The 72,089-nt window shown below is 41.6% G+C and overlaps 1 protein-coding gene, 1 long non-coding RNA gene and 1 pseudogene across 4 annotated transcripts; 1 reads left to right on the top strand and 2 right to left on the bottom strand.

Annotated features, from left to right (window-relative positions):
• Positions 1–7,075: 7,075 nt before the first annotated feature.
• Positions 7,076–8,086, bottom strand: LOC135254308 (putative nuclease HARBI1; annotated as a pseudogene).
• A 1,095-nt stretch (positions 8,087–9,181) lies between these two features.
• Positions 9,182–11,125, bottom strand: LOC135254307 (uncharacterized). The gene is made up of 3 exons (XR_010329830.1): positions 10,207–11,125; positions 9,408–9,797; positions 9,182–9,303 (listed from the first exon to the last, which is right to left on the bottom strand). It is a non-coding gene; the product is annotated as an uncharacterized LOC135254307 (long non-coding RNA).
• A 19,513-nt stretch (positions 11,126–30,638) lies between these two features.
• On the top strand, positions 30,639–65,228 carry LOC135253445 (palmitoyl-protein thioesterase ABHD10, mitochondrial-like). Of its 3 annotated transcripts, none has more exons than XM_064332743.1 (5): positions 30,639–30,798; positions 40,888–41,071; positions 45,737–45,848; positions 61,319–61,456; positions 62,298–65,228. In XM_064332743.1, exons 1-5 carry the CDS (start codon positions 30,705–30,707, stop codon positions 62,544–62,546), a joined length of 777 nt encoding a protein of 258 aa, XP_064188813.1. In that variant the 5' UTR covers positions 30,639–30,704; the 3' UTR covers positions 62,547–65,228. The 3 variants fall into 3 exon arrangements, with proteins under 3 accessions (XP_064188813.1, XP_064188812.1, XP_064188814.1); XM_064332742.1 differs by having other exon boundaries at positions 62,205–65,228; XM_064332744.1 differs by lacking the exon at positions 61,319–61,456 and having other exon boundaries at positions 62,205–65,228.
• Positions 65,229–72,089: the final 6,861 nt, after the last annotated feature.

Here is a 72,089-nt window from a genome sequence, read left to right as displayed (position 1 = left end):
CTATGTTAATACTCACATCTTAGATGTTCTCTTTTGAAACCGTAACAATGTCCTAGGATTTTTATTGTGTGTTGTAATTAAAAGAAGTTTTGTTATACCTATTAATAAGGCGAGGGAGATGGCATGGCAAAAAATAGCTGACAGACTAAATGTGTAAGTTATACAAGCCTACTACTATTGTTTCATGTTACATGTGTATTTCGCTTTGTAATCATCTTATTTCTCTATGCTCTTTTCTTTTATCTATTTTATGTAAAGTACTTTGAATTGCCTCTGTATGAAATGTGCTACACAAATAAACTTACCTTGCCTTGCCAATTATTAATAAATGAACATTCAGATCACTAGACTGTGTGGCTATATTATCAGTAGGCTAGATAATATCAGATGTATGTTTAAAATAATGGTGTAGGCCAACTTAGGAGAACCGACATAACTACAATGCATTTAGGCTGTTAATTAGCCCAATTGGGTGAGGTATGTGAACCCCACTGACCTAGTAACCCTTGTGTCATGGTCCTGTGTTCCTGTCTGTGTTTCCCTTGTTGGGCCGCCAGATGGCGGCACTTCTGTTGTGTCCTGCTCCCCTCCTGTTAATTGTATGATTGTTTCAATTGTCTCGTTATCCCATCATTGTTCCCACCTGTGTCTTATCCCCTCCTTCTGGTTTGATTGTTTTTTGAGTTCACCTGTGTCTTGTTACCCCTGTCTATTTAAGTTCTCTGTTCCCTTGACTCGGGTGCTGGTTCCTTGCGTTTGTTCTGCCTTGTGTTTGTTACCGATGTATGTTCAGTCCATTTATACCTGCCCGCGTTCTTTTACCTGTTAGTGTTTGTTCCCTGACTTACATGTACCTGCCTGCTTGTGTTTGTTTCCTGACTTGTTTTGTTCTTGACTTGTTTTGTTCTTGACTTGTTTTGTTCTTGACTTGTTTTGTTCTTGACTTGTTTTGTTCTTGACTTGTTTTGTTCTTGACTTGTTTAGTTCCTGATTTGTTTAGTTCCTGACTTGTTGATTTGCCCTTGTGTTCTGCCTGCCTGCGTTCTGCCCTGACTGTGTTCTGCCCTGCCCGTGTTTGAGTTCCTCTTGTTTTCTGTTTTATTTAGAGATTTTTTGAGTTCGTGTTTTTCCCTTTGTGGCCTTGCCTGTTCCTTGTTTGTTCACCTTGTGTTAGTAAAGTCTTTGTTAATTTTCCCTTTTGAGTTTGTGTTTTTTTTTTCCCTCTGCGTTTGGGTCCCCCCTACCCGGACCGTCACAGAAGGAACCAGCCAGTGTGGGACCCAGCAGAGGTGTTTTTTTTTTTTTTTTTTTTTTTTTTTTTTTTTTTTTTGGTTGTTCGTTGTTTGTGTTTGTTTATCATGCCACCGGGGTGGTGGAGTGACCCGGAGGACTCGCCACCCAGCGACTGGGAGTCCCTCGCCCTTGAGCTTCCCAGTGCCCGGGGTGGGCGGTCACGGAGGCGCCGTGGTCGGGCTGCCTCCCGGTCGGCCAGACCTTCAGCTGCCCAGCCAGCGGTTCCCGGCCCTGCGTCATTCGAAGGGACTCGACTGGCGATCTTTCCAGGGCCCGGCCCGCGGGGGTCCCGCCGGTCCCGTCCAGCTGCCCAGCCTGGTTCCCTACGGCTGTGGTCTGTGTTCCTGTCCCCTGCCCAGCCCAGTCGGCAGGGCCCTCGGCCTGCTCCACCCCAAGTCCAGGAAGGGCCTTCACGGCCTGCTCTGCTCCAAGTCCCGGAGGGGCCTTCACGGCCTGCTCTGCCTCAAGTCCCGGAGCGGCCTTCACGGCCTGCTCTGCCTCAAGTCCCGGAGCGGCCTTCACGGCCTGCTCTGCCTCATGTCCCGGAGCGGCCTTCACGGCCTGCTCTGCCTCGAGCCCCGGAGAGGCTACCAGATCCGCCTCGAGCCCCGGAGAGGCTCCCAGATCCGCCTCGAGCCCCGGAGAGGCTCCCAGATCTGCCTCGAGCCCCGGAGAGGCTCCCAGAGCCGCCTCGAGCTCCGGAGAGGCCCCCAGAGCCGCCTCGAGCTCCGGAGAGGCCCCCAGAGCCGCCTCGAGCCCGGAGAGGCCCCCAGAGCCGCCTCGAGCCCCGGAGAGGCCCCCAGAGCCGCCTCCAGCCCGGAGAGGCCCCCAGAGCCGCCTCCAGCCCCGGAGAGGCCCCCAGAGCCGCCTCCAGCCCCGGAGGTCCCGCCTGCTCTGACCCTTCCGCGGAGGCCGCCTGCTACACCCAAGTTTCGGGCTTTACTTGTGCCTCGAGCCCCGGGGGGGCCTCCGGAGCCGCCTCAAGCCCCAGGGGGGCCTCCGCAGCTGCCTCGAGTCCCGGGGGGGCCTCCGGAGCCGTCCAGAGCTCCGGAGAGGCCTCCAGAGCCGTCCAGAGCCCCGGAGAGGACAACGGTCCCTTCTGTTGTCCCGCAGGGGCCGCCGCAGACTGCTCTGGCCGCCCCGCAGGCTAAGCCACCTGCCTTGCCCCCTAGCGTTTGTGCTCCCCCTGGCGTTCGTTCTCCCCCTGGCGTTTGTGCTCCCCCTGGCGTTCGTTCTCCCCCTGGCGTTTGTGCTCCCCCTGGCGTTCGTTCTCCCCCTAGCGTTCGTGCTCCCCCTAGTGTTCTCGCGCCCCCCAGTGTCCGTTCTTCCCCTAGTGTTCTTGCTCTCCCTAGTGTCCACACCTTGCCCCCTGGCATTCGTGCTTCCCCTGGCGTTCGTGCTTCCCCTGGCGTTCGTGCTTCCCCTGGTTTCGTCGCTCCCCCCAGTGGTCGTCCCTCCCCCGGTGTCCGTCCTTCCCCCAGTGGTCGTCCTGCCCCCGGTCTCGTCGCTCCCCCCAGTGGTCGTCCCTCCCCCGGTCTCGTCGCTCCCCCTGGTGTCCATTCTCCCTTTGGTGTCTGTCCTCCCAACCGTGTGTCCGTGTGTTCCCCGGCCCCCCTGTCTAATTGTCTGCCCGCCTGTTTGTCTGTTAGTCTACCCGTATGTGTGTCAGCCAGTTTGTTGGCCTGTTTGTCTGCCCCCCAGGCCGTCAGCCCATCGGCCAACGTGTTTGCCCGCCTGTCTGCCTGTCTGTCTGTGTGCCAGTCCGCGTGTGTTTTGTCTTGTTTGCCTGTGTGTCAGTCCCTATGTCAGTTGTTGGGTTCCCCCCTCGCCTTCCCTGTCTGCCTGTCCCTTTGTGTGTCCATCGGTGTCGCCGTGTGCCTCCCCGCCTGCTTGTCCCTGTGTCTGTCTTTTTAGGTCTCCCTATTGTGCCAGTATCTGGCAGTCTGTTTCCCCCTCAGTCTTGTCCAACCCAGTCCAGTGTTGTCGTGCCCTGTCTCGTTGCTGTCCTGTGTCCACCTCGCCCCAGTCCAGTCCTGTATGTCTGCCTTGCCCCTGTCCAAGTCCCCCCTGGTTTCCTGAGTTCCCCTTGGTTTCCTGAGTCCCCCTGTCAGTGCAGGCCCTGATTTTCCCCCGAGTCGCCCGATGTGCGGGTCCTGAGTTTCCCCCGAGTCGCCCGATGTGCGGGCCCTGAGTTTCCCCCGAGTCGCCCGATGTGCGGGTCCTGAGTTTCCCCCGAGTCGCCCGATGTGCGGGCCCTGAGTTTCCCCCGAGTCGCCCGATGTGCGGGCCCTGAGTTTCCCCCGTGTCGCCCGAGTGCGAGCCCTGAGTCTCCCCGTGTCGCCCGGGTCCTGCCCAGCCCTGAGTCTCCCCGTGTCACCCGGGTCCTGCCCAGCCCTGAGTCTCCCCGTGTCGCCCGGGTCCTGCCCAGCCCTGAGTCTCCCCGTGTCGCCCGGGTCCTGCCCAGCCCTGAGTCTCCCCGTGTCGCCCGGTTCCTGCCCAGCCCTGAGTCTCCCCGTGTCGCCCTGTTTTCCTAGTTCCTGAGTTTTGTCCCAAGTTTTCCTGTGTTCTGTTTTCCCCCGTCCTCCTGTTTCCCCGTCCGAGTCCAGTCCCGAGTCCTGCATCCCGTTCCAGTCCCGAGTCCCGTCCTGTTCCTGTACAGTCCTGTTTCTGCCCTGAGTCCTGTGTCCAGTCCTGTTCCTGCCCTGAGTCCTGTGTCCAGTCCTGTTCCTGCCCTGAGTCCTGTTTCCAGCCCTGAGTTCCCGTCCAGCCCCGAGTCTTGTTCTTGTCTTGTTCCTTTCCTGTCCACTCCAGCCCCGAGTCTTGTTGTCTTGTTCCTGTCCTGCCCAGTCCAGCCCCGAGTCTTGTCTTGTTCCTGTCCTGCCCAGTCCAGCCCCGAGTCTTGTCTTGTTCCTGTCCTGCCCAGTCCAGCCCCGAGTCTTGTTGTCTTGTCCCTGTCCTGTCCAGTCTTGTTCCTGCCCCAGTCCTGTTCCTGCTCTGTGTCCAGTCCCTGTTCCTGTCTGAGTCCTGTTCCCCCGTCAGAGTCCGGTCCAGAGTCTTGTTCCTGTGTTCTGTCCCTGTTCTTGTCTTGTCCAGTCCTGAATCCGGCCTCCAGCCCCACCCTCTGTTGACTCCCTCCCCGGGTCGGCCTCCTGGGACGTCAGGAGCCGTCCCTTGGGGGGGGGGGTACTGTCATGGTCCTGTGTTCCTGTCTGTGTTTCCCTTGTTGGGCCGCCAGATGGCGGCACTTCTGTTGTGTCCTGCTCCCCTCCTGTTAATTGTATGATTGTTTCAATTGTCTCGTTATCCCATCATTGTTCCCACCTGTGTCTTATCCCCTCCTTCTGGTTTGATTGTTTTTTGAGTTCACCTGTGTCTTGTTACCCCTGTCTATTTAAGTTCTCTGTTCCCTTGACTCGGGTGCTGGTTCCTTGCGTTTGTTCTGCCTTGTGTTTGTTACCGATGTATGTTCAGTCCATTTATACCTGCCCGCGTTCTTTTACCTGTTAGTGTTTGTTCCCTGACTTACATGTACCTGCCTGCTTGTGTTTGTTTCCTGACTTGTTTTGTTCTTGACTTGTTTTGTTCTTGACTTGTTTTGTTCTTGACTTGTTTTGTTCTTGACTTGTTTTGTTCTTGACTTGTTTAGTTCCTGATTTGTTTAGTTCCTGACTTGTTGATTTGCCCTTGTGTTCTGCCTGCCTGCGTTCTGCCCTGACTGTGTTCTGCCCTGCCAGTGTTTGAGTTCCTCTTGTTTTCTGTTTTATTTAGAGATTTTTTGAGTTCGTGTTTTTCCCTTTGTGGCCTTGCCTGTTCCTTGTTTGTTCACCTTGTGTTAGTAAAGTCTTTGTTAATTTTCCCTTTTGAGTTTGTGTTTTTTTTTTCCCGCTGCGTTTGGGTCCCCCCTACCCGGACCGTCACACCTTGACCTACATATTCATTCTTCACTGTTACATCTCAACAGGAACCATCTCAACAGCTAAAAAAGAACATGGCAACAAGTCAAAATCAAATACAAAAATATCTTCCAGAGTGGTAAGTAGCCTATAATTAAATGTATTTGTCAAAATAGGTGGTGAGCTGTAAATATGTACCATTTTAGCCACCAAAAAAAGACGGAGGCCACTGCTACTGGTGGGGGACCTCCACCTGAAGACCTCACACCGGCAGAGGAGCTGGCGCTGAGCTGCAATAGAGGGAATAGAGGGGGGGACCTCTACAGAGATAATTCCCCTAGGTGCTCGGGAGCAATATGTAGAAGGTATTGTCCATTACTTTCCCTCCACAGGTGTCAGTCTCTCAATTGTAATAACTAACTGTACGCCTATATCTGTCAGTGACTGGAGACACCATACGTCTCCTCGATCCCCGACCTCAGACGCTGAAGCCATACCTGACCCATTCTCTGGTAAAATCACTGTGCATCTCATGCAATCCTGTCTTCTCTCGCTTCAACAACTGCAGTGTTCCTCTATTTGCAGTTAGATGGCCCCAGCACATCTAGGGCCTTTGATGAGGAGACAATGTCTGCAGACACAGAAATACCAGAGGTAAGCCCAAATGTGAAATGTTTTGGATGTGTCTGCAGTCTAAAAATTATACTATTAATTATTAACCATACACCCTACTGCAGGATGTGACGGGAACAAGAACTCCATCAGCAAGGAGTGAAGTAAGTAACTATTCATATTACTATTACCAACTACATACTCAGCTACTCTGTAACACATTTCCTCTGTCACAGGGTGTACGTGCCATATACAAGCGCAAGCTGCTCCTCTGCATTGAAAGCGAGAAACTCAACATGGAGTACAAGAGGCTCGACATGGAGTACAAGAGGCTGCAAATCAAGAAGGTGAAGTTGGAGATAAAGAAACTGGAGAAGGATGTAAGTATAAATTCTAACTCAGCAGAAGGTCATGGTTTGGACTGTATTTAATTTTCTGTGTTTTGACTCCATAGCTTGAACCAAATGAGTGAATTAATACAGAAATTCAACACAACTTAGGCACACGTGTTTATTAAAATTGTACAGTACATGCTAAGTTCTGAAAAAAAGGGATAACTCCAACAAAGGTCACCACAATGGGGATTAACTGAAATATGTGTCCTTGTAAAGGTCCCTCACTGTCCTTCCATCCATCGGTTCCTGAAGGGCCAGGTCGATGTCCTCCCATTGCTCCTCCACCAACATTGTGGGCAGTCTTTCCCGGCGTATAGTAGCAATGTTGTGTAAGGCAATGGCTATGTCACATGCCCGGTCAGGAGTAACCCTGAGGCCTTTCAGGCACTGGAACCACTGGAAAGCAAAAAAAGATTTGTGAGCCTGAAAAGTTGTCCAGGAGGAAATGTGTACAATGTATTGAATTAAGTATTATATGAATTTAAAACTGCTCTATGCATGAAATCTGGCATGGTGCCTGAGAACTTTATGCTCTGAACCTGGATTTCAGTTGGCCCAAGGTCATCTCTATCCGTGCCTTCGTTTTTGTATGGGCATGGTTGAAGGCCCTCTCCGCCTCTGTTCCTGGATCTGGGTAGGGTGTGAGCAGGTATAGCATGCAGGCATAGCCTCTGTCCCCAAGCAGGACTCTATTGAACTCCCCTGCAGAATAAGAAAAATGTTGGTTAGATATACATGACATTCTTATTGTTCAAGTACATTACAGATCCCCTCCACACATGCATTAAGACTTTGGAATGATGTGTGCCTTATACGGCTTTCCAGAATAAAGTATGATGACCACTTTGAATTCCTTAAGATGACAGCTACACCTTACCCCTCATTACAGATTCCCAAATCTATGCCCATGCAATATACATGTTACTTCAAAAGTGAAAACCCTTGGGTAGTAACAACATTCTCTTGCCTTGTGCAAACCTCTGTGCCAGTGAGGATGCTCGGAAGATCCTTGAATCATGTACAGAGCCCAGCCATTTTGCCTCGATGTTGGAGATGAGACAGCCTCCATCGCAGATCATCTGTAAGCATGGAGGGTGACAGTCAATGATGTGGCACACTTTGCTTGGCAGAGCATTAATTTAAGATTGCTCAGCATGACTAAGACGGGTGGATGCAGTGGTGTCTTTCAAAATGTAAAATCCAGTTCAGAGTTATGTCCCTCTGCCTGACAATGTATGGACAGTTGCCCCCAGCACATACCTGTACATTTAGGCTATGGAAAGATTTCCTGTTCACATAGTCCGCCTCCACAGGTCCAGCTGGGGCCTAGATGCACACATGGGTGCAGTCTATGGCGCCTATGACATTGGGGAAGCCTGAGGGAGAGGATTAAGTTAATACAGACATGTTAGCCTGTATGCTACTTTACATGCAGGCCTATTTTAACTGTCACATACCTGCAATTGCATAAAACGCCTCCTTGATCCTCTGTGTGTCAATATGGCCAGGGCAGGTGACAAAGATGTTGAGGAACTGCTTCAGAGCAAGGTATACCCTCATCTCCCGGCATACAGTTGCCTTGGCAAGACCTTCAGCATCACCCACACTGTACAGAAATGTCCCACAGGCAAAGAACCGCAGTGCAATGCAGACAGACTGCACAGTGGTCAGGGCTTGGCTATGGTGTGTGTCCTTCCTGAAATGTGGTTCCAGCAGGCTACATAGGTAGACTATGCTGGGCCTGCTGAACCGGTACCTCTCCCACAGGTACTCATCAGGGAAGGCGAATGGGTTCCTCCTGTCCCTGAAGACCCTTGTGGCTGGTGGTCTGCATGCTCTTTGTACAATCCAATCACCTTCGGCCACAGGGTCGTCAATGAAGGGACATGCCATGGTTGGCAGGAAGGATTGTGGTCCTCTCTCTCTCTCACTTTCTCTTTCTCTCTCTCTCTCTGTCTGTCTGTCTCTCTCTCTCTCTGTCTATCTCTCTCTGTCTGTCTGTTTGTGTGGGTCTCTCTCTGTCTTAGATGCACTGCTTAAATGGCCTAGGCCTATGTGGATTGACCTCAACTGACCGTTATTTTACTAGCCAGTTAATTTACTGGAATGTGGGTGGGAAATGTAATAAGGCATTTTTTTATGTAACCATGTTCTTTTTACCTCATTTTATGTTCAGCACTTGGAGTTGCATTTCATGTGTGACGTGCTATATAAATGAGGTTTCATTGATTGATTGATTGATTTTGGAGACAGTGAAAGTGGTGAGACATGATTTCCATGTGTTTTTTATTTTTATTATATGACATGAGTGATGCGAGCGCGGAAATACACCTGACGGAACTGTTTCTGCCCGTCGAACATTCTTTGACACACAGCTAAATTAAGCTTGACAGTTAGCCTGCTCCGGAGCAGGCTAGTTCTGCGGCATAAGTTACCATGGTTACTGAGCGGGGATTCATATAAGCCACAGTGATGGAACGGAACTCTCACTTAAATGAGCTAGACTTATCGAAATAAGACAGGCTTTTCCTTAATCCGGCTTGATGGAATACCCCCCTGCTTGTCTGCATTTACAATATATCCATCTGGTGTTTCTCATGGAATACAACTGATAGCTTCTAATGATCAATGAGTTTATGACAATTTAAGTATTCATGTCTAATTAGAATATTTTTGATTAAACTCATTTTAATCTTACCGAAGTCTCTCGAGTAGCCTATAAATCTCACTCCTGGTTTCAATCTCACACCAACGCTATTTAAATATAAATAGCGTTGGTGCTTTCATGTCACTGAAAAGCAGATAATGATTGTCCACATTCAAACATTGAGTCATAATTGTGGACAGTTAAATGCCAGATGTAGTTGAACACCAAAGAATCATAATTCCTCAGGAAATTATGCAGCAATGAGATGTCAAAATTTGAATAGGCTTAATAAAATGAGACAACCAATTGTTACAATAGATTTTTCTTTAATCAATCATCCAAAATAAATACAATCAAGACTATCACATTTCTCCAGCTTTTAATGGTGAAATCCACTGGCCATGGCAAATTCTGCCCGATAGCAGCTGAAGCCCTCATTCTTTTCCAAGATCCTGGTGATGACCTTTAAAACAGAAAACACAAGTCACTAGTCCCCTTTACACATCACTCTTATTGTTTATCATGTAACCAATATCAGTCAGCAATAACTCAGCATTCACATCTTACCTCTTGAAGTATGACATCAAAGAGGTAGCCCATCATGTTGATTTCACCTCCGTCAATTTTTTCTTGCACACTGGTAGCAGATGCTATCAGCTTCATGAGCTTGACAGTCTAAAGATTTAATACATTTACATATTTAAAAAATCTGGCAATTTATTTTGTATTGCACTTTTCAAAACCCTGGTTACAAGTGTTTTACATTTAGATAATATTAAAGAAAACTGTTAAGCTTTGCAAGAACAGAGTAAAACAAATGTCAGATTAATTTACTGATTAATTTACCTGACTCTACACAGAGTTTTTGGTGATTTGCTCTAACAGTGGGGGAGGTAGGTATCTGCTCTGACAAGAGGATTGTCTCAGCTATGCAGGAAGCAGTCAGGTAGAAGCAAACTGCAAACATAGAATGCATATCAGGCCAGTGCTATATGTACCACAATTAAACCATCTGTGAAACCCCAGGATACACAGGTATATTTATAAATCAATGACAAACTATGTTTAGCATATCCACCAATTTACCCACCCAGATATAATTTCTGATTAACAATGTTGTACATTTTCAGCTCTCATAAAATGCCAATAGTACAGATTCTGATGTAGTCACCTGAAAGGAGATGGCACAGTAGAATGGGCACATCCAATTTGTTCAGGTGCAGGGCATAAACAATATGTAGAGTTTAAAAAAATGTCTGATGTTTAAACAGACTAGGCAGAATTTGTGTCATTTCAAATAGACTGGAATATGGGTTAAACATCAGCATACTTTGAGATGCACTGTTTTGCATGTACGTCCACACACCTCTGAATGTTTGCCTTCTTTGTTGGTTTGAAGGTTGGGCATAATAGGCATTGGAATAAGTGTCTGCAGCAGATGTTGCATTCTTTAATAGTTGACGGAGAGCCAGCATTCCATATGGATACATGCATCTAAAATGAATATAGATTTAATTATTCTTTACAGTAACATTTATGTGTTCCAAATTGTAATTACAAGGACAGTGCTCATGATATCACTTCACAGCAAGGGGCTAATAATTTGTTTAGATAGTAAAAATATGCTAGCTAGCTTTTAAATTTGGATTAAAACCAATTATTCCTAATCAGCGGTATATGCACCCCCAAAGACAACGTATGGTAATCAAAAATATTGGGAAACTATTGATGAATAAATGTCAAGATATTCCTTCCAATATTTCAAACGAATGTACCGCCAAACAATGTCACTGTGGCGCAACAAACAATTAGCCAATGTAAACAAAGAAAACAGTTTAAGTAAACACGATTTCGGCATCATAAATGGATGACCAGTTAATAAGAAGGGCATTAAAGGTTTTTGGGGGAAAGCCTGTATAATTCAAATATACAGAAAATCTAGCTAACTTTATGATCGTCTTCAACATGTGGTATATTCGCCCGCACTCATTTTCTCAAGCGACACCGAACGCAGCTGACATTTGCATAAGTTCAGCCATCATCTCCAGAGAATATCCACTCACCAAAGCATTGTACAATAGCTTCCATGTGTTGGTACCATGGACTACAAAAGAACAATCCAAAACTACAATACCCATACACCACCACAAGAGTGACACAGTTAACTCTGCCCCCAACCACAAATTCCAAATATACAATAAGCCAATACTGTAAAACCGGAAGGACGCAATCTCCGATATAAAAGTGAGGATTCGCCATTGTCTCGCTCTCTCTGGTCGTGGCATCACCACTGACAGCAGCTAAGGAGAAGTCTGCAGATTTTCTTTTTTTTTTTTTGCATTTATGGAACATTAACCCATCTTGCATCCACAACTACTGATCACAGTTGTAGCATTAGGCGTTTGTTATCCATACTTTCAAGTTAACTTGCAAATTCCCGACATTACGTTGGAGACTGTTATTTTTGGGTGACGCTTGGAGTGCTGAGAACGACCGGTTCTTCTCAATACAAAAGGTACCGACAAGATTTCCCTTGGACAAGTCTTGACAAAGCCTGGACAAAACCTTTCGCTTTAAACAGTTCTGTTGTTTGTTCCATTCTTTCCCCGTTGTCGAACCCCACTTCAATGAACTGTATACGAACAGTTTGTTTGGATCACGTGACTTCCATTCATGGTGTGGGGGTTACGTAATTTCCGGTCCTTCCACTTGTTCATTGGGTCCTCCACATGGAGGTCACGTGCTTCCGGTCCCCTCCGTGGAGATCCTCCTGGTGGAGATTTCCCAGTCTGCTGCAGCCAGACCCTTCTCCGTGAAACTGGCTATTGTTGCTGGCAACAATTTGAGGCTTCCGGTTAGAGGATTTCAAACTAAAAGTTCAGTAAATGCACTTATTCCTTAAGTGCGATTTTGTCGTTTGTCTTCTTGTAACTAAAGCCACTTTTCCACTGTATGGTACCGGCTCAACTTGACTCTACTCGACTCTACTCGGTTTTGGAACCAGGTACTTTGTTTTCCACTGCAGATAGTACCCCCGTCAATGTACCTGGTCGTCATAGCGGCGCCGCATGAAACTGCCGTGACGTCATCTTCAATGCGACACACACAGGAACAATGGAAGATATCAAAGGGATGGTGTTCTTGATTCTCGGTATGTGGCTGTTTGCCACAGCAAGGAGACAAATTTTGTTTCAGAAGAGGCTGAAGATAGCAAGACAAAAGACTGCTGAAAAAAACAGGAGAGTTTGGGAAATCCTACATCAGAGCTCAGACGACAAGACGACTCTGGTTGCTGGATGCAGTGATGATTCTAGTGACAATCCTCTCTGACTAATCAGTGGTCTGCAGTGTTTTCACGTCACCTTTTGGTATCGCCTCAGCTCGCTTGGAACCTCAACGAAGGTGATACCAAAAAAAGTACCAGGTACCATCCACAACTTTTGCCCGACGGAAAACCAAAAAGGTCAAGTAGAGTCGAGTCGAGTTGAGCCGGTACCATGCGGTGGAAAAGCGACTTAATACAGTTGGATATAATTGCACATTATATACTCATATTTAAATGCATACCTTTAACATTACGCAGTCATTTCTGGAAAATCACGTTCCCAGCAATTGTTGCTGGTGTTTTAGTGTAGCCCGACCATGCATGTCCATACACTCTCAGTTCAGTACTGGCTGGCTCATTGTTTACCAGATTACTGCCAAAACTAAAAATTGTTTCCAAATGAAAGGGGGTATACATTTACTCTACAATTCAATTCCAGAATAAAATTATTTTTTTTAAATTTAATTTACATTTATTTATTACATTTATTTAATTGTAAATTTACATATATTTTTTCTGGCGCAATTCATAGGAATTTGTCACAATACACTTTACATTATAGGGCGACGGTGGTAAGGAAAAACTCCCTAGGTGGTGTGACGCCCCGCCTCCTGCTCCTACTGTTACTTCCTACTGCTTGTGCTCTCCTCCCCTTTCAGGAAGTGGCAGCAGAATGGAGGTAGTTAGTGGGAGGTTCACCTGGGTGGCTGGCATGGAGAGCCTATTTAGCACCCAGCTCAGTCTGTTTGACTCTCTCTCAGCTCCCACATGTGCTCCTGGCTTTTGTTTGTTTGATTTATCATTCAACTGGGTGTTATTTTCCATTCACCCATGCACTTCCCTACACCACTGATTTTTACTGATTTTGTTGCATTTTCTTTACTTATTTTTGTAAATAGTTTGAGTTAATGAACAGACTTATTTTGACTGACAACCTTTTGTGTGTTCTCCCTCCTATCGTTGTCTGAAACCTGAGTCAGTTCATGACAGTGGGGAAGGAATAAATTGTAGGAGGAACCAGAATTAAGAGGGGGAGCCCATCCTTTTCTGGCTGGCACTGAGCAACACATCATATCAAACCATCCACAATAAATTCTGAATAATCTGGTTGCTAGAATGGAAGGGGTGCAGGACTGGTTGATATTTAGGATCCTGTATATGTTGCATCTTCGTTGTCTTTAGTTCCATTCATAAATTATTTTTCTTTTCAATAGCTTTCCTGCACTTAGCTGATGCATAACTGATTATCCAACCTCAGCAGGTGGCCTTAAAAGCCTCCCGTACAGTTTGAATAGAGGAAATAGAGTCTACATTTATAGTTAAAAATTCTTCTATTTTCTTTTCAATAAGGGAGATAAAAGTATCATCTTTTAACAGTGAATTATTGAATCTCCTGTTTAGATTTGTTTTCGTTAGCAATTAGGCAAAAAGTAATTGACTGGTGGGCATGATCTGATATACAACTATACTATGTATTTCACAATTAATTACATTTTCAATAAGACAGTTGGATGTTAAGAGGTAGTCAATACTACAATAAGAGTTGTGCACCTTGGAATAGATGTATATTCACGGAAGTGAGGATTCAGTAATCGCCATACATCAGCCAATGCCAGTGATTCTAACAACTCTTTAAAGGCACTTGATAGTGTTCTGTCTATTGGAAGAGGATGGCCCGAGTGGTCTACTAACACCTCTAGTGCCTCTAGAACCTGGGAAGGAGAACACTTGGCCCACCCATCTTTGCTTAAATTTGAGTGATTCTTCCATATTAAAGTGGGTCTCCTGTAATATGGCTATATCACTATCAAGGGCCTTTAGATGTGACAAGATTTTATACATTTTGGCAATGTTCTGTGTGTGTGTGTGTGTGTGTGTGTGTGTGTGTGTGTATGCATGTAATGTGTGTTTGTGTGTGTCTGTGTGTGTGTATATTCTGCCAGGTCATCTAGAATCCACCCTGTGCTGATGTTTAAGTGAGAGTACTCGGCACTGCAACCGGGGGGGTAGGGGAGGAGGAGGAAAGGGAACACGTACAACACAGATAACAAAAGATATACACTACACCAAATGGCACAGACAAAACATAAAAACAATCATGAGATGAAGTACCCCCCATCCCCTATCCGCGAAAGTAGGGTATAGGCGCCGAATTGCTACATCACACAGACCGATAATAAGAAGAAAGAAAGAAGAAAAAAATATATTATATATATATATATCAACCTTGTTAACTTGCTAAATATTAAGCCGCAACACGTTTTTCCAAAGTTTGCTTAGGCTACATGGCCGACTTTAGACCTCACCTGAATCAGCATAGAAACAACAACAACACACTTTCTTGTCATCATATTCTAAAATTAATCCATTCCATAACCCATTTAATGGGAGTATAATTCTGTGGAGTGCCACAAGTTAGACAGTTTTTACTCCAGACTTGAAAGTTTGGGCCAAAAAAGGGATTGAGAGATAAAGCATAAACAGGTGGGACAAAAAAAGCAAAGAAAAGAAGTCACTTACAGTTTGTATGAAAGTCACCGACTGGAGGAAAGGAAACAAGCAGCCAAATCAAAAAACATCTGGAAGTTCAGCAAGGTCGCCTCCGGTGATTTGTATTTGAATGTCTTTCCCTCAATAGTGATAACAAACTTTGCAGGATGAAGTAATCCAAAACGCAGACCGGTGGTCTTTACTTTGTCAATGATATCCTTGTAGGCAGCGCGTTGTTTTTGGACCTCCACTGCCAAATCCTGTCTTTTTGTACGTCGCTTTGGATAAAAGCGTCTGCCAAATGAATGTAATGTAATGTAATGGACGAAGAAACGATGTCCCTCCAGAGCAACGTCTGCTTCTTTCTAGAGACCTGTCTGTCGCCCCACCGAAGCAGGCGCACGATGATGGTTCGAGGGGGTTCGAGGGGGTTCTCCGGGGTTCGGCTTGGGTCTGAGGGCCCAATGAGCCCGGTCAATCTCGGGGAGCGGGTTGCCATCTTCTAAATCCAGAATATATTGGAGGATTTTGTTTAGGAAGCTGTCCAGGTCTCCTGCTTCAGCGCCTTCCTTCAGCCCGGTGAGTCTGATGTTATTCCTTCTTCCTCTGCTCTCGAGACCAGTAAGCCATTCACGCAAAAGTTCCATGTCCTTGGACGGTTGTTTTACCGTCGCACCGTCAGTGTTAGCTTGGTCTTCTAGGGAACTTATACCTTTAAAGTTAACGTTGGCTATTCCAGTAAACGTAAATAATCACTGAAGCTTTATCACTGAAGTTACAGTTAAATCAGTTTTACCGCTGGGGGTAACGTTATCTAGGTTAGGTTATCTAGCATGCTGTCTGTGCGTAATTAGGGGTCCATGCAGCGAAGCTAAAAGTGTCTGAGGCTTAGCAACCAAAAGTCCTAGACCAAACAAATTTGGTAGGTGGGTTTCTATCGCCCCCCCACTATTCAGGCACTAAAAATCACCTATGTCGCCAGATGGTGGCGCTATAACAAAGGGTCATGCTTAAAAGGCCATAACTCCCACACCACAAGTCAGATACGCGCCGGGCCATCTAAGTGTTACGACATGCCATCTAAGTGTTACGACGTAGTAAAGGCCTTTACAGCAAGCGGCTAGGTGACATCCATGGTGACGCAACTAAATAATCCGACACTGTCGGGTCTAGTTTGAAAAACAGGTTTTTCTACAGGGCTTTTTCAGTTTTGCCCCAATCAGCCCCAATCAGCACCAAATCCGATACCCTCAGGGGAACAACCTACATAAACGCAATATAAATGGGCCCAATCGGATAAACGGTATGGCCACTGTCAACCAACGAACTTCTACGAAGCGCGTCTCTTAGCACAAAATTGGCCATAAGTCATCAATATTTTATACAATCATCATGATATTCAGTAGATATGTTGGGTGAAGGTATATGATCATGAGGAAAAAAACATTTTAAAATCGCTCAATAGGGGGCACATTAGTGCCAATGCTTGGACCTATGAAAACTATCTGTCTTGAACTGTCAATTCAGTTAATTTATCTTAACTGGAGGGAGACTTAAATGTGTGTTTACAAGAAAGCACAATCCAGCTTGTAAGCTTTTTTTTTTTTTTAAATAACAGTTGATTACCCTGTGTGTGAAAATGTGTGGGAGGACCAGCGATGGTTATACTTGCAGAGTAATGGTAATTTTATTCTGGTTATTCCATTCCTTTGCAAGCTTATTAGAAAATATTAAAAGTATATTGTGATGCTCCTATATTTATACACGTAGCGTGAACGGGAACACATTTTCAGCAGGACTTCGTAACACCCACCAGCCGCCAACCACATATTTTTTTGACACACCCCCAAGCAGCCAGGCAACATGAAGCGACGCGTCGACACGTGATGTTTGACACTGCAGTGGACGTGCACTGTAAGGCTGAGACAAACAATGGTATGGCTTGGTGGAGGAGCAGCGATGGTGTGGCTTGGTGGAGGAGCAGTGATGGTGCTGCTGGGACCAACGATGATAAGACTGGGAGCAGTAATGGTGCAGCTGGGAGCAGTGATCATGTGGCTTGGTAGACAAGCAGTGGTTGTCCGGCTGGGACCTGTGACCGTAAGGCTTGGTGGAGGAGCAGCAATGGTGGTGTTTTCCTCATAAATTGTCTGGCCTGGCTTCTATTCCCAAGGTGTCCTGCATCTGTGTTTTTGCTTTTCCTTCTCTCCTATATGTGTCAGTAAAGTAGGAATGACGTTTACTGTGATGCCATACAGTATATTGTCTACATCATTGAATGATTTAAAATACCTCATAAACATCAGAAAAAAATGAGTCTTATGAAACTATATTATTAATCTAATATGATTTGTATATCACATTATTTGTCTACAGGAAGATTCAGAGCAGGAGATGAAGGCAGCAGGATGAACCTGACTAATGACATGAATAACAACCCTGCTCTATAGGAAAATGAGTCAGGAGAAATAACCCTTACAGCGCAGCAAAATGAGAAATAATCAATGGGGTTTGAAAACTTTCCGAATCCACTGTATATCGTTTATTGTTGTAAAGTGATTCCCACCTTTAAACAGAGGTTGTGTATAAAATGTGCTATATAAATAAAATTGCTTTACCTTGATTTGCTTTCATGTTTAATCATTGTTTTTAGTAAATAATACAAATATATTTGAATAGTACTTCTGTACTTCTAGATTAGTACTGAACTTTTTTTTAAACATGACTATTAATCATAATTGATAAAATATGTTAAGGGTAGTCAAATACCATGAATCAATTGCTTCTATTTAGGGATGCACTGATAATGACACTGGTGTCGGGTTTTGCGCAGGACCAGGTGTAAATGGGGTGTCATGGTTCTGTGTTTTCCTGTCTGTGTTTCCCTTGTTGGGCCGCCAGATGGCGGCACTTCTGTTTTGTGTCCTGCTCCCCCCTGTTAATTGTATGATTGTTTCCAATTGTTTCGTTATTCTATCATTGTTCCCACCTGTGTCTTGTTACCCCTGTCTATTTAAGTTCTTTGTTCCCTTGACTCGGGTGCTGGTTCCTTGTGTTTGTTTCCGACTTGTGTTTCAGACCGTATGTACCTGCCTGTGTTTTTGACCTGTTTGAGTTTCTGACTTTGTTTCCGCCTGTGTGTTTCTGTGCATTTCTGCCATTTGTTTTCTGTACTGGTGTAGTTCTGTTTTCTTGTATTTTTTTAGTTTTTGTTTTATGCCCCTCGTGGCTCTTTGTTTGTTCTGCTTTTTTTTTGTAAAGTCTTGTTTGTATCAACTTTTTTGAGTTCCGTGTTTTTTCCCACTCTGCGCCTGAGTCCCACCCCCCGTACCGTGACATGGGGTCTAAGAGTCTAAGTTGGTATAACATACACAAGTGTCTATTTTTATTTATACACATCATTCTACGGGCACATTTTGCAGAAGACCAATTCTACAACACAAAAAAGGGTAAGAAACGGCTTAGACCCGATGCAGTGCCAACTATGTTCGTGCATCGGCCCAAACCAACAAAAAGGAAGGCGCCTGCACAATCACTCCCTGTGCTGCCACCAGAAAATAACCACATACTGTAGGGCTAGACACCAGTTAATCTGAAGTTAACGAGTACCACCAGATATAAGTCATAACAGCTCATTCTTAACTAAGTGCAGTTGTTATTCTCTATGTCCTCAAAAAAGTGTTTCTTACATTGTGTTTCAGTGTCATTGAGTGTGAGGAGGAGAAGGAGGTAACACATTTGCAGGTGAAACTAAATAATGCAAATAGGGCACTAAAAAGAGTAAGGAGGCAGAAAAAGGCTATTCCAAATAAAATGGAGATAAGAGATAAATAATTAGGAAAGATTTTCACTAAAGACCAATTAAAATCAGTGGGGAGGAACACTAGGACCTGGGGGAATGAAACATTCAAAAGGCCCTCAAAATCAGGTTTTCAGCTTGAGCAACTGGGTATAAGTTTTTGCAAGATCACTTGCCTCTGCCAGCAGCAATAACACCGCAGCAACAAACTGAAAATATCAAAGTTGTACTGGGTGAAGTTTTTGAATTTTTAAAGCTGAAGGTGGCAGCGTTGAAGGAGGAGGAGAGAGATTGCGTCTTAACACTTATGAGTTAGCCATTACTCCAGGTGTTGAGGTGCACATGGGCACTGGGAAGGTATTGGGGGATGTCACACTAGGGAGGCAACCCATAGACTGGTGTTCAGGCTGGCTGGCGTGAGCACTAGATGGAAGCAAGTGGTTCCCTTCCACTACACTGGAAATTCAACACGGGGGTCAGTGTACAAGACAATCATTTTGGATATCATAGAGAGAGCAGCAGCTGTGGAGCTGTACGTGATGGCTGTGACAAGTGACATAGACAGTGCCAACAGGGCAGTGTGGATCACCGAAGGACTCCAGTACCACATCCAGTGCACCCAGAACAGAACCTCTATTTTTTGGCAGATGTTCCACATCTAGCCAAAAACCTGAGGAGTGCCCTTGTTGGTGGACAGATGTTCTGAATTCCAAGCAGTGTGGTGGAAAAAAAAGACTGTGAAGGAGTGGCCCTTCACTAGGTTGTTAATTGTTTAATTGATTGCATTTAATTTTAATTGATTGTGTATTTATTGTTTAATTGATTATTTAATTGTTTAATTTGTTAATTTGATGTGATTGTAACCAGGTGCAACTGATTGGCTCAACTATTTAAGTGTTTGCTAGAACGGTCATTTTTAAGAGTTGCAGCCGACTCGGTCGCTCCTTGTTGGAGGGACGAAATGGAGTGTGAAGTGGTAGAAGGTGGAAATGAGAAAAGGAAAAAAGGAATAGAAAATGAAAATAAGGATGAGAAATTTGTAGTAGAAATGATGTTAAGCGGACGTTAAGGTGGATGTTAAGCCTGGGTCTGGATGGGAAGCAAATGGCATTTTTAATGAAGTCTATGAAATAGGGAGATTAGTGAAGAAGGAGATTGGGGAAGTTAGGGCAGTGAGGGTAACCGGGGGGAAATTATAATCATTGAGTGCCAGTCAAAAAGATTGAGGGATAAAGTGCTAAAAGCTAAAATATTTGGTTCAACAAAAGTTGTCTGTTTTTTAATGAGGGAAAGAGCGCTGCGGAAAGGGGTGATCAGTGGGGTCCCAGTATCGGTAGATGCTGACTGTTTCTTGGAGGTGGAGGGAGTATACGGGGCGAGGCGAATGAAAAGTTATCAGGGGGATAAAGAACAGGAAAGTGGCTCAATATTGTTAGAATCTGAAGGCGAACTACCGGAGAGGATTTATTTAGACTATGTTAGTTACAGGGTGAGGGCATATGAAAGGGTTCCACTGAGGTGTTACTGGTGTCAGGATTATGGACACGTGGCAGCAGTTTGTAGGAACAGGGATCACAGGTGTAGAAGGTGTGGGAAAGATGGATGTTCGGATGAGGACTGCACAATGTCTAAAGACCAGGCAATATGTTTTCACTGTGGGGGAAATCATGAGGCGGGAGCAAAGCAGTGCGAAAGAAGGAAGAGGGAAAGCGAGGTGGAAAGAACAAGAGTGCAGAATAAAATAACATATGCAAAAGCAACGAAGAGAGTGAGGGCAGAGACGGGAGCTGTGAGGAAGGAACAGAAGGAAAAGATCAAGTGAGATGTGACAGAGAAATGACGCATATGGATAGAAGAAGGTTCTTAGCATTTATAGCGATGGTGATCAATTGTGCTAGTGAAATAGAAACAAAATCAGAGAGGATCAAGATGGTGGTGGACGCAGCGAAAGAGATTTTGGGAATAACGGATGTAAAGGGGGATGAAATACAGGGAATTTTAGCGAAAGGATTTGGAGGGAGTCAGACGTCAGGGATATAAGGAAATAAAGAATCGCGAGTCAGATATGGGAGGGTTGGGCTGTTGTTTTATATATTGTTCAACCCATAGACATATATACATAGACGCCGCATTGGCCGCTTCCGCCCCTTGCTGCGTTACGTCAACGTGGCCGCCATATTGGTCCAGGCAAGACTGGCCTGAAAACAAATAGAAGTGAACGGAGAGCTGCGGTTTAATCTGGATAAAAAGCACTATAACGTTTACATTTCTCAACCGATTTCAATGAGTCATTTTTATATTCAAGGGTTTATGGTCTACATGAAGTACAAAAAAAAAGTTTTATCTCCAGTTACTTAGAATCTTAATAGTTAGGCTATAATCGCTGCTAGACGCTCAAGAGAGCAGTGTGTATCAATGTTAGGTTTACATGAACTGAATTACTTACGTGGTGGAAAATAATTAATTGGCATAAGGAATTGCCACCGTTAATTTTAACCTGGCAAACTGGCTAGAAAGTAATAAATGCATTGCTACCTAACTTGAGTAGGATTGTAAGCATCAAATAACCTTGATTGTAAGGTTAGCTTTGCTTGTCAGGTACCTACAAATGTTTTCTTGCAAGTCGTGTTTTGATTTTGAACGAATTAAACTGAACACAACCACAATAATTTTAACTTGGCAAGCTGGCTAGAAAGTAATGAATGTATTTTCAATTTTAGCTGAAACATTTTTCATCTGAACAAGCTTGATTTCTTGCTATTTGCTTGCTACCTAACTTGAGTAGGATTGTAAGCATCAATAACCTTGATTGTAAGGCTAGCTTTGCTTGTTAGCTACCTACCGATGTTTTCTTGCAAGTCGTGTTTTGATTTTGAATGAATTCAGCTGAACACAACCACAATAATTTTACAATTTAACATAGCTAGAAAGCAAAGGGTTAGCCTGAAACTATTTGGGGCAATTTGGACATTTAATATGTTATGTATTAACAAATCAAAACACAAATTTAATGTTGCAAGAAAACATTGGTAGCTAGTTAACAAGCAAAGCTAGCCTTTATAGATGATAAATAATGGTTGCAATCCTGTTAGCTAGCAAGCAAATAGCAAGAAATCAAGCTTGTTCTAATGAAAAACCTTTCAGCTAAAATTAATAATACATTCATTACTTTCTAGCCAGCTTGCCAGGTTAAAATTATTGTGGTTGTTGTGGAAGTATGTTTTTCCTTCATTCTTTTAATGTTTTTACATTTCTTCTTATTAAAGATTGTCCTGATCAAGAATATATTTAAATGTATGCGATTATGGGATGATCACTGAAGAACAGTAGGTATTCTGTGTTATGTCTAAGAATTTGTAACTAAGAAAAGACAGTGGCCTCCTTGTACACTGATGCATACTACCTAGAGAATCTTTGAACCCCAGTTGCAGGAGGGAAAATTGTAAACATTTAGGCTACTTAGTGGAATTTTGTAAGTAACTTCTGTTGGGAAACAGTCTTGTGCAGAAGACCTTTGAATTGCAAGAGAAGAGAAAGGATACTGACCTAGAACGAACTGATTTGCTATATCTAGTAAATGTATAGATTATATTCTATTAAAATGAATGAATGAAAATCAAAGTAATCACGGCAATGGTAATGATATAAACATAGTTTGTTAGAACATGGTGGTGTGTATATGAGTCAATATTTCATTTGGATTACAGCATGTATTGAACGCATTTAAAGTGCATGTACTTTGGAACTGGAAGATTAAACGATTGTTAATTATGAGAACAAATACTTGTTATTCAAGTCATGCATATACATTCCTCTGTAAGTGTGTGTAGTGAAATATCTGTCATTGATTAAAATTGATTATATAATAGTTATTGTTAAACTAACTGGTGAAACATAAGTTTGACCTAGGCTGGGATTGGTTATTTTAAAGGGAAGATACATCAGGGTAGGAGGAGATCTGGTTGTATAAAAAGTATGTAAAACATAATGCGAAGAAGCTCTCTATGTGTCTTTATAGTACTGGAGACCTCCCGTAGGCCTACGTACATGAAAAGAATAATTGATTGAAGAGAATAAAAAGGTTATTAGAAGAAATCATAATTTCTAGTCTTTATTCTTGCATCACCGACTCACCCACCGAACCTTAAGAGGATATTTTCCTCCACATTGTGTTCAGTTTAATTCGTTCAAAATCAAAACACGACTTGCAAGAAAACATTGGTAGGTAGCTAACAAGCAAAGCTAGCCTTACAATTAAGGTTATTTGATGCTTACAATCCTACTCAAGTTAGGTAGCAATGCATTTATTACTTTCTAGCCAGCTTGCCATTTTAAAATTCACTGTGGCAATTCCTTATGACAATGAATTATTTTCCACCACGTAAGTAATTCAGTTCATGTAAACCTAACGTTGATACACACTACTCTCTTGAGCGTCTAGCAGCGAATATAGCCTAACTATCGCGATTCTAAGTAACTGGAGACAAAACTTTTTTTTTTGGTACTCATAAAGCACATAAAGCCTTGGATATAAAAACGATTCATTGGAATCGGTTGAGAAATGTAAATGTTATAGTGCTTTTTATCCAGAAAAACTTCAGCTCCCCTGTTCACTTCTATTTGTTTACAGGCCAGTCTTGCCTGGACCAATATGGCGGCGACGTTGATGTGCGATCCAAAGGCCAATGCGGCATCTATGTATATATGTCTATGGTTTAAGAGAACTAAACCAGATTGCAATGCATACAGTAGGTGGAGGTAATGCACTAATTTAAGTTTGCATACCGCCAATAAAAACCAAAGAAGAAGAAGAAGAAGAAGACAGGGGGAAGGAAGGTGAGCCACTAACATTTGTACTGCTGGTGTTTTTAAAATAAATTTAGTCCTTTTAACAAGTCTTGTTTTACTCAGTAGTTTTTAAGCTTTTTTTACTTGCCACAAATGTGGTGTCGATACAAAGATGTGATAGAAAGACAACAAGGCATGGCGCTTAAACTGGCACCAAATCTGAGCAGAAAATCCATAAACCCAAGTCATTTTGACAAAATGAAAACGAGGAATGAGATGAACGTGTTCAGCAAGTCCACCAGTGCTGCAATACGTTACTTGGTGGAGCAAGAAAACCGTCCCTGCACACACCTTACAGCATCTTTGTTTGTGGAGCACATCAACCATTGGTGTAGACTTGTGGTGCTGTCACTTTAAATTACAGGCAATGATGTATGACGTGCACACGGTGCGACCGGTTGGTCAGAATGTATACCACCGCTAGGTGAATAAAGCAGTTTGGAGTATGTGAACTTCTACAAGTCTGCTATCGAGTTTACAGACACCTACAATTGGTTTGATCTGATGTTGAGTCGCCATCCAATCATGGCACTCAGCAGGATGAAGATGGAGGAGTATGAGAATGTCATTCAGTTCCTCAAAGACATCATCCACCTGTTTGAGGAGCTGCAGATTTGCCAAAAGGTTACCTGGAAGCCTGTCCAGAGTGGATTGCTGATGTCAACACATTCAATCATTGCAATACAGGAAGACTTGCTGACAAGAGGGTACAAGTTTGTGTTAACATCACGCTTTACTCAGGACTGCCTTGAAAATGCTTTCAGTTGTGTTAGGTTTAAAAATCCTGTGCCTACCCCAGTGGAATTCCATCATGCACTGCGAATTATGACTGTTGGCCAGTTCCTAACAACAGCAAAATCTGGAAGCTACCACCAAGATGACGACAGTGGTTTCTTGGCAGATTTTTTGGATTGTGTGGAGCCGAAGCCAAACAACAACCACAGAAGTCAGAAGTTGTGGCTAGCCTGCTAGCTAGATATAAGGACTTGTAACAGTCGACTGGCACTGAATGTTTTTTATTGTTCAGAAACGTTAGCCATCTACAACTGTTCTACTGTCTAGTTAACTGGCTGTGGCTAGTCAGTAAGGCAGCTCGATAGCTACCTTGTGAAACCTAATAGTTATTTAGTTAGCTAGCTAAGTAAGTAAGTAACTTTTATCTCATACAGCACCTCTCACAGACAGTCACAAAGTGCTTCACAATTAAAATTAATTAAAAGATTAAAATTGAATAAAATTAAATTACAAGAAAACAGTAAAAAATATCACACACCTTAACATATTAAATATCTTAGGCAGTACTTATTGAAACAAAGGCCTGTTTAAATAAATAGGTCTTCAGCATCCTTCTGAAAATGTCAACAGAGACCGCAGAACGTATGTCTGAAGGAAGAGCATTCCACAGTGTCGGAGCCACAACCTCAAAGGCACGATCACCTTTTGTTTTACAACAAGAGCGAGGGACAGCCAGTAAGCCCTGGTCAGAGGATCTAAGTGATTTACTGGCAGGGGTGGACAGTAACGAAGTACATTTACTTGAGTACAGTACTTAAGTACATTTTTTGAGTATCTGTACTTTACTTGAGTATTTATTTTTTTGGAAACTTATGACTTTTACTCCAATACATTTGAAAGATATATATTGTATTTTTGACTCCACCACATTTCTATGAAGGTTGTCGTTACTCGTTACTTTGAAGCATAGCTTTGAAGTCAACAGTTGAATATTTTTTTATTTTCTAAAATGCGACTGGCCACACGCTGTGTTCCTCACCGGAGAAAAACCAATCACAGTAGCCTACTCCTAATACACTGTCGGTCAAGTTCAAAGTGCTTGCTTGTTGCACCAGTGGTTGAACAGTTCAATTTGAACTTGGCGGCGGTAATTATGGCGACGGCAGAAGATAAGGATGATTCTTCACCACCAGAACACCCATGGCTATATCTCAAGTCCATGTTTGAGGTTTGTGAAATTCAAAAAGATTCATATTGTTTTAAATGTTTGCTCTGCTTACCGCGCACAAACTACATAGCTGCATTCAAAAACTCGCCGTCCAACCTGAAAAAGCATGTCGAGGTATGTAAACGTTAGCTAACGGTAGCCCGTTTGCTAATTATGAAGTTGTCTGAGCTTGTAGTGGTGGCAGTTTTTATGCGAGGATTGGTCAGATGAAATTTTATGGAATTTAAGCGAAGGGTCATCCAACTGTTTCACATTTCAGGCAATGCTATCTATCATCGGGTTAAATTAGTGGTGGACGCGGGTGGACAGCGTCCACCCACCTTTGGTAAATAAATAAATAATTTTGACCGGCAGTTTTACAAATAACTATGACAATCCAGTCCATTTAGGCTCCAGTCCATGTGTTCCCTCTAGCCAGTTACTCGTTCAACCAATGAAAAATCCGAAGTAAAAAAAAATTTCATCTATGCAACATTTTAAAGGGAGGTATAAAATAAATAAACAGCCCCCACAAACACCGGCTATTATTAACGGCAACTTTGATTGCTTAAGCAAAATCAGCAGGTTGCTGGTCAGCAGCTAAGCTAGGATTGAATATTTCCCATAACGTTTCATTCAGCGGCGACTGGTGAGCTGAAAATTGGTGGGGCGCAAAACTTTACTTTAAACTAATCATTGATCTCAACCTGTTTTCATTAGTAATTTTCCTTTATAATCAAGCGTGCCAACGATCGGATTAATCAAATGACAAGCAGCCTAACACAGCGTCTTCATAACGTGTTAGGGGGATTAAATCATACATTCAATTTGTCCGTTAAAAAATCTGTTTTAATCACCAAGTAGTCTACACTTAACAAATAAGATACACCAGTTTGTTATATACTTATGCTGTTAAGCGCCTGCTTCAAGTATACTGGATTAATGGAAATGAAAGCCAGCTAAACCAGAACGATCTCACTGTGCGTAGTGAGGAATCACTGCGCACAGTTAAATCTCATACATTGTCACATTAATTGTCTCGGTATAATTTAGAATCTGTGTTTAACATCCCATGTTTGTCTGAGCCCAAGAAAAACTCGTGTGCACAGTGTTTGCAATATACTATGTTAGCTCTCAGAATAACCAGCAAAAACGAAACCTGCACTTCAATTGTGTTTACAATCTAGCCTATGCATTGCAGATTTACCATGAATACGAGTGCGGAGAAAGAAGTGTATCCGCAAATAATGTTGATTGCACAATTTCGTACTGCAAATGAATATAAATGTAGGCTATATGGCCTAGGCTACTCACTAAAACTGCCTATTTGGGGAGAGCTGGGTATATAAGATAGTATTGAGTAGCCTATTTTGTGGATTAATTGTATCGATACTCAAGGAAAATCAGGGGAAGATTCCGCCACTGCTTATGATTAGAACGGATTTTTCTAAATCGCATTTATCATTTAATCTCCCTAACACAATGCGAAGAATCTGTGTCCCTTTCCATTTGATTAGTCAGATGTTTGCATGCTTGTTAATCACTGAAAACAGTTTGAGATCAATGATTAGTTTAAAGGAAAGTTTTGCGCCTCACCAGTGTAAGAAAGATGGATAAAGCAGGAAAAAGTGAGGACAAGAGGAGGATGACCGATTATTTTTGTGGGTAAAAAAAATTCTCACAAAAATTGTGCACAATACATTGAAGATACAACTATTTTGAGCTGAGACATTCATTGGTTTGTACCTTTTTTCACCCACCTCCCACCGGATCTCAGGGTCCACCCACTTCCCAAATCCCAATTTAACCCCTGTCTATCATGTGTTGCTAATCTAATAACAGTAAAAAATGCATCTGTAAATGAGCTTCTGTAAATGCATCGTAGAAACAATACAACAGTGCGTTGGCATTAAAAATAAAATGTACTTTTAAATACTTAAGTATTTTTAAAAGCAAGTGCTCCAATAAAAATTTGACTGAACAACTTTCACTTGTAGTGGAGTAATATTTGACCAGGGGTATCTATACTTTGCCTCAAGTAATGGAGTTGTGTACTTTGTCCACCACTGTCTACTGGTGATGTAAGGATGGAGCAGGTCACAGATATACACAGGTGCCTGACCATGCATGGCTCTATATGTGAACACTAGGACCTTAAAATGAATCCTAAATTTGATTGGGAGCCAATGTAAGGATGATAATATGGGTGTGATGTGAGTTGTCCTGCTAGACCTGGTCAACAGCCTTCTTGCAGCAGCCTTCTGGATCAATTGTAGATGATCCAGGGAAGACTTGCTGAGGCAGGTGAAAATGGAATTACAGTAGTCTAGTCGGGATTATATAAATGCGTGAATTATCTGCTCAAGATCAGGTTGTGATACAATAGACCTGAGTTTGGCAATATTACGCAAATGGAATAAGGATGTTCGGGTCAACCCTTTAATGCGTTAGTCAAAGGACATAGCCTGATCAAATATGACACCAAGATTTCTGAGATTAGACCCTACAGCTGAAGGAAAGGACCCAATACTCTGAACAACCTTGGAGGCTATGCTATCTGAACAATTATCAAGACCTCAGTCTTATCTGCATTTAGCTGTAGAAAATTGTTTGCCATCCAGTCCTTAATGGCAACTAAACAATTGTGAAACAAGCAGTTTATCAGCCTCATCAGGCTTGAAAGAAACATATAGCTGAATATCAACATGATAAGACACATCCTTAAATTTACTAATAATATGACCCAAAGGAAGCATATATAGAGCAAACAATAAAGGACCAAAGACAGAACCCTGAGGGACACCACAGGACAGAGCAACGGTTTCAGACATGTAGGGACCTAGGGACACAGAAAAACTCCTCCTCTATCCGAGAGATAGGAGGAGAACCAGTCCAGGGCGCTCCCAGGAACACCCACCCACTGCCTAAGCCTTTCAGTCAGGATGCTGTGATCAACTGTGTCAAAAAGTGCGCTAAGATCCAGCACTAGAACAGAGCATTTGCCCACATCAGAAGCCATCAATACATCATTTGAGACTGTGAGAAGAGCTGTTTCAGTGGAATGCTTCTGACGGAACCCAGATTGGAATTTATCTAAAATCATTTATCTAAATCAGTCAAGACGGCAGTAAGCTGTTGTGCAACGACTTTCTCTAAAACTATTGAGATAAAAGGCAGCTTGGATATAGGCCTATAGTTCTTGGGAAGGATGGATCAATGTTAGTTTTTTCAGAAGAGGCTGAACAACTGCATGTTTAAAGTAAGCTGGGACACAGTCAAATTGCAGGGAGCTATTCATAATAGAAACCAGGCATGGACCAATAGACCCAAGTACATTGAAGTTAGTAAAATGTCCACAAGGCTAGAGGAAGGTTTCATGTCGCCCACCAAATCAATTAGGTCTTGCAGGGAAATAGGAGAGAAACAGTCTAAAATTGATAGTCGGGTTGGGTGAGCAGACAGAGGAGTAGAAGGGCGGATGGTATTAGCCCTGACATCACTCATCTTATCAACAAGAAAGAGAGAAAGAAGTTACAGTCATTATTAGTGAAAATAGGCACATCAGGAGGTGCAGGAGTGACAATGTTATTAATGGTGTCAAATAGGACTTTGGGGTTGTGTTTACCAGCGGAAATTAGGTTTGCAAAGTAAGAAGCCCTCACAACCTACACCATGTTATTAAAATAAGTTAAAAGATCTTTATAAGAGAGACGGTGAACATGGAGTTTGGTTGATTTCCACAGTCGCTCTACCCTCCGACATTTACGCCAGAAATAACGAATTTGCTCATTTAACCAGGGGGAAGAATTAACTAAAGGAACATGTCTTGTTTTACTGGGAGCCACTTTATCCAAAACGGTGGAGCAACGTGTATTAAAGGAGCGGACCAGACAATCAACGTCAGCAGGAGAGGACAACACTGTGTTAGGGTTAAAAGCTGCAGAAAACTTCTCATCTGAGAGGCAATTTATGATGCGAGAGCATCTTACACGTTTACTGGGCAGAGAGTCTAAGGTAAAAGACAGGTTGAATAAAACACATTCATGATCAGAGACATGCAGCTCCTCAGAGTAAATAGATTCAATATTTACCCCATGCGTAAAAACAAGGTCCAAGGTATGACCCTTAATGTGAGTGGGACCAGACACGTGTTGAATAAAATTAAAAGACTCAGTGACATTAATAAAATTGGCAGCAAATCTACAAGAAACATCATCAATGTGAATATTAAAATCACCAACCATAATAACTCTGTCCAACTTAATGATGGAGGATAAGAAGACACTAAATGCAGACATAAATGAACTATTAAAACCAGGGGGTCGGTGGATTAAATTACAATAAAACAGATTTGAATGGCCCATTTTGGTTATCTGCAGTTCAAATGATGTAAAAGATGTAAAAGCAGTTCCTGTAAACCACATCGAGTCCTCCACCCGGCCCGAGGACCTGGGAGTGCTAATAAAATAACAGCCCAGTGGGCACCTAACCACAACTTCTCACTGCATTTCAGTCTTGCTAGTTCGACATAGCTTTTTCATAAGTAGACAACATATATAGCTAGCTAGCTAATGTAATGTACGGTCTTACCGAATGTTTCTATAAAAATATTGACTATTTATTACTTTTACTCACAGAAATGTTAGAAACCATATCAGAAATGGCCACAATGAGTCCTGTAGCTAGCCAGCAAAGCCACGGTCGCAGTTCAGTGGCCACAGTTCGTCATGAGTTTTGAAAGGTTTTTCAGATCGCACCCCCGCGGGTTAACGTCATTTTTCTGTGTTTACTGTGATACTTCACCTTTAGGTACCCAGTGCGCACACTCTGGTGCCAACGACCCATAGTCAAACATGACTGGTGCCTGAATTTGCTTCATGTGCCTTTGAGCACCTCCTATAGAAATCCATGGAACCAATAAACGGAAGCTGTCTCCAGTTCTTGTATATCTTGATCTCATAAAAAACACGTTTTCAACGTACAAAATGCAAAAATGTATTACTCACACATACAAGACATACACCGTCTATAACTCATTCTTTCAGACTGCCAAAATCCAGGCCTGCCATTAAAAGTATTGATATCAAAATGATGCCAAGTTACGGTACTACAAACAATATAGGCTATCTTGCCTCGCCGAAATTAAATAAGATGTATTCCAACGCAATGCTACCCAATATTTCAATATGTTTATTGTTTGCACACGTTTATTGCACTATGTTCATTTTATGTTTATTGTTATGCATCATCAGACCAAAGCAAATTCCTTGTATGTGAAAACCTACTTGGCAATAAACCTGTTTCTGATTCTGATTCTGATCTAATTTCATATGCACAAAATCTGGCAGGATGCTGTACACTCCAGTCCAGTTGGTGGCGGTAATGCACCAAAGCTAGTATTTAAACCTGAGAAGAAGAAGACGATTCTCGCGTGGTTTCCAAAGAACTTCGCGTAGCAGTATGGCAGCCTCAGTGCTGAGAGGTTTCAGAAGAGTGGCTCCACGAATAGTTGTGCATGGAAAGGTCTCAGTTTTTTCGGACATGTGCTTGGGAGGTCAGTAGACACTGAACTCAAGACGGTTGTAATAGCGCAAATATATATTTAAAAATAAATAAATAAAATAAACGTAACTGTTAGTGGTCGCAATTAGAGGTGATCAAATTATTTTCCAACGACACCACAGCTAGCTAACGTTAGTTACCCAGATGGACAAAGGTCGGTGGACCGTGCGTAATGTTAACATTAAACTAAGTAAATATCTGGGTTATTGCCGTTCTAAAATTAGTGCTTCAGTAGTGTGCGTGGCATTTTGGGGGCGCAGTACTGTTCATTTTTGTCTTCGTGTAACAGGACGCTGAAGTTTGCTCCCGATTTGCACATTCCGGTCCACCTTAAATCGGTTGCAGTATGTGATTAGATGGTTTCGCTGTCTTCCCTACGTGTTTGCAAAGGTTATAATTTTCTTCTAAAAGTGAAATACGGCTTCAGAGAGAAATTGAACAATGGTGGTAATGTGAATGTATTATTACTATTTTTTAATTATGCTACGTCACGTCACTTCATGTCTTTTTAAGGCTTTAATATGGAAGGATCAGAAACCCAAGTCTCACGCATTTTGTTTTCCCCTCAAAATATAGTAGTCTCAATATTGCATGTGTATGAGAGAACAGGAACTAATGTACTTCTTAAATGGTGTAATGGTGGAAATATCACTGCACTGTATACAAATAAAACTCCAAACTGTCTATATAAATAAATGCAGTAATAAAATCCTTTTGGAAAATGAACATATTGGATGGCAATTTCATCTGAAAATTTAAAGGTCTCAAACTTTTGACACTTGGGGTCCTGGTCTACCTCCCACCCCAATTGTACTCAACTATTTTTGAATAATCCCACTTCAAACCTATGTAATCCAGTACAGGCCAATTGAAAAAAAATGAAAATTTGGATTGGAGTAAATCCTGCAAATTTAAAGGTCTCAAAGTTTTGACACTTGTTCATGACAGAAGGCATCCTGATCTATGTCCTACCCAGTTTCTGCAAAGATTTAGTGTAGTGTTTTAGAATAATCCAACTTCAAACCTTGGATTGAAATATCTCCTTAACTTTGAAAGGTGTCATAGACATTTGTTCACGATAGATATGGTCCTGGTCTACGCCCTGCCCAATTTCTATGAGATTTTACTGTAGCATTTTTGAATAATCCCACTTCAAACATTGTATGTAGGCTAATCCAATACAAATTAACATAAAAAATGAAAATTTGAATTTCTCCCCAAATTTAAAAGGTCTCAAACTTCTGACACTTGTTCATAATAGAAGGGGTCCTGGTCTACATTCTACCCAATTTCTGTGAAATTCCGCCGTAAAGTTTTGGAATAATTTTACTTCAAGATTTCTATGAAATCCTAGACAAGCTAATATAAAAAACTAACATTTTGGATTGGAATATCTCCTGAAATTTAAAAGATATTAAAAGTCTGACACTACAGGGCTCCATACTAACTTTTTACATTGGTTGCACTCGTGCACCTAACTTTTTCATTTAGATGCACCAGCACATAATTTAGGTGCATCCAAAGTTTTTCACCACACCTTTTGGCGCCACAATAATACATTTTAAGCGTTACCTTTTTTTGTCAGTTCCCGTACACATTGGTAATTTCGTAACACAATATATAAATGATTGTAATCAGGAATAAAGGTGCAGATAAATGTTTTTTCTTTATTTAAATCACATCACAAACATGAAATCGCATTAACCTCAATTGTTTAAGAAATAAACTTAAAAAGTGCTGATGTTTAAAATGCTTGACAAACTCAAATAAATAAATCAAACTCAAATAACTCAAACAAAAGTGTGCGCTGCTCCCGGAGGAGTACAGGGCGCAGTTTCACACATACATGCCTTCTTTTTTTTCCCCACCCACAATCAGCGAAGAAGAATATCAGGGTCAGAGCCAATCAGAGGCAGAGTAGGGGCGGGTCTTCGCAGAATGTGGGTGGGAAAAATAAATAATGCTACACATATACACACTCTGTACTACGACGGAGTATTAGGGCCACATTGAGAGGGAAAAAAATTCAGAGATTTCGAGAATAAGGTCGTAATATTACGAAAATAAAGTCGTTATATTATGAGAATAAAATCGTAATTGAGAAAAAAGTCATAATATTACGAGAATAAAGTCGCAATTTAATGAGAATAAAGGCATAATATTTCAAGAAAAATGTTGTAATATTACGAGAATAAAATCGTAAAATTTCGAGAGAAAAAAACTTTTAGGAAAATATATTACCAGCAACCAACAAAACGGGTGAGAGGACAGTCTAATGGCAGCCTGAGACTGCAATTTCCTCCAAGTCCGTGTGGTTCTTTCTTCGGAATAGACACAATTTCTTTCAATCTTTTCAATGTCCTGATACTTATGATAATGTGGTGCTGATGTGCCAAAAGATTAAGTATTTCGTTATTTGTGAAGTTATACTTTAGTATAGGTTTCACAAGATGCTCCACCTTCCTCATTTTAACGCAGACGGCAGGCTGCTCTTCTGATATTTCCCGTCTAAAATAACACGTAGCCTAAAGTTACGACTTTATTCTCGTAATATTATGACTTTTTTCTCGTAAAATTACGACTTTATTCTCATAATATTATGACTTTTTTCTCGTAAAATTGCGACTTTATTCTCGTAATATTACAACCTTATTCTCGAAATCTCAGAGTTTTTTTTCCCCTCAATGTGGCCCTGTGTACTCCGTCGTAACACACAGAGACAGACCTGCTAAATGTCAGGCGCACCGGTGCGACCAATGAAAATGTTTAGTCGCACTTGACAGATTTTTGGTGTCGCACTCTGGAGCCTTGGACACTAGTTCCTCGCAGAAGGGGTCCTGATCTATATCCTACCCCATTTCTGTGATATTTTACTGTAGCGTTTTTGAATAATACCACGTCAAACTTTCTCTGTAATCCAGCAGGAAGAAGAGCTGTCTGCTTTTACATGCAGTCTACAACTGCCCAGATTAAATGGGGTGGAGCGGTGGGTCAGCAGAGAGTCAGCAAGCTCATTACATTACATTTATTTTGCAGATGTTTTTATCCAAAGTGATGTACAATAAGTGTATACTGAAGGTCATTAGAACTACAAAACACAGGGGGTCCTCCTATATCCTCCAGTGAGTCCTCATATATCATGGCTGATGCAACTGGCAATTGCTCATGGTCTGATAGAGGCCCAACGGCCACAGCTGGCACTGGCACTGGCACTGCCCTGAGTAGTATAATTTCTTCCTAATGGGGTCACAAGTACAACAGCAATAAATTTGAAGTGCGATTATTCAACAGCCTGTATTGATTGCACATAATGTTTGGAGTGGGACTATTTGAAAATAGTACAGTAATAGTATCACAGTTGGTGGCAGACGTACAGGACATCATCTGTGATAATCAAGTGTCAAAATTCTGAGACATTAAAATTTTCAGAAGAAACTGCAATCCAAAGCCGCGTTTCCACCGCAGGAACTATACCCCGGAACTAGGAACCTTTTGAGGAACTCAGTGCGTTTCCACCGCAGGAACTAGGGTCTAAATTTAGGTCTGGGGGCTTTGTTTTACCCCCCAAAACGTTCCTGCTCGGGGGGTAGTACTTTCCGAAAGTACAGGAACCTTTTGGGTGGAGCTTGCAGCGCTGAACATTTCTGATTGGTCGAGTACTCGTAGCATTTGTGTTGTATTTATTTTCCGCCATTACCCGCCATGTTTGAAAATATGCAGCGGCAAACCAATTTATTTTCATAATAACTTCAAATCAAACTTGTATGTTATGCGGCGCAGTAGCCTACTTTTGGTTATAGCCTGTCAACAACTTGGAATTATAACGTGTGCTCTTCTGTTCTTTTCTTGCTTTAGTATTCGTTTTATAAAATGCTAAGCATTCGTGCTGGGACAGCATATTACGTAGGCTACCAAAACATTCAAACGGATTAATTCGGTTACTGAATATTTTCTTCCGGATTTTCTTTGTTAGCCCGTTGTAATTGACTCAAAACGTTTGATACAGTTATGTGAGGTATGCGGTGGTTCTGCATAATTAACATTGGTATTACAGTACAAGCAAACTGGAAATCACCTTCCGCACTTTTTATCCGGGTAAAATAACAGGTTAATTCTAGTAATCTTCCCTTTAGCTTTTTCAGACTGCCGTAATTTTACTCAATTTTACTGCCATTTTTCAATTCCACGAAAAGACCAGGAAGACTATGGACTCATTTATGGTGCATGGTTCGCATCTGGAGGGCACGCTTCGCTGCTCGGCTAGCAGTAACTTCGAAGGAAAGCAAACGGTGGCTGTACCACTACTAATTTACATTTTCACGCAAGTCCGAGTTTTCGTTCTATTCTTGTCATTTTGCGATTAGCCTATATGGAATTGACGACGAGAAAGTAATAAAACAGCAAATTGTTTACAACGTGTGCATGTTTTCTGCGGTTAATGAATGTGTTTGAGAGGATATATGAAAATCAATAAATACAAAAGTAACCATATATAGTCATTGTTGGTAACCCGTTGTATATATGTGGAATAAACCCCTCCGGGCTGTCCCGGTTATTAGAAAATAATGTAGGCTACTTTGGTGGTAGTATGGGGTTACAGAAGAAATCATATGACAGATGGACCGACGACAACGTCAGTGGGCTAATTTGCCTAATCTTCGCGGTACTTTAGACCCCGGTGGAAACGCAGACAACCATTGGCTGAAGGAACCTTTTAGTTCCTGGTAAAGTAGTTCCTGGGACTGAAAGTTCCGGGTAATTTTGGTGGAAACGCGGCTCAAATGATCAGTTTTTTCAATATGGCTGTATTGACATGCACAGAGTCTGTCTGCTTGAATTACCGGTATGCTGCATGAACCTTGACCTTCGCGTAAATTGAGGCAAACTATCCTATGCAGCGTGGGTAGCTGACTTAGCAAGTTAACAAAATGGACCGATTTCTTAATTCGAGCTCCCCCACCCAGGTCATCAAGCGAACCTGATACTGAACATATACCTTCAAAATGGTCTTGAAAATATGATGAATCATTTCTTCAGTATGGATTTACGAGTGTCATCGAGAACAAAGAGGAAAAGCTCAAAGGCCCCTTGTGCGGTAATGTGCTGTCTACGGAGAGTATGAAACCAAACAAACTTAAAAGACATTTTGAGACAACACATAAAGAATACATGGGCAAGCCAAAATCATATTTCAAAATAAAACGTGATCAGCTGTGCAGGCAGTACTTTAGAAAGGTTCCCTTCGCAAGCACTTATTTGTGCGAAGCAGGATTTAGCGCTCTTGTTTGCATGATATCAAAATTACCGGTCCAGGCTAGACGTGACAGATGACATGAGATGCGCACTCTCGACTCCCCCTGATTTTGATAAGCGCAATCATCCCATTAGACATGGTGAGTTTTTAAATGTACGATCAATGCCAACATACTGTGCTTTACTGGATTCTTATCAGTGATTGTATACTAAAATGTAACTGTCATATGTAACTTTTAAATATTAAATATTAAAAAAGTATCCAATAGCAAAGAAATGTCAATATTTTAAATGGCTGGGGTCGCGGAAAATTTCATACCTAAAATTGGGGTCCTGAGCCAAAAAAGGTTGGGAACCGCTGTACTAACCAGTTTAGCCAAATTATCTTACAATATTGTAGTGTATTAGCGTGTAAAAGTCAACAGGAATTGGTATGCATACTAAAACTATTGAAAATTTGTGCTTCATATGGTCTTACTTGCAAGTAAAACATAAAAGCTTTTAGCTGACCACATACGCACACTCGCTCTCAGCTCAGCTTGTTGCTAATATTTTGTCAAAGCTTGCTACCAAGCAAGACGTCCAGTGCCTGCGAATCTCAGATGGCTGCCACTGCCATCTACTGGCGTCAGCTGGTATCGCACTGGCTAACAGGGAGACAAAAATATTCTTGCAGTAATATGCATCTCGTGAAAAACACGTTTTGAACGTACAAGAATGCCAAGTTACTCACACACAAGGTAGCTAACGTTAAACACAGTGAAAATGCTGAAAGCGGAACTGTCCCGGAAAGATTTAACAGATGCAAAAGCAATAGTTTAAATGTGTTTTTAGTTAGGCAGCAAGCCAGTGTACTGAGTTTAGAGATTTGCTGCAGTCGGAGGGGGTAATTGACCCCGGGTCTCTCAGTCCTGTAAACAGTTTCAACCAAAAGACAATGGCACTACCCACTAGGCTACAAGGGAAGAAGACATCAGAGTTTTACTCTTTTAAACATGCGCACTGGTATATATGATCATTTTGTGTTTGCATCCAATGTTTTTATTAGTTGATGTACATAAAATGACCAATGGGGAGACATATTCTTTGTGGGCTAGGAGCATTTTTGGCAGGAAAAAGGAGAAAGCGCAAAATCCCCTTAGTTTGGAGCTTTATTGTGTGGGCATGTTAAGTTGTTTATGAATATGGGTGGCAGTGTATTATAATGGCTAAGGACTTGGTCTTCTAACCTAAAGGTCGCCGGTTCGATTACCTGATAGGACACTGCCATTGTAATCTTGAGTAAGGTACTTAATCTGCATTGCTCCAATATATATCCAGCTGTATAATTGGATACAATGTAAGTCGCTCTGGATAAGAGCATCTGCTAAATGCCTGTAATGTAATGTAATGAATTCTGTCTGTTGAAATGGGGTCAGAATGTACAGAAATGAATGTTTTTAATGGCTGAGAGTCTGTGGTTATTTCTGTGGGGAACCCTGAAAAGTGCCAAACTTTCGGCGCTGTTATAGGTATGGGGCATGCCCCCGCCAAGGCATAACTTGGCTGGGTGGCATACCTGCCATCCCAGTAAAAGTTTCCCAACCATGAAGAATGCCTGTCTTGTTTACATTTTGGTCAGATGTGGTGGCAAGTAAATCTATCGCTGTTTCCGTCGCAGCACTTTTGACACAAGCAAGGTCGGACCCTCATCCGTTAATATTACCATGAAGAGTGCATGACCCGCAAGCATAGAATTGTGTTATCAGGGCGACATAATTATATTGAGAAATACAATCTTTGGGGGGGGGGGGGGGTTTATAATGCCATCGTAGTGCGGAGTATTATAAAGTGTGACCATACGGAGTGACCATAAAACCATCCATATCAACAAAAAAAACTATGCTGCATGTAAACTTTAAATATAGGCGAACTAGTTTTACTTTTTCATGTTTGGGACTAACTTGGCTCATGTTTTAGTTAATAAAACTCAACAACAAGTGAGCACTAGTGACTTAGTACTAGTGAAGTGTTTTAGTATAGCCTAATTTCTGCAGCCTACTTGAGAATACGTGGTGTACTAGAAGTTGAAAAGAAGTTCAAGTATAAGCCTAAGTAGCCTATATTTTTATGATGTGTATAATTGGTCAAAAGTGAACCAATTACACTTTCTTATTTTAAGAAAGTATGTTATATTAGTGTGCTTATAAAACTTTATTGGGTCCACCTTCTTAAGGTTCCCTTCAGTCTATGACTGGTTATTAAAGTAGTAGGCCTGTCATATCATATGGAAGGCATCCCAACACTGCTCCATCTTTTTATTCAGGGGAGAACTGGTAGTTACATAAGAAAACTGAAGTGAGCCTCAGCCACGTTTTTGGGTTAGCTGACTGCACAGGCATAAATGTTATTATTGAGAAACCGTTGAAAATGCATGATAATGGGACCGCACCTTATTTCTGAATTCCCCTCTGTTACTTTTGAGTTTTATTTACTAAAAAGTGAGCTAGTTTAATCAGAATGTCAGACTAGAGAGTCTATAAAGTGATAAAAAATCTCAAAGATTTTCATTAAAATAAATGTCTGTTAAGTCACTATATATTGCTGAATTAGGTAAGAGAATGGTTATTGAACCTATTATTATATTAATTTATATTGTTATTATAATTTATTGTTAAAGAACTGGGTGTCTGTGGCGACATTCCCGGGAAAAAATCACAAGCGGCACACAGTTAGTGACGCGTTTTCCATTACCCATCAGTGGTTGGTCCGCCAGAGAGGGTAGGCGTAGTTAACGCTCTTCAACTCACTTGTTTTCCGGTGTCTGCTAGCGTTATGAAACCCTAAAAAGTTTTTTGTGTAACATGAGGTCATATTATTTGTTGATGTAGATTTCGTATTACATTAGTTTAGACAACATTGTGCAGTCAGTAGCCATCTCTCATATCAGGTAACGTTGCGTTAGATAGCTAGCTAATGTAATTAACATAATCCAATGTCAGCTAACAATTCGAAAAAAAGCTAGCTAACTCTACCGACCAGTACTGACCTCACAAACCGTCTTTCGAATGCAACGCTACCTTGTTGCAACGTTGCAATGTAGCTAACTAAAGGCCAGTTCAGATCAACGATTCACAACGACACTGGATGCAACTTGCATAATTCCAAGACGTCTGATTGCAAACGTTCTAAAACTGCACTTGGCGATTTGACATGGTGGGTCTTTTTAGACCCCAGGGCAGGAAACGGCTCTGCTACTAACCAGTTCACACCGTTATTTACATTGCCATCAAGTTCATCAATACATTATAATGATTGGAATAAACCGTATTTACACAGAGGATTAACCCTGGGGTATAGGTGGAGCAGAGCCGGGTCTGATTTCTGTGTAAAGATGTCAAGCCGGAGAAAAAAAAAAAAATACGCAGATTAGCGTTGTTATTATTTTATTACGTTTCCTCATATGTTCCTTCAGCCTTGATGCCCTTTTTTGATTAAATCTCCTTTGTTTCTGTTTTATTATTCTTGTTCTGATTGGTAATTTAACACCCAGCTCAGCTTTATTCTCAAACAGTTTAGCTAGCAAAACCAGAAACACCAGGGGTAACATTTTGCAGGGCAGTTGTTTCAAAAATATCACATAACAATCATTCACGAGAAAGATAATGTTTATTGTGCACGAGATACATAATTACACGAGCCACAGCGAATCCTGCGGATTCTTCTCTGAAGTGTAATGATGTTCATACCGGGTAAAAGGTGGATAAAGAATGTCTGTGGAAATTGATCATCACTAATTCTACCCCAGGTCTGCTCCAACATTTTAACCCAGCTCGGCAGTGTAAAGACAGCTTAAGTTAGCTTAAGTTAGCCCAATGAATGAGTATGTACATAACGTTACTTTTATAACAACCATTTTTTATTCAGTAAATAGTAAGTGTTATAGTTACCGTGGCCCAGGTGCCAGCTGACTGACGTCACACACGGGTGACACTGTTTGGAAGTTGGGAACTGAGGTCTAAAAACACACCTGCAATTACCGCTTCTCGCCATTGGTACCGCCAAAGAGAACAAAACGGAAGTCTTCGAGATTTAAAGTTTACTTATATGCCACTTTAAAGTTCACTTATAGAGTACAATTTTTTTTTCTTTTTCTGTAAGGGGGGTGCAGTGCTGTATGGTTTTACATTTTGGTCAGATGTGGTGGCAACACTCACTATGATGGTATAATAAACAGCCTGAGCTGTTGATGCATAGTAGGTTTGATCTAAAAGCAGTTACAGCATATAGCCTTTTTTCCAACAATGGTATTTTTCGTTATAATTGTGCCGCCGTATTAACACATTTCTAGGCTTGTGGGTCAGGTACTCTTCTACTCTTGTTTCGAAAGTGCTGCAATGGAAAGAGCAATAGATTGTTGTAAAGTAAAAACAATAGTAAAGTTACCTAATGGTTGTTTTCCCCTCTTCCAATTATGAGTAAAACACTGTAAATAAAGTATTAGTTACAATGAGTGTTGCTTCAAAATGTGTTGCTTTTTTGCTTTATTACCCTGTCCCAAATTGAAAATATGTTTGCCAAAGCACCTTGGAGGTGTGACACTTTGGTGAGTGTCCACTGAAATGAGTGGAAGAAGAAAATCAAACAAGTCATTTTTATTAATGCAGAGTGGCTATTTTAGTTCATACACAGTGGTTTTGTTAACTTGTGAAGAACGGTCTTAGCCATAGTTTTCTGAGAAGACCTGGAAGACCAGACCCAAACGTGTGCTTGAAAACAGCTATTGGTCATTACATATTATTGAGGCTGTCATTATGTGGGTACACTTATATAATTGGTGTGTTCACAGGAGTCAGGCAGAAGTCCACAGTTCAGTATGTGACTCGTCCAGACTTGCCAAAGCTGGCCTATCGGAAGGTCAAAGGCAAGAGCCCGGGCGTGGTCTTCCTGCCAGGATTCGCCTCCAGTATGGCTGGGTTGAAGGCAGAGGCTCTGGAGGAGTTCTGCAAGTCTTTAGGCCATGCCTTCTTGAGGTATGGAACTCTGGGGGAGGGGTTTGTTCATCATTAGACCACTCCTACTTAAGGTGGAAGAACCTGGGGGAGAAGTGTTTGGCCCGATCCCAATTCACCTCCTAATCGCTCTGTCGATGCAGTAAAACTCACTTTGTGCATTCATGGCAGGCGCCATATTTTCAAGCCAAATTTCAGCGAGGGATAGTGGCTGTTCAGCCCTCCGATGCTCCCTCAATAAGGAGGAAATTAGTGCTGGCTTAAAAGCAATTGCTGATCTAGCAGGCATTGCATTGCTTAACGTTACCAGTGTCGTTAACGCATGGCAGGGCTGATCACATTTAAATGTAATTTGACTGCCGTCTCATGTCTTTTCAAAAGACCATTATCTTGGTCCTGACTGTATTGTCTTGTTTGCAAAAAATCACCTCAAGTGATGCAAATTTAATTGATTAAAATGTACTGATGACACAAATCTCAATTGCGGTTATTATTATTTGCAATGCAAATGTGGCAGTTCAAAGTAGCTCACTGTGTCTGATGATTTTTTTTATTGACAGTAATTCTTTCGTTGTAAATTCTTATCTGTAAATTCCGATTCATTGGAGCAGAACAAAAGTGTATCCCACACGCCTGCTGCTTTTTATGCTCCCTATGACCTCATGCCTGCCCTTGCTTGTGAGTGGCCCCTACGTAAGTGATAATTAAGCGTAACTTGTAGCATAACAGGCGGGGGGTGTTTAGGAGGTGAATTGGAACAAAGGGTTCATCACTACGTAATACTTTTCAAAGGTATGTGCCCCTGGGGAGAGAAAATGTTTGTCAATTAGTCACCTGTTTTTATTCATAGTCAATTAGCTTGTCTTTTGGCTAGTGAGCATGTCATACATTCCAATCACATCATATTTTCACATTTGATAATTTTGTTTGGCATTGACACATATGTCTGGAAATTCAAAAATCCTGTTTTTATTTGGGAGTAGATATTTAAGCCACGTTTCCACTGCAGGAACTTTCCCCAGGAACTAGGAACCTTTTGAGGAAACCAGTGCCGGGGACTTTAGTTTACCCCCAAAAAAGTCCCTGCTCAGGGGGTAGTACTTTCCAAAAGTACAGGAACTTTTGGGGTGTGGCGCAAGCGCTGAACATTTCTGATTGGTCGAGTACTCGCAGCATTTTATTTCAACCGCCATTTTTCAAAATCTGCAGCCGCAAACCAATTTATTATTTTCAGAATAACTTGAATTCAAACTTTTATGATATGCGGCGCAGTAGCCTACTTTTGATTATAGCCTGCCAACGTCTACTGATGAGAAATTAAGATTGAGGATTATAGCATGTATGCTCTTCTGTTCTTTTCTTACTTTAGCATTAAGTCTGTTTTATAAAATATTAATCAGTTGTGCTGGGACAGCATATTACGTACCAAAACATTCAAACGGTTTAATTTGGTTATTGGTAATTTTAAAACGGATTTTCTTTGTTAGCCTGTTACAATTGACTCAAAACGCTTGACACAGTTATGTGAGGTATGCGGTAGTTCTGCGTAATTTACATTGGGGATACAGTAAAAGCAAACTGGAAAAAATCACCTTCCGCACTTTTTGTCAGGGTAAAATAACAGGTTAATTCTAGTAATCATCCCTTTTGTTTTGTCAAACTCCCATAATTTTACTCTGCGATCCTTCAATTCCACAAAAAGACCAGTAAGACTAGACATGGACTCTACGGTCCATGGTTCGCATCTGGAGGGCACACTTCAAGTATTTAGCTACATGCTCCGCTAGCAGTAACTTTAAAAGATGAAAGCAAACGGTGGCTGTACCACTGCAATATTAATTTAAATTTTCATGCAAGTCTGAGTTTTCATTCTATGTATTCTTATCATTTTGCGATTATATGGAAATGACGATGAGAGTCGAATTAATCAATTCAACAGCAAATTGTTTACGACGTGTGCATGTTTTCTGCTATAAATGTTGTTACCAGTTATTTGTGGAATGTGAATGCATTCTGTCGCCTTGGATGTCAAGACATTAAAGTGAATGTTCGCATAAAAACATAATGAATGTGTTTGAGAGGATATGTAAAACAGTTACAATCTGTATATTGGCCTGTTATATCCTGATTGTTGCATAACAACAGTCCAAGTCAAACTACCAACAAGAGGTTTGCTTGAGAACGGTAAAATAATATGCCCAAACAGCCGCGGAAGAATATTTCAATTTCCGGTGATTCATTCGATAAAAATCAATAAATACTAAACTAACCATATATAGTCATTGTTGGTAACCTATTGTATAGGCTAAGTGGAATAAACCCCTCCGGGCTGTCCTGTTATTGGAAAATAATGTAGGCTACTTCGGTGGTAGTATGGATTTACAGAAGAAATCATACGACAGATGGACCGGCGACAACGTCGCTTTTTCATAAGTCAGCTGATTAATTTGCCTAATCTTCGCTGGTCTTTAGACCGCAGTGGAAACGCAGACAACAATGGGCTGAAGGAACCTTTTAGTTCCTTGAAAAGTAGTTCCTGGGACTAAAAGTTTGGGGCACTTTGGGTGGAAATGCGGTTTTGGAAGTCCATCTTTTATAGGATTTATAGGTCTCACTGAGATGAAATAATACAGAAGAAAAGTAAAGAATGAAATCATTGCCCCATATTGCAAAAGTCCAGAAATGGATAGCCTTTCTTAATACATAAACCGTGTAAGGTGCATAATACAAAAAGAATAATCACATTCTCAGATCTATGTAAACAGACAGACAGTTCTCAGGGAGTGAGTATGCAGTAATAGGGCAAGTTGTTTGCCTGTTTATAGTGTGGTAGTTTGTTTAGTTCAGAGGCACACAAAGTTGTGACTAACTGGACAGCAAGGTCATTTGGCTGTAGTGACCACCTGTTTCTGTTCATGTCCCTTGCAATTTGTTGTGTCTGTTTTGCATACTAGCCTGTAAGCCTTCCTACAGTTCAGTGTGGCCTGTAAGGCTTCCTACAGTTCATCTGCTGTATATTTTGTGTGTGGTGTGGTGAAGTCTCAGCAAAAAGGAAGACAGACTAGGGTAAACTGTCTTAAGCCCTGTCCGGACGGGATTAGTTTCACCAGGGGAGGTCAGGTAATGTAATTTTCACCAGGGTAATTCAGTAATTTTATTCACTTCCGGAACGACTATGTCATTGATTTTGAGCGGGCACGCAAATAATAATTCCGGCTGAAATAACCTACTGTTTTTCAGCGAACTCCGAGGTCCTATGATAATTCTATTACCATCCAGATCGACATGTCAGTATTTGATGCGGATTACAATGATTTTGGGCGGTACATTTTTATTATACTTCCCATTTCCAGCTTTGTATTGCGTGTGAGCTCAGTGCGATCACAGAAACAATGGAAGATATTCTCGAGTCCCTTGAATCCCCCTTATCTACTTCTTTCATTCCCTCATGGAGACCAATAATAAGTAGTACGATCAAATCGATCAGAAGAGCCAGGTCTCGCAAGCTGCTGAGATGAGCCACATTTATGGAAGTTTCGGGTAAACTCGCTGAACTGCTAATAGCTAACGTTAATAGCTTACAGTTTGCTCCAAAAATGTATGGTGCCGGTGGCACTTTTTTTTATGTGCTTTTAAACGATTAAAGCTTGCATGCACCAATTTAACCAGTTTTCTTGTGCTTGATGCTTTCTCAATATTTTTTTTTGAGGTAGGCCTAGTCGATCCTTTCGCGGCACTTTGTCGATTCGCCAAACGTGGTCTTTACCGATGGACATTTGTTGCAGACCTGCTTGTATATCTCATCCCAAATTTTGTCGTTGTGGATCGATTGCTCAAATTGGCATTGGAAGCACAGTTCCCCCCACATTGATATGAGGCATAAAGTCTCTTCCCGAGTCCAGTGTCTAGTATTTGCTTTAGGCATGTCTTCGTGTTTGTAATATACAACGTTATATATAGTTATTTTAGCTGTACTATAGCATTACACGTGCGTTGTGTTGTGTTTTGTGATTTTGTTTTCCGGTAGGCGGGAATAGAGTGTGACGAATACATCCGGGAACAGCCAAACAGACATGCCCCACAGTAATTTTGGGGAGTAATAAAGGGAAATTCTTATTCCATATGGATCGGCCATTAAAATCACTGGTGCTATGATAAAAAAAATACATTACCGACGTTGTCGGGCAATACTAATCCCGTCCGGACAAGGCAGTCATACTTTCAGTATAGAATAATACTAAGTATAATTAGTATTTTTAATATCTTACATTTGACAAGGTGTTAGATCACTTTCTGGAGCTTTGTCCATGTTCATGTCAAGATAGTTTCTAATATTTTGAGGCATGATGAGAACATGGTTAAATTGTTTTATGATAATTATAAGCATTTTCTATGCCATTATAGAACCACCTTGCTCATATTTTTATAACTTGGCACTGTTTTTCCTCATTGAACTTTAGTGCCGAGCTGTTGTATATGGTTCTATTTCTGTGCCCATAATGTTATTCATGTGACCTGCACTGTGGCCATATCATAAGGTGCCCTGGATAGAAAAATGTTAACATAACTAAATAAAATAATTATTTCTACTGACCAGTTGAAAATAACCATTGTCAAGTATTGTATGTAGGATGTGGAGCAAAGTTCTGAGCTGCTTGTCATGGCAATTTCTTTGGTTTTTGGCAGGTTTGACTACACGGGCTGTGGGGCTTCAGAAGGGGTGTGGACTGACTGCTCACTGGGCAGCTGGAAAAGGGATGTTCTGTATGTGCTGGATGAGCTGGTGGAGGGACCACAGGTGATAAAAACAACCTACTCACTTTTGAGATTATTAATGATAAATCGCACATTAAAAAAAAATCCATACGGGTTGCTGAGGAGCTCCTGTTAATGCATTGTTCTAGTGCATGGATGGCCCCATGGTGTGGTATTGATGCGGGAATGTGTCAGTGCTGACTGGTTGGCTGCCCTGCAGGGCAAATGCATAATTTGTCCTAGCGCTCCCAGGGATTGAGAATGTTTCAGTTGGGTAGGATGACAGCATCTCATTGTGCACCAGTAACCACCACCGGTCAATCGGGCGTTCACAAGTTCATCTATTGAGCAGCAAACAAAGCATCTTCCTCCAACTTAAGTCTGCATTAACCCGATTTGTGCATTGTGGTGTGATAAGAAGCAGCAGCAGACATGACATGCTTTGGAGGGGATTACATGCTTGTCTACACTCTTCCAAATCCACAGTAGAGGTTGCAATGAGTATTACAGCATGAGCATCATTGGGGATTTCAAATTCAGGAGGAAAATGGGGGAGAGCATTAAAACAATATATAAAAAATGTATATACATGAAAAACAGTTAAACTGGATTAAATTATGTATTATTAATATTATTTAATTAAATTAAATTATGGTAAATTATCACAAGAACCTGGGCTTTCTGTGGAGATCTTATCAGCCAATTCTCTTCCCAGCTCAGCTACTTCATACAGGTCCAAATTATGAACAGGCCAGTTAACCACAGTTCTGTTCAGAAATACAGTGCCTTCGGAAAGTATTCAGACCCCTTCACTTTTTCCACATTTTTTTTTACATTACAACCTTATTCTAAAATTGATTAGATTCATTTTTATTCTCATCAATCTACACACAATACCCCATAATGACAAAGCGAAAACAGGTTTTTAGAAAGTTTTGCAGATTTATTCAAAATAAAAAACTGAAATATCACATTTACATAAGTATTCAGACTCTGTGCTATGACTTTCAAAATTGAGCTCAGGTGCATCCTGTTTCCATTGATTGTACTTGAGATGTTTCTACAACTTGATTGGGGTCCACCTGTGGTAAATCCAATTGATTGGACATGATTTGGAAAGGCACACACCTGTCTTTATAAGGTCCCACAGTTGACAGTGCATGTCAGAGAAAAAAAAAAAAAAGCCATGAAGGGGAAGGAAATTTTCGTAGATCAGATCTGAGGAAAGGGTATAAAAAAAAATTCTGCAGCATTGATGGTCCCAAAGAACACAGTGGCCTCCATCATTCTTAAATGGAAGAAGTTTGGAACCATCAATATATCACATTTTATTTATATAGCGTATGTCACAATACACTTCACAGACAACCCTGACCCATCAAGAGCTAGCCTAAAGCAACAGTGGCAAGGAAAAACTCCCTGTGGCAGATGGGAAGAAACCTCGGAAGGAACCAGGCTCAACGGGGAAACCCGTCCTCCTCTGTTCGGCTCAGGGTGTAGATTGTTGACCAACATGGTCAGTCAGTCAATGTTTACATTGTTCATATTGCGGATGAGATGATGGACTGGGCCGGGTGGTGGTGGTTGGGAATCACCAGGACTCTTCCTCGAGCTGGCTGCCTGGCCAAACTGAGCAATCGGGGGGGGGAGAAGGGCCTTGGTCAGGGAAGTGACTAAGAACCACGATAGTCACTCTGACAGAGCTCCAGAGTTCCTCTGTGGAGATGGGAGAACCTTCCAAAAGGACAACCATCTCTGCGGCACTCCACCAGTCAGGCCTTTATGGTAGAGTGGCCAGACAGAAGCCACTCCTCAGTAAAAGGCACATGACAACCCACTTGGAGTTTGCCAAAAGTCACCTAAAGGACTCTCAGACCATGAGAAACAAGATTCTCTGGTCTGATGTAACCAGGATTGAACACTTTGGCCACAATGCCAAGCATCACGTCTGGAGGAAACCAGGCACCGCTCATCACCTGGCTTCCCTACGGTGAAGCATGGTGGTGGCAGCATCATGCTGTGGGGATGTTTTTCAGCGGCAGGAACTGGGAGACTTGTCTGGATCGAGGGAAAGATGAACAGAGCAAAGTACAAAGAGATCCTTGATGAAAACCTGTCTGTTAAGTCACTATCTATTGCCGAATTAGGTAACACAATGGTGATTGAACCTATTATTATATTAATTTATATTATTATTATTATTATTATTTATGATTAAAGAACTGGGTGTCTGTGGTGACGTTCCCGGGAAAAAAATCACAAGCGGCGCATAGTTACTGACACGTTTTCCATCACCCATCAGTGGTTGGTCCGCCAGAGAGGGTAGATGGAGCTAACACAACAGGCTCGCTCTTCAACTCACTTGTGTGTGAGCGGCGTACTGTTTTTTCTGGTGTCTGCTAGCGTTACAATAACATAGAAAGGAGGGGGGGGGTTATGGAGCCCTAAAAAGTTTTTGTGTAACATGACATTATTTGTTGATGTAGATTTCGTATTACATTTGATGACAATGTAACGTTACTAAATTACATAGCCTAGCTATTTGTACAGCTAACACTAGCTACCAGACCATGTCAAGAAAGGCAACATTAGTTTAGACAAAGTTGCGCAGGGTAGCCATCTCTCATATCAGGTAACGTTGTGTTAGCTAGCTAGCTAATGTAATTAACACAATCTAATGTCAGCTAACAATTAGAAAAAACGCTAGTTGACGCTACCGACTGGTACCGACCTCCCAAAACGTCTCTCGAATGCAATGCTACCTTGTTGCAACGTTGTAAAGGTCAGTTCAGATCAATGATTCGCAACGAGACTGGATGCAACTTGCAAAATTCCAAGACGTCGGATTGTAAAAGTTCTAAAACTGCACTTGGAAATTTGACATGGTGGGTCTTTTGAGACCACAGGCAACGGCTTCAGACGCTCTGCAACTAACCAGTTCACACCGTTGCATTTTCTCTGCAACATTCTAAAACCGTTTTGTCTCGTTGCGAATCATTGATCTGAACTGGCCTTAACGTTACCGTTATTTACATTGCCATCAAGTTCATCAATATATTATAATGATCGGAATAAAGCTGTCTTTACACAGAGCATTAACCCGGGGTATAGGTGGAGCAGAGCCGGGTCTGATTTCTGTGTAAAGATGTCAAGCCGGAGAAAACTAAATAAAAGAATACGGCAGTATGGATTAGCATTGTTATTATTTTATTACGCTTCCTCATATGTTCCTTCAGCCTTGATGCCCTTTTTTGATGAAATCTCCTTTGTTTTTGTTTTATTATTCTTGTTCTGATTGCTAATTTGAACACCCAGCTCAGCTTTATTCTCCAACAGTTTAGCTAGCAAAACCAGAAACACCAGCGGTAACATTTTGCAAGGCAGTCGTTTCAAAAATATCACACAACAATCATTCACGAGAAAGCCTACATAATTGCACGAGCCACAGCGAATCCCACAAATTCTTCTCTGCAGTGTAAAGATGTTCATACCGGGCAAAAGGTGGATAAAGAACGTCTATGGAAATTGATCATCGCTAATTCTACCCCAGGTCTGCTCCAGCATTTTAACCCAGCTCGGCAGTGTAAAGACAGCCTAATGTTAGACAATGAATGAGTATGTACATAACTTTACTTTTATAACAACCGTTTTTTATTCAGTAAATAGTAAGTGTTATAGTTGGCGTGGCCCAGGTGCCAACTGACTGACGTCACACAGGCGACACTGGTTGGATCCTTTTGGGTCTCTGGGAAGTGAGGTCCAAAAACATACCTGCAATTACTGCTTTTCACCATTGGTACCACGAAAGAGAACAAAATGGAAATCTTTGAGATTGTAACTTTAACCCCTTAGCGCACATGCAAAATCTTGCTAATCCTTGCCCATTTAGGGGGGTACCCTATTTAAAGCTTTATAACTCCAGATGTGAACATCACAGAGACTTGAAAAATGGCTTAAATGAAGCAGGACATTTGTACAATTTACAATATTAACAATTCGTTTATATACATAATTTTGGAAGAAATTAAGTGCCTAAAATGCAATTGTCTAGACAACAAATCAAAAATTAATTTGCACTTTTTTAGTTTGCAATGAAATACTGAGATATTGCATGTATACAGCAGGTTAAACTATACATGTGCTAGATCAAAAACTTCTTGACCACAAGTTCATAAAATCTAAGGGTGGATATGTAGAACTACTATAGATGTATGAAGCAAAAACTAGTCGGAATTACAAGCTTTCAGTCAGTCGAGTGGTCTAAAATATCTAGGGGTCCAGAAACATATCCAAAATCTCTCCAAAATTAAATAAAATGCTTTTTGTCCATTATAAAGCATATAAATGAGCCCCTTATGAAGTTTTAAGATGGAACATTGCTATCCGGTTAAAAAAGAATGCAAAAATATTGTCACACAATGCGGTACAGTACCTATATGTGTAATTAACTCTTGTATGTATTTCTATACTTTGTACTCTCGTATGTTTTCTTGTATGGGGATGGGACGACGACATGTAAACAATTTTCAACCGTCCACCACGTTTTGGCAATGCTCCAACTCTCACGTCATCACTGTTGCATGCTTCACAAAAACTATTACACTACTAACTAACGCTTACATTACAGTGTGATATATCCACATTATATAATACCACTAACCTATTTAAAGATACTCAATTTCAAAAATAATGTATATAACCGAAGTATTTTGAGCAGTAATACTTACATAGCAATGATGAAATCTTATCTGTTTTCAGTAGACGGAGACAGAGACAGGAAATCAATGATATAGTTCTATCCGCCCCCGTCTTACACCAGAAAACTATGTCAGCTATGGCTATCAGCAAACATATATATGGCTTAGCTATGCTCAGAAGTCCTCAATAATAATAGTATTTTCCAAGAAATTTCGAAAAATCGTTGACAAGGTTTCGTTAGCAGCGTCTTTGTTTTACTGCTACCACATGAATGCGTAATTGAATGCGATGATAAGAAAATATCTGGTTACGCTGACCTATGAAACGCTATTCCAAAAGCAAAATTAGACATGTTATACATCGTTAGAAAGCTTATACTCTCACCTACTGAATAAATGAATTGTCAATCAAGCCAGACTGCACTAAAAAGGGCGACGACGCCGTAAACAACAGGTGTGGTATTACGCACAGCTATTTTGGAAGGTACCCAGGCATCACACATGCGCGTATATTTCCGAAACGGATTGTCCAAAACAATATATGACCACTCAGTCTCAAAATGGACATCTCTATGCGTAAAACCAATGGTAAGGTTGTATATTTATTCAATATTTAGCCCCAGATATTGACTATAGAATGACATGGCATCATTTTAAAAACTTTTTCCTCTTTTAAATGTATTCAGTGAGCAGCTTTTCACTGTGTATAGGCAATCTTAAGGTATTTCGGGTTATCCTGTTGTATGGACGGAATACGATTTATTAGTTGACGAAATTTTTATTAATGCATGATAGCAATTGTCATTGTCAAGGTGGTAGTTTGTATGTCAAGGACTCAGGGAGGGTGCGTGCTTAAGAAGCGGAGCTCATGTGGGGCTGAAACCTTTCGCATAGTGTAGTATAGCTACAATGACTGAAACACCAGTTCGTTTCATCTCACCTTGGCCAGTAGCACCGATGTTTGACTTTAGTAATCTAGGCACCCGGTGCTTCCCTAGGGCTGTGCGCTAAGAGGTTAAGCAATACCAAGCGGAAGAGTCTACTTCACACAGTATGTGGAGTGAGTCTCAACATAACCTCCAGTGAGGTGGACTTTTATACATTTCTGTCATCATTAGATACTGCCTTCCTGTATTTTTCCTTCTCACCACCACCCTGACCATGGGGTCATGCCCCTGTTTCACAATGCTTATCTGCACCCCGACCAGGTCTCTAAATCAGTTAGGATCTACTTCTTCATCTGGAGAACAACAGCTGTTTTCACATTCTTCCATATTGGAACATCAACAGAATAAGCTAAAAAACAAGTTTTAGATGATTCTAGTCACACACACACATAGTTTCCTTTGTTTAAATATAAGCCCATAATCATAGTTATTTATGCTGCTTAAACACTTCTTTGCATATACACCAGAATGTGTTACATTTCCACCCTTTTGATTATTTTAAACAAAGATTGATTACACATTTCATATATATATATCAGTACAACCTTCCTTTCTAGCCTAAGCATGCAGAGTCATTATGTCCCATGGGTCTGGGGAACAAAAATGTGGGTGGCGTGGTGGAATGCTGCATTAAAGAACACACATAACATGATTCATTCATTTTACCAGTGAACCCAATGGAATGATTTATGAAGCAGTACCATATATTGCTTTCAAAAGAACTATAATCAGCACCTTCTAGCCATGACAAATTTGTTTGAGCTACTTTCTCTTTTGGGGTGGCTATTTTTTTAAGTCCTGCCGTTGGACTTTGCTGGTCTTCCCTTCACTCATCAGGATAGGGACGGTAATGCACCTTGCAATGATTGTGAGGAATCCCAATGCCGTCCATTTCCCACAGCCCAACCTGTGGAAGGGGTTCTAGCCATTTCCCGTCATGTTGACGATAAGGCAGAGGTTACTAGCACTTGCCTTGCTGGAGCGTCAGCCTCGCGCCTTAGCCCTGTTCACTAGGCACTTTCACATGTCTACAATGAGACGCATATCCAGGTGTCCCTTTCAGCTACTCAGACTGCAGTGTTGATGACCAGCAGAACCTGGAACAGACCTCTCCACCTCAGGGCAGACCAGTTCTTGCTCCTCAGGTCCTTTACCACCACCCAATCACCTGGCTGTAGCTGATGTAGCGGTCCTGTTGCTGAGGTAGGGAAAGCTGCTTTCACCTGTGTATGTACAGTTCTGAGAGCAGAGGTTAATGCCTTACAATGTGACACCATTCCTTTATCCAGCCCATGTAAGGTGAGATGTTGCGAGGATGCCGGAGAATGTGGTACTGCCATAGGGCGTCCCATTAAAACCTCATAGGGGGAGATACCTAATGCCCCCTTCTTGCCTCATGCTTAAGAGCACAAAAGGGAGAGCAGCTACCCAATTTAATTTAGTCTGAGCCATAGCCTTTGTTAGTTTGGCCTTTATTGTCACATTGGCTCTCTCCGCTGGGCCGTCTCTTGCTGGGTGGTAGGCACAGTGTGTTCTCAAATCTGTGTAACATTTCACTTAGTGCTTGGACCACCTGGTTTACAAAGGGAGCGACATTATCCAACGTCACCTTTGCTGGTATGCCCCACCTGGGCACAGTTTCCTTCATTAAAGCTTTTGCCACCGATGCACTAGATGCTGCACGGCAGGGGAAAGCTTCAACCCATTTTGGAAGCATGTCATTAAACACAATCAATCAATCAATCAGATTTTATTTATATAGCGCCTTTCGTGCAAAATTGCAATACAAGGTTCTTAACGACACAATAGAAATACAGCAATACAAATGAAAATACAACAATACAATGAAAATACAACAATACAGTGAAAATAAGAAAATGGTAGTATAAAGGGTGGATTAAAATAAAATTTAAATTGTATTTTAATCTAAAAGATTTAAAATAAAAGATTAAAGTAAAAGATTAAAATAAAATGGATTAAGAGAATGCTAAGCTAAAAAGGTATGTCTTAAGATTTCTTTTAAAGGTGTTTACAGATTGTGATGCCCTCAGCTTCTCAGGCAGGCTGTTCCAGAGGCGAGGACCATAGATACTAAATGCTGCCTCCCTGTAGGTCTTTGTCCTGACCCGGGGAACAACTAAAAGGCCAGTGCCAGAGGACCTGAGTGATCTAGAGGGAGCATACATTGAGAGCATGTCTGACAAGTATTCAGGCGCTAGTCCATTAAGTGATTTGAACACCAACAAGAGGATCTTAAAATCTATTCTAAAACTGACAGGCAACCAATGAAGGGACTTTAGGACAGGTGAGATGTCTGCTCTCCTCCTGGTCTTGGTCAGCACACGTGCTGCTGCATTCTGAATGGTCTGTAGTTTATTTATAGCTTTCTTAGATAGACCAGAGAAGAGAGCATTGCAGTAATCAAGCCTGCTAGTGATAAAAGCATGCATAAGTCTCTCAGTATCTGCCTGGGAGAGAAACGGTTGCACTTTAGCAGTATTTCTAAGGTGATGAAAGGCTGTTCTAGTGAGATTACTGATGTGAGATTCAAAATTCAAATCAGGGTCTAGAAGCACGCCAAGATTTTTTTCTAAGGGCTTGGCATTTAGTGCCAGAGATTTTAAATTAGTGCATAATATCTCTCTCTGGACTTTTGCTCCGATAATTAGGCCTAGAACCTCTGTCTTATCTTTGTTCAATTGCAAGAAATTATTTGACATCCACAGGTTGATATGGTCAATGCATTGAACCAGTTTATCAATAGGGCTGATGTCATTGGGTGATAAAGAGATGTACAGTTGTGTATCATCAGCATAGCTATGAAAATGAATCCTATGTTCTCTGATGATGTTTCCCAGTGGCAGCATGTAGAGACTGAACAACACAGGTCCCAGAATGGAGCCTTGAGGAACCCCACATGTTATGCTAGTGTTAGCCGAGGAGTGGTCACCAAGGGAGACACAATAGTCTCTGCCGGTCAAATATGTCCTAAACCAATCTAAAACTGAGCCAGAGAGGCCAGCACACTTCTGTAGTCTGTTAATAAGGATGTCATGATCGACTGTGTCAAAAGCAGCGCTTAAGTCTAGAAGTACTAATATTGAGAGTTTCTTGTCATCCATGTTCATTCTCAGGTCATTTACAACTTTAACTAGCGCTGTCTCAGAGCTGTGGTGGGGATGAAAGCCAGGTTGAAACTTCTCAAAAATACAGCTGAAATTTAGGTAACCATTTAGCTGTTTAAATACTAATCTCTCGAGAATTTTACTTAAAAAAGAAAAGTTTGAGATTGGCCTACAATTGTTCAGGACTGAAGGATCCAGGTTACTTTTCTTTAGGAGAGGTTTCACAATAGCAATTTTCAGTGCCAGGGGAAAAATACCAGCCATCAGGGAGTGATTTACAATCAGTAGCACTTCATCCTCTAGACAGTTAAACACAGTATTAAAAAAGGTGGTGGGGATAGGGTCAAGTGAGCAGGTGGAGGGTTTTAGTTGTATTACTTCATTCCTGAGCATTACTTTATCAACAGTAGCAAAATCATTCATAGCAGTCTTAGGCAGAGGGAAAGTGTCCAAAGACAGGGGCTTACGCATATTCTGAATAACATGGTTTAGATCCAACCTGATATTTGTTATCTTGTCTCTGAATTAAAGTTTATTTGTTACATACTCCATCATACAAGTATAATTTGCAGTGAAATGCTTTTGCTGGCTCCTATATGTGCTTAAAGGAGTACCATGGTGGTTGAACGTGACACTTCCCAGTTGTCTTCAGGCAACAACAAAACAAATGTGCATAATTTTTTTATTCTTCAGTCATTTCAATGTACTTTAAAACGTATTTCTCTAAGCCTAAATTTCCCACTATAAAAATTCACCCGAACCGTCTGGGCGTGGTAATGAGAACCGTCAGTTAGCTATGATTGACAGACCGTGCCCCGTTACCATAGCTACCCCCATGATACGCTCTCTCTGGAGACTGAATTTTCACAAGCTAGCTAGCTTAGCAGTATATCAAGTATCGATAGATAGCTAAGGTAAGGACGTTGACTTATATCCAATTATAATTTTTGCTATCTAGCTAGCCAAGTTAAGATAAAAGCACAACTATAACGTCCTCATAAAAGCAAACTAGCAAGCTAACGTTATCGATAACATTGCCGTATGAAAGCAAACCTCCTAGCTAGCCAACGTTAGCTAGCTAGCTAAATGAATATAACCAGAAATAATCTAAAGGCACTCTAATATAACTGAACCTAACGTTAGTCAAATATTTGCATTGTCTGAACAGCAGGACGGTGTGTCCTGTCCAGATTCCTTTACGGGGCGTGGAAATGGGAGTGGTTACTATATTCGTGACGTAGAAAAATGACAACTTTCTCAACCGGTTGAAAATAGGACGATGAATTTAAAACGCATATTTCTCAAAAAATACAGAACGGACATATTTAATACTTTGCTCATTGTGTTTCTTCAATGCCTCTTGTGCAAATAGCACATAAAACCGAGAAAGTGTGAAAATCACCATGGTACTCCTTTAATAAAGTATAATAAAGTAGAAATACAAAACATATAACATAGAAATACAAAATATATACAAGAATGGCATGAGCTGTGAAATATATACAGATATACACAGATGAATTGTACACTTGAGTTAAATAGATAAGTATAAGTATGATCTAGAAGACATTAGGGCTGTCAATCGATTAAAATATTTAATCGCAATTAATCGCATGATTGTCCATAGTTAATCGCGATTAATCGCAAATTAATCGCACATTTTTTATCTGTTCAAAATGTACCTTAAAGAGATGTTTTTCTAGTGTTTAATACTCTTATCAACATGGGAGTGGACAAATATGCTTGCTTCATGCAAATTTATGTTTATTTATTATTGGAAATCAATTAATAACCCAAAACAATGACAAATATTGTCCAGAAACCCTCAAAGGTACTGCATTTAGCATAGCAAAATATGCTCAAATCATAACATGGCAAACTCAAGCCCAACAGGCAATTTGACCTGCTAAATTTAACATTACTTAGTTATATGAGTACTCACACAATGTAGTGTGTCCAACTTTACGCTTATAAAGGTTCACTATAACATCCCGTTTTTTTAAGCATTAACACAAAACGATGGACCTCAATGCACCGCAACAACAGACACATTGTACAACAGGTACATTGGTCAGCTAAATTTTCCATTACTCAAAGATCATTCCCCGTATCCCTCGCACTTGTAAAGCAAATCACACAACGTAATTGTGTCCAACCTCACATGGGGAAAATAAAGGCTCACAAAAACATCCCCTTCTATTATGTGGGATCAAAACAGGATGATACAAAATAAAACAAACAATAAATAAAGTGAGCAGGAAACAGTGGAAAGGGAGTATAATACAGAACTAGGACTCAAACTAGGATATTGCAGTTAGGCTATATTTCCATTTCTTTGGATGCAACAGTTAGGCTATACTTCTGTTTCTTTGCACCGAGCCATTTGCTTAAACAGACAAGCCTGTTTACATTGTCGGACGGCAGGGCAGCTCCCTTCTTCTGAACAATATGCCCAGTCAACTGCGTTCGCACTGTTTTACTTGGGAAAACATGTATTTCCCACAGACAAAGTGCTTTGTTTTATTGTTAAGGAGTATATTAAATGAGTAAATAGAGTGAAACCGCGACACTAGTTAGGCTGCAGTAGTACTGAAATGTAAATATGGTATAAACGTCAGGTGTTTCGTTATATCATTTGCAGCATTTATTTCAGAGCAAAATAACATTTTCTAGCTAAGCTGGCTAGCGAAAAAAGTTGCTGATGGATATCGTAACTTTTAAATTTCACATATTGCTATAATGAATGGGAAACATAAACGATACTAACGCATATCACATAATCACACACCCAAATGACAATGCATGAAAAGCCTAAATACACCATTTTTCTTTCTTACCACAAACTACAAATGCTGCCATTTATCTTAATGTGACATCACCAATCCGGAAGTCGGAAAAGTCAGCTCAGAAATGATGCTCGAATTTCCGACCTGTAATTCCGAGTTCAGTCGCTTTTTACTAAATGGTAAATGGACTGCATTTATATAGCGCTTTTATCCAAAGCGCTTTACAATTGATGCCTCTCATTCGCCAGAGCAGTTAGGGGTTAGGTGTCTTGCTCAAGGACACTTCGACATGCCCAGGGCGGGGTTTGAACCGGCAACCCTCCGAATGCCGGACAATCGGTCTATAATCGGAGCTATGTCGCCCCTATGTATATTCCCAATGGATAGTCTGTTATAAATATAAGGTGCTGCTGTGCTAAGGTATACTGAGTTAAGTCCCAGGTGTGCTATTAGAGTAGAGTGTTTTTTGGGGGGGAGGGGGTGGGGGGTGTGGCATCCTGTTGGGAACAATAAGCAGTGCTAGGCAATGTCCTCATTCAGGAACCAGATTGTCTGAGGGTAGAAGCTCCTCCTGAGCCTCTCCGAGTTGGCCTTCTGGATGCAGTACCTTCTCCCCGACCGCAGCAGAGAGAAGAGGCCGTTATCTGGGTGGCTGGGATCCTTCAAGATCCTCCTGGCCTTGGTCCTGCACCGCCTGGTATAGATGTCCTGGAGTTGTGGGAGTGCACCCCCTGTGATATGTTCTGCTGACCGTACCACTCCCTGCAGGGTCTTTCGGTCCTGCATGGTGCTGCTCCCATACCCGGAAGTGATGTTCCCTGTCAGGATGCTCTCAATTGTGCATGTATAGAAATTCCGAAGTATCAGGGGAGACACTCTGAATTTCCTCAGACGTATGAGGTGATAGTCTCTGCCGTGACTTCGTCACTACAGTGTCTGTGTTTATTGTCCATGTCAGGTCCTTGGTGATCTGGACACCAAGATACTTTAAGTTGTCCACCCTCTCCACCTTGGGCCCATCAATGTTTGGAGGGCTGTAGGTTCTCCCCTGCTTCCTCCCATAGTCCACTAGCATCTCCTTCGTCTTACTGACATTCAGGAGGAGGTTGTTGTCCTGACACCACCAAGTCAGGCACTCCACCTCCTCCAGGTAGACCTTCTCATCTTTGTTGGGGATCAGGCCTGCCACAGCTGTGTCGTCAGCAATTTGACGATGGAGTTGGAGTCAAAAGTGGCCACGCAGTCGTGCGTGTACAGGGAGTACAGCAGGGGGCTCAAAACACAGGATGAGGGAGGGTGAGGGAAGATGAAGTGTGCCTGCCCACTCTCACCACCTGAGATCTGCCCGTCAGGAAGTCAAGGATCCACCTACAGAGGGAGGTGTTTAATCCCAGATCCCTGAGTTTGGTGACGAGTTTGGAGGGGATTATGGTGTTGAAAGCTGAATTATGAATCAGTGAACAGCAATCTCACATAATTCCCCTTCCTTTTGTCCAGTTGGTATAGGGCAGTGTGGAGGATGTGGGCGATGGCATCCTCTGTGGATCTGTTAGGTCGGTAGGCAAACTGTAGAGGGTCCAGTGTGCTGGGCAGTGAGGAGCAGATGTAGTCCTTGACTAGCCTCTCGAGCACTTCATCACGACAGAGGTGAGCGCTACTGGGCTATAGTCATTAAGGTAGGCTGGTCTCGGTTTCCTGGGTACGGGGATGATGGTGGACTCCTTGAAACGTGAGTGACAGACTGGGCCAGGGACAGGTTGAATATCGCTGTGAACACCGGTGCCAGTAGGTACTGCGGCCTTCCTGGTGTTCACTCGCTTAAATGTCCTTCTGACATCGTGCTCAGAAAGAGTAAATGCTCTCTCTCCCCCGCTGCCCACCTGTGCCTCGGATGCGATGGCTTGTCGGCTACTGCTAGCCTCAAAGCGCGCATTAAAAGTGTTGAGCTTGTCCGCAAGAGACGCATCAGCACTCACTAAGGGGGGGGGGGGGGGTCACTTTATAATCCGTCATTGGTCTTAGTCCTTGCCACATTCCACCTTCTCCCCGTATTTCCGTTTTGCCTCCCTCACTGCTTTTCTTACATTGTATGAGGCTGCTTTGTAATCATCCATGTTTCCAGTCTCTAGTCCTGAATTGTATGTAGCAGTGCGCATGTTCAGAGCATCGCGGATGGTTTTATTAATCCAAGGTTTCTGGTTTGGGAATGTCTTGACAGTAACTTTGGGTACAGTTTCTTCCGTCGTTTTACCAATTAAATCCAGCACAGACTCAGTGAACTCGTTGATGTCGTCAATGGAGGTGCTCTGGAATGTGCCGCAGAGTGCGTCATGCAATGCGACCTGAAGGTCGGCTTCTGATTGGCCCGTCCAATTTGTGACCTCCCTCGTCACCAGAGGCTCACGGCGCAGTTTGTTTACATACGCCAGCCACAGCAAGATGGCCGAATAGTCACTTTTGCCAAATGGAGGTAGAGTCTGTGCTTTGTAACCGTCTTTAAACGGGGAATAGCAATGGTCCAGTGTTTTAGTTCCTCTCGTGGCGCAGCCGATGTGCTGGTGAAAGCTTGGTATCACCTTCTTATGGTTCGCCTGGTTAAAATCACCAGCAACGAGCGCAGCGTCCGGGTTGCTAGTTTGGTAGCAGTTCAAAGTTTTGTAAAGCTCTGATAAAGCCGTTTCTGTACTCGCCTGTGGTGGAATGTACACGGCGGTGATGATGACTGAGGAGAACTCCCATGGTAAAAAGTGTAGCCGACATTTTATTGTCAGAAATTCCAAGTTTGGCAAGCAGAAGCGTGTTAAAGTTGTAATATTCCTAGTGTCGCACCTGTTGCTGTTCACTATGAAACAAACGCCACCTCCCTTCTTCTTACTGGACTCATTCGTCCTGTCCATGCAGTGAACAGAGAGGGACTCCTCGGGTTGAATGGCATTGTCCACAATGGAGGGGGTCAGCCATGTTTCGGTGAAACAAAGGATGTTACAATTCCTCACGTCCCGCTGATATTTGAGTTGCCCACAGAGGTCATCCATTTTATTATCCAATGACTGGACATTGCCAAGCAGGATGCTAGGCAGAGGAGGTCTGTGTGCTCGGGCCCTCAGGTTGTGTTTGACCCCGGCGCATCTGCCTCGATGTTTCCTCCGTTGTTGTTGTTTGCGGTTGTCGCCATTTCTGACGATTTCACTCGGCCAGGTAGAATGGTCAGCAAATGGAGAGTCTGAAATAAGGTAAGTTGACTCTAATCCAATGTTTATCAGTGTCTTGAAGTTGTATGTGGTCAGTGCCAAGGTAGTATTTGCAAAAATAACAAGGAAAAAACTGTAAATAACCAATAAAAAGAGCACAACCTTAGCGGAGCTAGCGTGAAGGTGACCGGAGTGTTCCGCGCCATATTGTCCCCCAAGGTGGTATAACTAATACACTAATTTCCCCTTGGGGTTTAATGAAGTATATACCTGTGTGTAGGACACATGTACAGTCAAATTAAGGCACTTTTCCACCGTATGGTACCGGCTCAACTCGACTCGACCTTTTTCGTTTTCCATCGGGCAAAAGTTGTGGATAGTACCTGGTACCTGGTACTTTTTTTGGTATCACCTCCGTCGAGGTTCCAAGCGAGCTGAGACGATACCAAAAGGTGACGTGAAAACACTGCAGACCACTGATTGGTCAGAAACGGCAGTTTCTATGACGACCAGCTACATTGACGGGGGTACTATCTGCAGTGGAAAACAAAGTACCTGGTACCAAAAGAGTAGAGTCGAGTCGAGTTGAGCCGGTACCATGTGGTGGAAAAGCGGCTTCATAGGGTTATGGACCAGTACAGACTGTATGCAGACTATGCACTGTGGCACAGTCTCCTAGAATATGGAATACTAAGCTCCTGATGAAATGGTAATCTTCAATGATTCTGTGCTGTCCTGAATAAACTTCCATGATCCTCTCTTACAAGATCTTGGTTGGCTCCAGTATGGGAGGCTGGCTTATGCTGCTGGCGGCCATCGCCCGCCCAGAAAAGACTGACGCTCTAGTGGGCATTGCCACTGCTGCCGATCATTTTGTGACAGCCTTCAAGTCACTGCCTATAGAGGTGAGGAGGAGGGGGTAGTCAGTCAGTGTGCAGTGTTTTCCATAGGATTTCTTCCAGCAGTAGCACATTGATTTTGCAAGTGTTTTCAGGTTTATGGTGCAACTCAGTGTTGCATGCATGCACACACACTCGAGCGCACACAGTGGATTCACCAGTGTGTGTGCCAGCATCTCATTCACACGTACCATAAAGCCAGGCAGACATCACTCATTTGTTTACAACTCCCTACGGATAAGCAGGAGCAGGAAAAGACACTACAGGAGTGTCCTGTTATGCCCCCTGAAATGGCTAGCAACAACCAAGGACATATTAAGTTGACTTAAAATAAAGTAAATGAGTTCAACCATTTATGCAAGTTTCATGCCTGAATATGAACAATGTGGCAGTGTTCAACAATATGATTAATGTTCTGCTGATAGTGTTGAGGAGAAAAAATATTTTGCAAGATGGTACAGGCCACAGCTTCACTCAAATGTTTTAAGTTATTTTGATCCATTTGCCTCAAAGTATAGCATAAACATATTTTAATATAGCATTGGTGCTAGATATTCCGCAATGGCACTGCAAAGCTGCTGCCATTATGTAGGGGAAACACTGTTTTGTGTGTTTGTGTGTGTGTGTGTGTGTGTGTGTGTCAGTGTGTCTGATGGTGCTGCTGACACAAGTATACGGAGAGGGATTGTGTGTGTGTGCGCATTTGTGTGTCGTGCATTTTGTGTGTGAGGCTGATGATGTTGCTATCATTTAGGTGAGGAAGGAGATAGAGGAGAAGGGTGAGTGGGTCCTGGCCTCCAAACACAGTGAGGAAGGTGCATACAAACTGAGCCTGGACTTCCTACAGGAGGCGGAGTCTCACTGCGTGCTGCAGGGTCCTATCCCGGTCACCTGCCCTGTGCGCCTGATCCATGGGCTGAAGGACCCAGACGTGCCCTGGCACATTTCCATGCAGGTGGCAGAGCGTGTGCTGAGCAACGATGTGGACATCATCCTGCGTAAGCACGGCCAGCACCGCATGTCAGACAAGGACGATGTCAAGTTGATGGTCTACACCATTGATGACCTTATAGACAAACTCACCACTATGGCATGAGTGGATGGGGCTACATGGAACAGACACAGATTCTTACCCCTCTGGCTGGTGTGTGAGCCCCCCCACCCCCACCCCACCCCACCCCAACACAAGAAAGGGAGAGGAGAGACTGCCGACTAAGAGAAGACAGGCTGGTGTATGTTCTGCCTCCCTGCACCTTAAAGTGGATTTATGATTTTTTTACTGGTTACTCTGCTTTCTTCAGTGTTGTGTCATTAAGGCCCTCTGTTTTGCTGCCATTTCATGGACAGAGTTCACCTTCTGATGAGTCTCCTCTGGTCACCTCCTGTGCCTTTTCACGGACAGAGTTCACCTGCTGATGAGTCTCCTCTGGTCACCTCCTGTACCTTTTCACACACTTCTGTCTCCCAGTACTGAAGCAGCAAAGAAATCATTTGTCTCCTAGACTGTGGGTCTCTGGTGTGCACTCACAGAAGCTCTACTTATCACAGTTTCTACTTATAAAGGAGCATGCTCGCAGAGCTCTACAAAGAAGCATTGTCAGACCTCTGCAGTCAGTTCTACAATGAAGCAGTTTCACAAGCAATTTGTCTGTATAATAAAGCATGCTTGCATGTCTCTATAATGTGACACCTCACAAGTCTTTCAATTGAAACCTTGCAAATTTCTGAAATTAAGCATTCTCACAGGTCCAAGTAAATAGTCTCACAGGACTATAATGAAGCATTTTCTGAGCTTATTTTGTATGTACAATGATGAAACCAGGCTGGGTGCATGTAGGCATTCTCTGACAGTCCATCTCCAAGGGGATTTGGATTTGGATTTTGGGATTTCTCCAAAGTCATTTTCTGACTGTTCACAGGCATTTCATTAAGTACAATAAATACTGGACTTCATATTGTATGTGATGTTCTATATATGGCAAACCTATATATAGCACATAATGATTGCATTAAAATGTAAATTAATTTAAAATTGAACAGCATTCACTACACTACAATATTAAAAATGACTGCTTATTGATGCATGTAGGCTCAGTGAGCATAGACATTTAGGCAGTTAACATGAAAGGAACAGAACTGACAATTGACAACAAAAATGATCAACTTCCTCATCTGAAACTTATATCTTTACTTTATTTGTCACTGTCATCTTGGATTGCCGCCATTTTGGAAATGCTATTAGCCATTTTCCTTTGTCTCCAGTTTTGTCCTAACCACTTGGCTGATACCTGGCACATTTGTAGAAGCTACCTCCCAATGTTGACTTAGTGATTTCGGCGCTGATTGGCCATTTGGTGGTGCTGTAACTGTCATTCGAATTTCTAGTATTCAAAAATCATAACTCCTGGCCCCTTTGACTTAGACTTGAATCCTGCCTCTCAAGTCTGTCCTCATGGACAAATCAACCCCCTAGGACTCAATGTCAGCCATTTTTATTTTTCCACCATTTTGAATTGTTGTAAAAAATTGTTTTTCATCTCCTTCTAGAGCATTTGGCACATCTGCTTGGAACTTGCACCAATTTGTACAGTCAAGTGTTCCCAAAAAAAGGCTCCTAAGGAGCTTGATACTCCAAAAACTTTGGCAACAATAAGCCAATTAAAATTGAGGTGGGCGTAATTAATAATAAAAAAATGCTAAAACTTCCAAATGGTTTCATAAATTTAGATGAACTTTGGTATTCATTTTGGCGCTCACATTCTGAGCCCAACTCTAAAGCATTTGCACAATTGAATCACATGGTGGTGCTATAGAGCAGAATATTTTTTATAAAAAAATTAAATCATGAAAAGAATTTGGTGCCTTGGGGCATGCCCCATACCTATACAGCACAGAGAGTTTGGCACTTTTCAGGGTTCCCCACAGAAATAATCACAACAACCACAGACTTTCAGCCCTTAAAAAAATGAATTTCTGTACATTCTCACCCCATTTCAACAGACAGAATTCATAAACAACTTCATACGTCCACACAATAAAGCCCCTAACTCTGGAGATTTCACGTTTTCTCATTTTCCCTGCCACAGCTACTCCTAGCCCACAAAGAATATGTCTCCCCATTGGTCATTTTACGTACATTAACCAATAAAAACTTTGGATACAAATACAAAATGAACATATATACAAGTGCGTACATTAAAAACAGTTCAACTTTGCAGCTCTGTTGTCTGCTTCCCTCATAGCTTACCGGGTAATCCCTTCACTTTTTGAAAATATTTACAGGACTGATAGATCCGGGTTCAATCCCCCCCTCCAACTGAAGCAAATTTCGAACTCATTACACTGGCTTGGTGGCTAAGTAAAAATACAACATTTCAACTGTTGCTTTTGCATCTGTAAAATATTTCCAGGACAGTTCTGCTTTCAGCATTTTCACTGTGTTTAATGTTAGCTACCTTGTGTGTGAGTAACTTGGCATTCTTGTACGTTCAAAACGTGTTTTTCATGAGATATATATTAATGCAAAACCTTTTTGTCTCACTGTTAGCTAATGTGATACCAGCTGACACCAGTAGATGACAGTGGCCACCAGTCATTGTGAGATTCGCAGGCACAGGACGTCTTGCTTAGTAACAAGTTTTGCTGGTATAGAGACACGCCCACCCTGTGTACAACCTGGGGTACTCTCTATTAAAATGAATTGAGGATTGAGATTTTGACCACCTCTGACATAAACTGTGTTTGCTTTTTTTGTGATTGAATAAACTTTTCCACATGTTTTGGGTGCCCTTATTAACATAAGTTGTGATTAATGCCATCAACCAACTACATAATATTTAACAATCATTCGTCCTTTTGTGAAAAAATAGCTAAGCTAAGGCTAGGTAAGGTAACAAAAATAAGTCACACAGTTAGCTGTAGTCCAGACAACCAAGGACGCCAAGGACAGGCAACCATGTGTCAACCTGTAATGTTAACGTTAGGCTAGCTAGCAAGAGTCAAGCACATTTATTTTTATTTTACAAGTAAATACATTTTTTCTTTATATTTTATAGATTTCTCTTCAAATGTCACGTGACTATTATCTGTCACTAATATGGCGATAAATTAAAATTATTGGGCCTGGAAATTTTCCCATTTGCCCTTCCCGATAATCAGTGGATCAACGACCCAACTAAATGGCCAGAAATTACATACCCTGACATCTACACATACCTTGTAGTGTCCCCATGTCAGATGATTTTAATGAATACATTATTAATAATGATATCTTGGCATGACCTGACATGATTTGATGTTACAGGTCATGTTGTGTTTTGTAATGACTAAACAAAACAGCCTCCAGTGTAATACAGCACACTACGGCATAATACAGTATACGTGCACTTTGTAACGTGCTGGCAAACTTCCTGCAGACTGTGTAAGCCATGCACAATGTGTTAATATTAAAATATTTTATGAACAATAACATACAAAATGTATATTTTTCTCAAAAGCTTAAAACACTGAATTAACATAAAATATATGCTAGATAGATACAAATTTAACATTCAAAATGCATATTATCACAACAACAAATAAAGAATACAAACCAGAATTGGATTCTTGTACAGAAATAGGTTGTGCTTCTGGTTTGAGAACAGAAAGCAGATGGTACATGCTACCATTATACCAGTTATAGGGTATGGTGATACACTGCCTGTTGTAACATCACAGACACAAACATTTAATTGTGGTACATGTGGTACATGGATCATTGTATCAGGCTGTAGGGTGGCCTCCGCTGACCCTAGAGAATGAAACATTATCTATCCCAAGACTACATTAATCAAGAAACCCCCAAGTTAATGTCTAATTTAGGTCAAACTTCCTTTAGTGTGTTTGCTCCATGCACATGGAATGCACTCCAGGTTTCATTGAAACTAGATTCCCTTTTATCTTTTGACCAGTTTAAAGCACTATTGACAGATCTTATGGAAGAGGAAAATAGTTGTAACTGCCCGTTGTAGCATCACACACACAAACATTTAATTATGGTACATGGATTATTATATCAGCCTTAGGGTGACCTCCGTTGACCCTAGAGAAAGAAACATAATATTTTATTCATTTACAAAGCACTCCTCATGAAACTGTCATTTTACCTCACCATACTGTTAACTTGTAGAAATTCTGATTACTGTCAAACTTCCTTTAGTGTGTTTGCTCCATACACATGGAATGAACTCCAGGTTTAATTGAAAAGAGACATAGTCTCAGTAAGTCTTTCCCTGTATAAACAAGGGATAAATAAAATGAATAATAATTCAGTATTAAACTATATTTTATCAAGTGCTTTGCAAGACTTCCACCTACTGCTGGCAAACTTCCTACAGACTGTGCAGGCTACAGTAAATACATGCCCTTATGAACAGGGGCAGGGAACATGCCAGATACGATTTTACTATTATTCTAATAAGTATAAATAATAAATAATTATACTGAATTTTACTATGTCAAGTGGAAGAATAATTTCATCTCTGTTACACTGGCATGTTCCCAAAAAATACATACAAAACAACACTGGTTAGAGATGACAATATCAATGGTCTCTGGAGGAGTGCAATTTTTGGGTATTTGAAAAAAATCCAAAATCGTGTGAATAATGGCAGAGAACACACCATATTAGCTGAATATAATAACATGACCCTGATTAGAAAAGGACCCCCCATTTTTCAACACCTTTTTTTGGTCAACAGAATTTTTGATGATCTAATCTTAATTTTTAAAGAAAATAATTTCATTTGACATTAATATAATAAAACACACTGAATAAAATAAGGTATGCTGATATATTTTCTACATGTTTTCAATGAAATTGTAACATTTAAAAGAAAAGAAAATGTCACATTTTCAAATGAATAAATTAAATAAAAATAAAAACTATTCTACTGGGATTTCTAATACCATTGAACCATCTCCTTGTGAAAAGCAACCATTTTACAGATAAATGGCGCCATCTTCTGTTGTTAATGTATAATGACATAAAAAAGTCTAGTCCTCCCATGTAAGACAACCCCACTTTTCAGATGCAATTTCTGAAAAAAAAGAATGCTGTCTTATATTCAGGCCAATGTGGTAAGTACAAGTGTTTCTTCAATACACTTTAGTGTATTATTTGTGGCAGTAGGTCAAAAGGTGCAGGAGATGTGCCTATATTAAGTGCTACAAACTGATCGTTTATAGTTTTGCATAAAATTCAAAATGGCGGAAAATCTAAGTAACTGGAAGTTATGGGTCTTTGAGGCAAATTTGTTGCTCATGAGGAGTGGCATATGTGTGCAAAATGTCATGATTCTAGGTCAAACGGAGCATGAGATATGCTTATTCAGAGTTTGCAATTTCAATCACTTGATATAGCGCCTGCCTTTAGCCAAGCGATGTAAAATTATTTTCATGGCCTGTCGGTATAATCCTCTACCATTCTGCAGTTTTGTAAAAACCCATCAGTTGGTTAAATGGGCTACCATAGACCTCCATGGCAGAAAGCATTTGAAGCATTTTTCAAAAAAGTCTGATTTGTGGAAGATCTAATGGGCGGAGCTTATGGGTCCTTATGATAAACGTGTTCCGCTTGACGAGTTGCACATATGTCAAAAATTTCATGACTGTAGCTGAAATGGGGAAGGAGATATGCTTGTTTAAAGTTATCCAATAACCACACATATTAGCTCATGATAGTGCCACCTTATGGCCAATCAGCTTCATATTTTCTCCCTGTCCATTTGGAGTGCCCCTATACCAATGTGCCAAGTTTCGAAAAAATTAGCATAGTGGTTATGCCTAAACCAGAAATGAGCTCTCTAGTGCCACCATTTTGTTTGATCGGGCCAAAAATGGAGGGTTAGCCTCCACTTATGTGTGCTGATATGCCTCCGAAGTTTTGTGGTGTTTGGTCAAAGCGCTCAGAATTTATACACCTTTATGTTAAAAGCTCTGCCCTCCACAATATTCATTGGCTCATAGTGACCATATTGTTTGCCCTAGCAAAATTCTGTGAATAACTTCTGGTCAAAACCGTCTGTAGATGATACGTACCCAATTTGGTGGTGATAGGATCAATGATCTAGGACTAGTTAACAAAAGTAGGTTTTCTAAATTCAAAATAGCGGAAAATCCAGTATGGCGGACTTTAACGCCAATGGGTGCATTGGAATTGAAATGACCCACAACCCACAACCCACAACCCACAAACAGTTCAAAAGTTATAAGCAAAAATGTACCTTGAAATTTGGCCTGTTGATGGTGCTACAGAGATGGATGGATTGACCCCAAATTGTATGCCTGGATACAATGGGCTGTCCTTTATCAATGTGCAAAATTTCATCAAAATCCACTAAGGGGTTCTATGGGCTGCCATAGACTCCCATGGCGAAAAGTATAATAATAATACTAACAGATACAATAGGTGCCCTGCGGTGCTTGGCTCCTAATAATACTAAGAATAATATGGAGGGTAGCAGTAGAGAGAAATAACACAGTAAGGTAATACAGAGTTAAAAATCAAATAACACAAAGTAAAAAAATGTTTTGATCTAGGACCCACAGACAGATAGTACTGCAACATACGGTCCGCTGTACCCTTGCAAGGAATCTTAAATCTTAAATCTTAACTTTTGGAGTAGAGCCAAAAGAAGAAAAATGTCACATATTATGGAGGGCACTGTATCTGAAAATGTATTTTCTTCAGAGCCACAGGTATTGGATCTGAGCCATCTATTATGAACCATTAAGACATGCTTTATACTCATTGGCTTACCTCTCTCAGCACCCTCATCCACATGTACTACACAATAACACTCAAAGCACAAGAACCAATATATGTGAAAATGCGTCCTCAGGCATGCAGAGACCTACCGCCTCCTCAAGATTCAGGCCACCTACATACTGGTTACCTGCATACCTCTTACTGAGTAGCCTACATAATTTTCAGTCAATGTTAGGCGCACGTGTGCATATTACTGTGTATTCCTCATTAAAGTTATGATTCGTGTTTAACTCAATTCCTGCACATCTCTTAACAACATGGCCTACGATGATGGCAGATAACACTGTCTGCTATCTACAGCTCAATGTTGGAAACACTTGACAAAACACATTCTTATAATTGTAAATTCAGGAATATACATGAAGAACACAATGAAAACCCACTGTTCCCTGGAGGCCCACAATTCTTTCATAAGTGGTTGCGTGCAGCCAGTGTTGCCTTTCAACACTGGCTCTGGCCATACCATCATGAAAGGGAAGGTCAAACTCTCGTGGAGGGTTATAGAGAATCCCCATAACACCTGGGTAGTGGTTAAAACTGATAGAGGGATTGCGGCAGCTCACTGCGACTGCATGGCAGGTTAAGGTTCTAATTATATCTGTAAACATCTTAAAAACTGTGTATTAGGGTTAGGGTTAGTTTAGGAACACACCTGAAGGGAACAATGTATGTTATGTTATTCTGTTAACCAAAAATCAGCTGACCCCCCCCATACTACCACCTTCTGTGTGGTTTTCTCTTATAATCTAAAACTTCAGGAAGTTAATGGACATTTCCAAAACATTTAATGAATTGAATAAACTCATCAAAGAAAGTTTGGAAATTTAAGTTTGTTCAATCATATCTCTGTTGTTACTGTTAATTTCCCAATCTTATCCAGAAAGTCAGTGTGGGTGCACACACCTGATTCTACTAATCAATCACTTGAGTCATTGCTAAGCACCTTGATTAGTAGAATCAGGTGTGTGCACGCACACTGGCCCTTTCTGGGACCCCAGCTCTAAAACAGGAAAAGCACCTAATTAAGAAAAATTTTAAACGGCTTGTTAAAATTCTGGGATTGCTGTTGAGGTTGGAATGAAAACCAGCATACACAGGGGTTCCCCAGGACCGAGTTTGAGAACCACTGTACTAGAGTAACCAACGCAACCACCTTGCCTGACCTGCAACAAATCCTGTTTGAGGAATGGAATGCCATTCCACAGCAACACGTGAACAGGCTGGTGACCAGCATGAAGAGGAGGTGCCGGGCTGTTATGGCTGCGTATGGTTCTTCCACCCGCTACTGAGGCTCCTGACTGTTGTTTGTTCAATGAATAAAACGTAGAATTGCCAATATGTCTTGTTTATTCCTTGTTGCTGAGAGAGTTAATTGTTCTGTTGAGTACAGATAATGGCACAAATTTGGCACATTTTACTTGGGATGCGCCCCCCCCCCCTCACACACACACACACACACACACATACATATTCAGCTGTGCTGCTCATCCCACAAATGGATGATCATTACAAATGGGACATCATTGTGAAGGGGAATTAACAGACTTTCCAATGATATAACATAGAAATACGATAATACATAGATATGATCGATCAAACTAACATTTCCAAACTTTTTGTGATGAGTATATATTTGACTCCAATCCTCATGTCTACCCTTGTTTTAGCTCAAAGTGAACTACAGATGCCTTGTAAAATGTGTTGGGGTGTAGAATACCTGAATATGGACACAAATTAATGTATTTCAGACTTGGCGAAACCTGCTGACATGTTGGCGCCGTTCTTTTTAAACTGGAGGTATCAGTGCGACTGGGCATTACAACGGTGGCAAGCACAAGCCTGGCCTGCGAGTGGAACAATGTCTTTGTAAAAAATGTTGAGCCTGCTCAAATACAAGACATAAAGTTTTACACAGAAAAAGCAACACAGAACCTTACAGGGAAAAAGAAGCCTCCCATCCCGCAAGCCACCCAGAGGGACCAGGAGATGCTGCTGGGAATGCTGTCCTCTACGGGAGAAAACCCAATCGGCCTCAGCAGTTTCAGCACACAATTTTGTACATTTTGTTGAACAGTATGAGACTGCTGAGTTAGATGTCCCTCCTACACTCAGGAGTCTGTTTGGGTCCCCAAATGCTTCCCCCTCTGTCCCTGCCTTCACTGACGAACAGGTCAAAATGGTGGAGGAGGCCACACTTGATCAGGCCTCCTGTGAAACCTGGCGCCAACAGAGGGTAGGCTGCATTACAAGCTCTAACGAGCACATTAGAATTATGTGTCCTCCCCAAAAACCATCACAGGCACTCCTAAAACAAATCTGCACACCACTCACTAAACAAATTAACAAACCATGCCTAAAGTGGGGCAAAGAAAATGAGATAAATGCAATTAACACATACAAACACATATTCAGACTCACAGGCCAAACACCAAACACATCAAAACATATACATATAACTGAAAACATAAACATAACATACAGAAACATGAAAAAAGCAGGAAAAAGCAGGATTTCACCTATGCCAAGAGAGGCCCTACATAGGAGTGTCCTGTGATGCATATGTGTCTCACGACTGCTGTGGAAAAGGGGTGCTGGAGGCTAAATGCCTTTTTAACTGGGGACAGGACCCCAACAGCAAGCCAGAAGACTGGATGAAAGACAAGCTGTGTCATCTGGAAAGCTTGTCTTCCTTGAAGAAAACACATTCATATTACACACAGGTAGGTACTACAAAAGTTGTAGTTGCTGTTCTGGAGACTTGTGGTGGCCCAACACCGTACTAAGACACTTCATGTTGGTTTTTCCTTTAATTAGTCAGCCACCTGTACAGTG

This window comes from Anguilla rostrata, chromosome 4, assembly GCF_018555375.3.
Source record: "Anguilla rostrata isolate EN2019 chromosome 4, ASM1855537v3, whole genome shotgun sequence".
NCBI lineage: Eukaryota > Metazoa > Chordata > Actinopteri > Anguilliformes > Anguillidae > Anguilla > Anguilla rostrata.
The sequence above is the reverse complement of the archived record's forward strand: the minus strand, read 5'-3'. Positions and strand labels throughout refer to the sequence as shown.

What these genes read in the sequence shown, in the direction of transcription:
- LOC135253445 (XM_064332742.1), top strand. Translation starts at nt 30,705, where the DNA reads ATGGCAGCCTCAGTGCTGAGAGGTTTCAGAAGAGTGGCTCCACGAATA. An exon ending in TTCGGACATGTGCTTGGGAG is followed by an intron (nt 30,799 to 40,887) that starts GTCAGTAGACAC and finishes GTGTGTTCACAG; the next exon opens with GAGTCAGGCAGAAGTCCACA. An exon ending in TTAGGCCATGCCTTCTTGAG is followed by an intron (nt 41,072 to 45,736) that starts GTATGGAACTCT and finishes GGTTTTTGGCAG; the next exon opens with GTTTGACTACACGGGCTGTG.